This window comes from Quercus robur, chromosome 1 (genome assembly GCF_932294415.1).
Source record: "Quercus robur chromosome 1, dhQueRobu3.1, whole genome shotgun sequence".
Taxonomy (NCBI): Eukaryota; Viridiplantae; Streptophyta; class Magnoliopsida; order Fagales; family Fagaceae; genus Quercus; species Quercus robur.
The window spans coordinates 39,831,936-39,904,024 of record NC_065534.1 but is presented as its reverse complement, the minus strand read 5'-3'; the positions used below and the strand labels follow the sequence as shown (position 1 = coordinate 39,904,024).

Here is a 72,089-nt window from a genome sequence, read left to right as displayed (position 1 = left end):
TTATTCAATTTATAATATTTACAGCTTTACTACTTTGTTTTTTGTTTTTTTTTTCCTTAAAAAAAAATCAACTTTGCTACAGTAAATTATAACACAAAAAGATAGTAAATTTGCAGTGAAAAAAATATACTTGTGGCAGCTGAGTTCTTTCTCATCTCTTGAAACTTTTTGCGGATGAAGGGTTTGGTACAAGCATTCTGCGAGAGGAAGGTTTTTCACCACTTTCTTTTTCTGCTCTCTTCTTCTTCATTTTTTATTTATTTATTTATTATTATTATTATTTTTAATAATTTTGGACAGAAGATTTGAATCTTGAATATCTCTACTAAAAATATAACGAGATGCAATTTGAACTACAAATCTCTTTAAGGTTTTTCGCATTTTTATTCTTATTTATATCCAATTTCAGAATATTTTTCCCAAGTTCAAATTTCAAAACTCAAGAGGAACTAGTTGGGAGCCCACAGCCGACTTGGATTGCAACGGCTAGTTGCTTATTCCTTTATAATAAATCCAAAATGCACCGACCACAACCATCTTTTTTACAGCTTGGCTCCCCACCAGAAATCATTCAACTTTTTGTTACCTTAAAAAGCTTCTCTAACCATGACTCTAAATCTTGAGGCATTACCAAACCCATCCAACCTTTCTGCCACAATAAAAAAGAGTGTTATCACTGAACCCCATACCTTTCATACTTCACCTAGCTTCCACAAAAAATGCCCAGAAAAAGATTACCCATGCTCCAAAAGGTCTCAAACCTTCTCAAAATTTCCATTTTTATTGCCAAAATGAGAAAACCCATTATTCCAAAACTCATTTCTCTTAAGAAAGCAAGAAGGCTTAAGAGGTTCAAGCATTACAACTATGGGTTCCTTCAAGATTACCAGTTCTCTGCTTCAAGCACTCCCCTCATTCATTACCACCGCAGAAACCATTTCAAGAGCAGTAGGCTTCGAGATATCTATTCGATGTTCTTTCTGTGTAGATGTTTGGGTAGCTTCAGAGATGCAGATTGCACATTAGAAGCTCTGCCTGCTTTCCCTGCATTACAGGATACCATTGCAGCAAGGCAGTTTTTGGAGCCATCAGATCCGGGTGATGAAGAAGATTCAGTTGATCAGAGGGCTGAGAGGTTTATTCAGAGGTTCTATGAAGAGATCAGAATGCAAAGGCAGGAATCAATTTAGCAAGTCAATGAAGTGGATATGGATTTGCTCAAAAAAACAAAAACAAAAACAAAAACCAAAGAAAGGAAAAAGACAGTTTTGGACATGGAATGCTGTTCTAGCTAGAGTTTCTTGTTAATTCATTACTTTTGCCTTTAATTTTCTTTCCCTTTTTTGCTTGTTTGTCAATTCTCCACTGGATTTTTTGATTGTGGAGATGGGTTTTGATTTCACTATTTGTTTTGGGATTTAGCTACGTGGAGCTTGAACTTTTTGAATTTTTTATTCAATGGCAGTGCAATTGTTTTGGAAATTGGATGTAATTTCAGCACAAATAAAATAAAAAATCATTTTATAATGCTATTCTAAGGAGAAACATATTTCAGAGTCCGTTTACAATACAATTTTAGTGAAGTGTTAAATTATGATTGATGGCTGCATCGACCATCGTTATAATTTTTTGGATTGAAAATAGTGACAACTTGGTGAAGTAAATAAGTTGTACATAAATTACTAGGTTCAAGCTCCATATGTAGGTTCTAGTTAGCTTAACTGGTAAAGTCTTTGATATTTAAATAAGAAATCAAGGGTTCAATTTCTGCTTACATCAAAAAGTGAGTAGTGTCTTGATCTGTTAATAAAAACTATTATAAGGAGTAGACGACATAGGTTGAAACTCTCTCTTAATAAAAATAAAATAAAATAAAATTAAAAATAAAAAAATAAAAAAAAAAAAGAAAAAGAAGAAGAAAAAGAAGAAAGAAAGAAAGAAAGAAAAAGAGAGAGAGAAAGAAGCTAGCACCATATGGTACCACTACCAGATCAAGTTCTCAACTAAGGTATAAAATTATGAGTTTATTATAGGCCTTGCAACCGGTTGCATCTGCAAGTTTTTAAACCTCAATGAACTTTTTAAGGGACGGAGGATGCTAAGTAGGTATAGTTCGAGATCTAAGAGTCGAGGAAGTTGGTGAGTGTGATATAAAATCTTATTTTGTAATACTTAATATGATTGACTAGAAAGTAAGCACACAAAAACAATGGTTCAGAATTTATATGCCCTTTATTAATTGCATAAAAAAATATTGTTTGCTGGAAGGTTGGGATTGTGTACGTCTTGGTCTCCTCAGTCGTGAAGTGAACTTCTAGGAGGCAATATTGCTCTTGAAAACACACTTCATCTCAATGGAATACCGCAAATTCAGTACTTTCTATTGCTTTGATGTATAAATTGGTGTGAGTAAGGTGTACTTTGTTTGAACAGATGACAATTTGTTGTAGTCCTGAGTCATTATTTATATTTACCAATGCTTGTATGTGATTGGGGAGGTAAGATGGAGCCTTTGCCACTACTACTGCATGTTAACTCTGTTAAGTTCTCAAATTTCCTTTTTGCTATAGTATTAATACTTATACACCTGAGGCACGGACAGTGCTAGGATTTCATCTTTAGGAGGCTAAGGTATGAAATAAAAAAACAAAAAAATAAAAAATAAAAATCCATTTAAGAATAAGAATTATGCAATATGATGTTGCAAAAAAAATCATCAATGAGCCGATGGTCCAAATTAGGGGTGTTTACCAAACCGCAAAAATAGCACTAAAACCGCCCGCAAAATGACATAACCGCATCGCACCACAAGTAATAGTGCACCGCACCACACCAAACCGCATGGTGCAGTGCGGTTTGCGGTTATATAATAAGAAAACCACACAAACTGCACCACACCGCATCCTCTCTATATATTAATATATTTATTTATTTTTAATATTAAATATATTATTAATAGTTTAATAATCCTAGTTTTCAAAAAAAAAAAATTAATAACCCTAGTAAGTGTTGACTAGAAAAGTCAACCCAAAATAAAGAAAAACTAGCTCAATAATTTAAAACTTGGCCCAAAAAAAGGGAAAAATTAGTTTTGGGTTGAGTAGGAAAAACCCAATATTTGAAAAATATATCGATTTCAAACCGCATCTTATACATAGTATCGCACATATGACCGCAAAAATGAAGTGCGGTGCGATTATGATTTTGGTTAAACTCTAAACTGTACCGCACCGCACCGCACAGCACATGTGACCGCAAAAACAAGATGCGGTGCAGTTATGGTTTTAGCTAAACCGCACCGCAAAGTGTGGTGCTAAAAATGGCCAAAAACCGCACCACACCGCGAACACCCCTAATCCAAATAGAGATTTCAAGGAGATCTACAAGGATGAACACACTCTTGAAGAGCATCTATGTGGGGTTGGCCTATTAGCCAATGACCCTCCGATAATTAAGTCAATCTCTCACAATGATCCCATAACCCTAAAGGTATGAGTTAGGAAATTATGTGTGTGTATGGGCATACCTTTTAAAAGGAGGGGACATAGCCTTTTGTATAGTAGCCTGAAGCGTATCACTTTTCTGAGAATGTAGGCAATTTCATAGTAATAAGTATTATGGAGAGATTGGGGTTATCAGTTTCGAGATCTCTAGATCCAACTTAGTGTGGGAACGAATTTGTAGGAGAATTTGTTGTGCAAGTTATTACACGTAGAGATGATGGGACGAATGACCGGCGAGGGTTGGAGAGGATCGTTCATTAGGTATGACTCATCTATCAGACTGATTAATTATCCATCAAGCTAAGGACTTGTCAGTCAAGTTGAGGATTCGTCAGTCACCAGTGACAGATCCAGAAATTTTGAGTTTGGGGGGGGGGGGGGGGGAACTATTGTGTCAAGAAAAACTTAAATCACATATATACACTACTTAAAAAAAATCCACATAATATGTGCATGTATGAAATATAAATGTTAATCTTCTTATACTAAAGTAAAGTTTATATTTATATATAAGAGATTAAATTTTATAAGGATGGGGTGTAAAACCAATGCTTTACACCATCCAATAAGTGATTGTCATATTAGCATTTTACTTAAAATTCAATACATTCTACCATACCTAATAACATTTTGATAGATTCCCAATTTGGTTGGATTTATAAATGGGTATTAGAATTGATTGAGTATGATTGTGTTTATTCTTAAATATGTGATAAGATGATATGACATGTTGGGATTGGAGGGGTAAAATATGAGTTTTACACAACGTCCTTATAGAATTTAATCTCTATATAAAATTATCGACTTTAATATTTTTTTGTTTGAAACTAAAAACAAACTTTCATTAAATCAAAGATGCATCAATGTTTACATACTCAACAGCAACTGATGGAACCTCTTCCATCCAAAATAAGTCAACATTCACCTTTTGGGCATACCTAGCAAGCTCATGTGCTACCCGATTACCATTTCTTTTAGTGCAGCTCACAGACGTCCATTCCAAAGCTCCTGCCAGATGCCGGATGTCTCCAACAACATGGCCAATGGCTGACTGGTTCTCCGTACCTGAAGCAATCCACCTTGTAGCATTAACACTGTCCCCTTCCACGACAAGCATCGTGAAACCAGCATCAATAGCGAATTCTAGCGCCTTACGACATGCGAGTAGTTCAGCCATATCACTCCCCTGTACTGCCGGACCTTTAACTGTCATTGCCGCCATAACTTCTCCAGAATAATTTCTGATCACTGCACCGAAGCCAGAGCTAGCAGGGTCCTTAAACACTGCAACATCATAGTTAAGCTTGTACACATCTTGTGGAGGGGGTATCCAGCGCGTTCCATCATTCTGCACCGCCTGCCGAGTCGTTCCAACTTCCACAGCCGCCTGTAGACTCACCTGTGCTTGCTGAAACTCCTCAAGCAATTCAAATGCACGCCTATTCAAGCAGCCCGGTTCAATTAATTTGCCTCCATGCACTACTCTATTCCGCTGGTTCCAAATCAACCATGCCTGCACCAACCACAATTCCACCTCTGTTCTGTCCATCCGGTCTAGCAAATACTCCAATAAAGCAACAACATCAATCTGACCCGTACCACACTTCTGCAATGCCCTTACACTCCCATACCACACATCCTGCGCTACTGTAAATTCCCATAAAGCATGGATAGCTGATTCTTAAGATAAACTTATATTCTTTTTAAATTTCAATGAGTATACAAAAGTTGAATAATTGGCTATATAATATAAAAATATATAGAACCAAAAAATTCAAATATAGTATCTTCCATCAAAGTCATGCTCAACAATTATACTTCACATAATAAACTTCATCAATTATTATTTTTATAGCAAAATTATTTATAAATTCCTTTTTAATATATAAGCTGTTTGAAAAACTTCATCCACGTCTAACAAATCAAAATCATAATGTTCCAATTGAACTCTCATAAGAGCTTCTCTTTTTTTTTTTTTTTTTTTTTTTTTTTTTTGCTCGATAAAATCTTGAGAATAAAAAACTTCAACCAAATTGCATATATTATCAATGTTGAATGATTTGCAAAAGCATTAATAGGATTTGGAATTGAGCTAAAAATTAGGGGTCCCACTATTTACTTACAAAATTTACTACCTAATTATTTCCTTCTATTGCAATTTTATATCAACTCTAAACTCTCTTTTTCTTACCTTTTTATTTTGGAAAGGATTACTAGATTTTTTTTTTTTTTTGAGAAGAAGACTGTAATATTATTCAGGAATATCAGTTGTATCGGTTAAGATTATAGAAGTAAGATGTAAATGAACATCCTCCATCCACACCAAGAACTCGCTAACATATCTAGCATGTCTAGCAATGATATGAGCAGTAGAATTACCCTGTCTACTAAATTAATTGATCAATGCTTTCTTTTTGGGGCCTACTCCTTTATATATATATATATATATATATATATATATATATATATATATAACCATATAACCTTTAAATATTTATAAAATATAAATATATTTAAATAATTAACAATAAAAGGTTTGGAGGGGCCATGGCCCCCCAACCATACATGTTGCTCCACCACTATCAGTCACCATGCTAGATGGGAAAGCATTGAGCTATTTGAGTTGGTTCACCAAGTGGCACTTACGGGCGCCTGATTACTTTCTTATACATGATGAGTCTTGTGTGTTAGACTTTCATGTACACAAGCTTGGAGTGTCCGAAGTCATCCATCTACTTGGGTGTTGGACGACTAGGATGCCTATCAATTAGTCATTTGATTAACTCTGTCAATTGAGTTCTTGGCATCGAGCAACTAGATTGTGTCAGACGACTAGGGTTTAGTCGAACGACAAATCTTGAGTTTATCTCTTTTTGGCCTTGTAAAAATATTCTTTATCACAATAAATTAATACTTTAAAAATAAAACCAATGTATATTTATTGTTAACAATAAAATATAAATATAAATTGTTAAAACATAACTCAACGCCTTTAAATTATAAAAATCATCAATAACTGATTTTGTACTAAATTACGCTGCAATTAAAGTTAGAGACTATCTAGATTCTTTTAAATAAATAAAAAATAATGTTATGATATATCATCTAATTTCAAACTAAAAAAATATTTTTTTTGAAAGCAAACTCAATATCATTTAATTAGAAAGAGAAATAGATTCCAAATACAAGGCCTCTAAGGCCAAAGGTGGAAAATCTTCCAACCAAACAATATCCTCACCTAATTGCTTAGCATAACGAGCTAAAGAATAAGCTACACCATTGACACTACAACTGATACTATTAAATTCCACATGCCGCAAGCATCCAGCCAAACAACGAATGTCGTCATAGATATTGCCCAAGCGGGTCAAATCTGACCAGCCTGAAGTGATAGAGTTCATGACATTTGTATTGTCCCCTTCCACGATCAAGTCTGAAAAACTAGGATCTATTGCAAATTCCAGAGCTTTCCTACATGCAAAACTCTCTGCCTCTTCACTATCCAGTACAACACCACCCTTCGACAACAAAGCTACCATAACTTGTCCCCTATCATTCCGAATTATAACACCAACACCAGAAGTTGACAAATCCGCATAAAGCGCCGCGTCAAAATTGAGCTTGTACACTTGTCCTTCGTGTGGTTGCCATGTCTATGAGTGCCCAATTGAACCCGGTACCGTTAGTTGTGATTGTGCCTCTTTAAACTCCCTTAGAAGGCTGTTGGCTCTCGCATTAGGCCTACCAAGCTCCTGCAAAAGTCTTCCATGCAAAACTTGTTGGGCTTTGTGAAGTCTAGTTATGTTTGATCCAAATGATGACTCGACCCGAAATAATGTTGTGTGGTTTTTAATGAGAGATTTTCTGAGACTTAGTCCATAGAGCGGAGGCTTAGGCCGACAGGCCCAAGCCATAGCTTTGGTGATTAGGGTTTGTTGTTGTAGTTTTTGAGAGAGAAAAAAACTATATGGCTGCACTTTGTATTTTCCCTGATAATAATGAAATCCCTGTAACTCCGTGGACGTAGGCAAATTGCCCAACCACATAAATATTGTCTTGTGCGTGTGATTATTTTTCTTTGGCATATGTTTTATCTAATTTTTTGTTTCTCACAGGTTAGGAATTTCGTGTTAATCCCTACAACTGGTATCAGAGCCTAGGGTTAGGTTTGAGTGGAAGCAATGGCAGAGGAAGCAGGAAAGGCGTCTGGAATAGAAAAGTTTGATGACACAAACTTTGGATTTTTGGAGGATGCAAATTGAAGATTATCTTTATGGGAAGAAGTTGCATCTGCCGCTTCTAGGGGGAAAACCTGAGACTATGAAGGCTGAGGAATGGGCTCTTCTTGACAGACAAGTACTGGAAGTTATCAGGTTAACTCTGTCTAGGTTTGATGCACACAATGTTGTAAAGGAGAAGACCATAGCAGATCTGATGAAGGCTTAGTCTGGTATGTATGAAAAGCCGTCAACAAACAACAAAGTGCATTTAATGAAGAAGGCAGAGAACGCATCAGTAGCACAACATCTGAATGAATTTAACACTATCACAAATCAATTGTCATTTGTAGAAATTGATTTTGATGATAAGATTCATGCACTAATCGTCTTGGCTTCTTTACCTAACAGTTGGGAGGCAATAAGGATGGTAGTAAGCAATTCTATAGGAAAAGAAAACCTGAAGTACAATGATATACGCGATTTAATTCTGGCTGAGGAGATTCGCAGAAGAGATGCAGGCGAAACCTCAAGATTTAGTTCTACCCTAAACCTTGAGACAAGAGGCAAAGGTAATGACAGAAATTCAAATTGGGGCAAATCAAAATCTAGAAATTCTAATGGAAACAGAAGTAAATCTAAATTAGGCCAATAAGTACAATGTTGGAACTATGGGAAAACGGGTCACTTTAGGAGGCAATGCAAAAGTCCTAAGAAGAAGAATGAAGATGATTCTGCTAATGCTGTAACTAAAAAGGTACAGGATGCATTACTTTTTGCAGTTGATAGTCCACTTGATGATTGAGTTTTGGACTCAAAAACTTCGTTTTATACCACTCCACACTGAGAAATCATACAGAATTATGTTGCAGGTGATTTTGGTAAGGTGTATTTGGTTGATAGTGCAGCCTTGGATGTTGTAGGTATGGGAGACGTCCGGATATTGTTGCCCAATAAGTCTGTTTGGTTACTGGAGAAGGTTTGACATATTCCTGACCTGAGGAGGAATCTGATTTCTGTTAGACAATTTGATGATAAAGGGCATGCAATACTATTTGTTGGTGGTACTTGGAAGGTTACAAAGGGAGCCAGAGTATTGACTCGTGGAAAGAAGATTCGTACTCTATATATGATCTTAACTTCAAGAGACACAATTGCAGTTACTGAAGCAAGTACTGATACAAGCCTACGGCACCGCAAACTTGGTCACATGAGTAAGAAAGGGATAAAGATGCTGCTGTCAAAAGGGAAACTACCAGAATTGAAGTCCGTTGATTTTGACATGTGTGAAAGTTGCATCTTAGGAAAGCATAAAAGGGTGAGCTTCTTGAAAATTGGCAGGACACCGAGGACTAAAAAATTGGAGTTAATACACACTGATTTGTGGGGGCCTTCTCCGGTTGCATCCCTTGGTGGTTTAAGGTATTACACCACTTTCATTGATGACTCAAGCAGAAAGGTATGGGTTTATTTTCTGGAAAAAAAAAATCTGATGTATTTGAAACTTTTAAGAAGTGGAAGGCCATGGTTGAGACAAAAACAGGTTTGAAAGTAAAATGTTTAAGGTCAGATAATGGAGGAGAGTACATAGATGGAGGGTTTAGTGACTATTGTGCTACACAAGGAATTAGGATGGAGAAGACCATTCCTAGGACACCACAGTAGAATGGTGTGGCTCAACGCATGAACAGAACTCTCAATGAGCGTGCTAGGTGTATGAGGTTGCATGCTGAACTACCAAAAACTTTCTAGGCCGATGCTGTTAGCACTACAGCTTACTTGATAAATGAGGACCATCAGTTCCCATGGAGTTTAGACTTCCTGATGAGGTTTGGAGCGGTAAAGAAGTAAATTTTTCACATTTAAAAGTTTTTGGTTGTGTTTCTTATGTTCATATTGATTCTAATGCTCATAGTAAACTTGATGCAAAATCAAAAATATGTTTTTTCATTGGCTATGGTGATGAGAAATTTGGCTATAGGTTTTGGGATGAACAAAACAAGAAAATCATTGAAGTAGAAATGTGATATTTAATGAACAGGTTATGTGCAAGGGCAGGTTAACTGTAGTGTCAGATGTTACAGAGATAGATCAAAAGAAATTTGAGTTTGTCAACTTAGATGAATTGATTGAAAGTACTGTCCAGAAAATGTGTGAAGAAGATAAAGAGAATGTAGATTCACAGGTAGATCAGAGTACACCTGTAGTTGAAGTCTATTAGATCTTTTAGGACCATTAGAACTCCACAGCATTATTCACCCACTCTACATTATCTCTTGTTCACTGATGGTGGTGAGTCAGAGTGTTATGAAGAAGCCTTGTAGGATGAAAATTCAAGCAAGTGGGAGTTAGCTGAGATGGATTCCTTGTTAGGGAACCAAACATGGGAATTGACTGAATTACCAGTAGGAAAGAAGGCTTTGCACAACAAGTAGGTATACAAAATAAAGAATAAGCATGATGGCAGCAAGTGTTACAAAGCCAAATTAGTTGTCAAAGGATTCCAGCAGAAGAAGGGCATTGACTACTCAGAAATATTTTCTCCAGTTGTGAAGATGTCAACAATCAGACTGGTACTGGGAATGGTGGCTACAGAAAATTTACATCTTAAGCAGTTAGATGTGAAGACAACATTCCTTCGTGGTGACTTGGAGGAAGACATTTACATGATTTAGCCAGAAGGGTTCATTATTTAGGGACAAGAGAATCTAGTTTGCAAACTAAGAAAGAGCTTATATGGCCTAAACAATCTCCAAGATAGTGGTACAAGAAATTTGTCAGTTTTGTGCATAGAATTGGGTTCAAGAGATGTGAAGCTGATTATTGTTGCTATGTTAAGTTCTTTGACAATTCTTATATCATTTTACTATTGTATGTGGATGATATGTTCATTGCAGGGTCTAGCATTGAGGAGATTAATGATCTAAAGAAGCAATTGTCAAAATAGTTTGCAATGAAGGATTTGGGAGCTGCAAAGCAAATGCTTGTTATGAGAATCATTAGAGACAAGGCTAATGGTACATTGAAGCTTTCACAGTCAGAGTATGTGAAGAAAGTTCACAGTAGTTACTTGTTTTGAATTTTTATGAGTTTAGGAATGTCAAGGTTGACGTAGAGTTTTGTTGCAAAAGTTAATGATAGTTGATAGTCACCTACAAAAAATTGTAAAAAGTCTATTAGGATTTTTGATACTAAATGCTATATTCTTGCTAAATTTTTTAGTGGAATGTTACCTACAATCCATATTCCATCATAATTTAACTCTCCAAAATTCCATCAAGATTTTTCCAAAATGCATATTATTCACACATTGTAAGGACAAAAGCAAAACAAAAGAGAGACCACCACACATTGATGGGTTGCTGTTGGACTGATTTCCTAAAACAATCTTCAGTAACAGGCTGGCAATTAAGGATCGTTAGTCCATAGATCAAGGAAATCTTAATCCTGGCATAGAGGCAATAACGTACTTATTTTACTGTGTAGACTAGTAAAACTGACACCTCAACTTGCCAGAACTGATCTAATCTATCACATATGAGATCATGTTCTCTTCATAAAATAAGCTTATCTACACAAAATCCCAAAAGCTTATAGACACAATAAAATCAAAATGGCCTATTTACTATTAGAATGGTAAGAAAGAGTTAAGAGCTCTTGCACTTATATATAAAATATTCTCTAAACAACTTCCTTAATATGCTAATGGATGAAATCATGAAACCCTATTGACTCATTTTATAACCCACTGGTAGATACCTTTTAAGTAGAAAATCAATCAGACATATAGATCATGATAGCATATTTCAATATCATAGTTACAAAATCAAATGGTCCCAAAATATTTTCTCCAACCAACTTCTTTTAGGTTCAAACAGTAATTCACTAACATCTTACATAAAAGATGGTAGAAGACATCTTAATTGAATTCAATTGAGTTTACATAAGTGACAATCTAACTTATATTATCAATAGTTTCAAAATAATTTTAATGAACAGTATGTATTACGTCTAGGTAGACCATTCAATATTTCTTTATATACAATATTAACATAGCAGGTTTAACAATAAAAACAAATGAACAAAAAATATAAGCAAACCTAACAACAACAACATCAAAAAACCTTGCCAATAATCTGAATCTAATAGCCTGGGCAGTATAAAAATTAATAGAATCCAAGTCTAATAGAACAATTTGGAATTATATGAGAAATTATTCTTAACACAAAGGACCAAAATTAATTTTAATGACTTTTTTAACACAGCCACAATATATGTAACAGAATCATAAGATACCACATACGGTTTCTCCAATGGAACCATAAAGTAAACAAAGTTGAGCCAATCTCCAAGCATGTTTGATCATATTTAAAAGAAATTAATAAAGTACCAAAATATAATGTTATGCTGACCTTAGGTATATGCAGAGAAGAAACAGAACTATTTATGACTTGGATGATATTGTAAATTAATCTACTCATGCATACACATATCTTGAGCATCAATGTCTAAGTTCTACCAGCAAAGAATAAGCAACATTTTTGCTTTAATATTCACATAGCCAACAGTATATCCTGCATACATAATTAAAATTTTTGGAAAAAAAAAAAAAAAAAAGCATAAGACATCAGAAAGAAATATGGTCTAATTATAAATTACTTTTTTTTATTTTTTATAATGCTTATATAATGAAGAACTGAAAGTTCTAAATGAAATACTCAATGAGATTAAGTTGGTGTGCGTTCCAAGTCTAATAAGCCAACTCAATGGTAGAAAAATGTTCTTTATAAAATTAGATAGTAACATATTTTACAAATGGGGGCAATTTTTTGTAAGTCTCTCCTGTCTATTCTTAAGCACAATTCAATATAGACAAATGAGATAGAAAAGAAAAATAGTAACATAACAAATACAAAAAGTACCACCACTGTTCCAGCCCTCCAAAACTCCATAAACAAAGCCCATTCCTAGCCCAAAAATATAGAAAGTTCCCTCCTTTCCCACAAACCCGAGAGGGTTGAGACCACCAACAACTCCCCACAGCAGTCAGACCAACATCTTAAAGAAAGCATGACCAAAAATATATAAAGCTTTCTCCTTGTTCTTATTGAACCAAGAAACCCAACAAAGGCAGTTCATTTTCCCATTCACCCTCAACAACCAACAAAAAAGCCAAAAGCAAAAATATATACGGCAAAGCAAGCAACAAGGCATGGGAGCAAAAGTAAAAAAGGGGATATGAATAAAAAGCAGGGCAAAAAAAAGAGAAGAGCAAGAAGTAGAGATGACCCAATAACATTACCCCACTTCATTCTTACTTTCCTTTGTTTATTCTCTATATTCAACCATTGATGCTTATAATATTAAGTTTTAGCAGATATGAAAAATGTTTTTTAGATTTATGTCTCCATTTTTTTAATACTTTTTTTGTTTAAAAAAAAATTTAAACTTACCTCTTTGTCAACCAAAATCATAGCAATATTGATCAAATCATGGTTGTTTGCTACGTTAACTGCATCCCGCATTCACTAATATCTGCTTCAAAGTTTTGTACTCCATTGTGATTTGAATCTGTAATATTTGAACAATTTAAACATCAACAAATAGCAGAGTACTCGAGTTGTTCTTCCATGAAATCTAAAGACCAAAACCCACAAACACCAAAAAAAGAATAAATTCTATAGAGACCACAATCATAATGTATATGTGAGAAAAAACTCATAAAATCAAATTAAGTTCAAAACTTCAAATACACAGGGAAAAGAAAAAAAAAAAAAAGGAAAAAACCAATTTAATTAAGTATCCTAAAATCCAAAAAATCATATATAAGTATATAACCCATATAGGCTCTTATAGAATCAAAATCCCATAACCTTGCTAGCAAGAAGAGTATTAATATAATATATAAAAAATATATATAAGAACCGTATATAGATATAAAAAGAAACCAACTTGAACTAATTGATCCTAAAACCCAAAAATTCATAAATAACCCAATTGGAAAATTATGGTCTTTTAAGAGAAAAACCCAATAAATTTGCAGCAACCACTATTTCAATATGTCAGGACAGTTAACAAACATGAACAACGAAAATTATTTAATAATCCTAAACAAGTAAATATCATAAAATTAGTATTTTAAAAAATTATCTCATTGGACCCATTATAATAGCTTGACATATCAATGGCCAAAAATATCATTCATATGCAATTACTAACATATCAAACAAACATAAACACACCCAAAAACAAAATAAAAACAAAAACAAACAAAGAAACAAAAACAATTTTTTTTTTTTTCCAAATAGTTTTAGCCATAAAACTAAATCATGGTTTGAGCAACGTAGCAGATCCATATTAATGAGCTATTACAATATTAAAAAAATTTATTAAAAAAACTCTTAAAAACTGTCAATCTAAGAACCAAACGTAGAGGCAATAGTTTGACAGAGCCATCCGTAAATAGGTTAGGGGAAACGATGGGGAGACTAAGAAAATAAGGAGAAAGAACTGTGTGAAGAAGAATAAGAATAAGAAGGTCATGGGAGTGCATTATAAAGAGAAAGAGAGTTTGATTGGGTGGTTCTGTTATCCAAAAGAAAAACCAAATCTAACACAGATATCTGATATTAAAAACCATTCTATCCCAATTCCTTACTCAAAACTAAATCTAAGCCAAAAACTAAATGCAATCCAATACAATACAATACAATCCAATTAGAATACCTGGACCTAAATCATATTTAAACCCAAATTTAAAGAACAAAAAAAACAAAGACTAACCGGTGGAGGATACGAATCTAATGGTCTGTCTCGCTATTTCTCTATTTTTTCCCTTTCCAAACCTAAATCAAATATAACCCCAAATTTCAAAAAATCAAATCAAAACCTAATGTTACCCAAATACCTAAATAAAAATCAATCCAACCAAAATTTTCAAAACTAATTCATATTTCATACCCATACCCAGATTTAAGAAAGAATGAAAAAAAGAAAAACTTACCGATGGTAGTTCTCTCAATGTCTGTCTCCTTCTCATCTATGTATCACAAGGTTTATTTTTTCCTCCTTCTCTATCTCTAGATCGCAAGCATCAGTGTTAAGAAAATTTAAAAGGAAGCGAAAAGAAAGTATCCGAATAGGAGAAACAGAAGGCGCCCTTATGGTGATGGCAGAAGATCTAGGTGGGTGGCGCCCTCCTCTCTATCTCTACCTCTCTATTTTTTTTTTTTTGAAAAAATCCAAACAGTGTTTTAACATAGTGAAACATTATAATTTATCGCTTCTAAATGGTGTTGTAGTGTTATCAAATAATGTAATTTATCGCTTTTTAACTTAAATGTGGCTGAATTTTAGATAGCCACTTTTCCTACATGGCAGCATCTCCTTAATTGTAGGAATTAACTTTCTCTCAGCTTCTGCTATTATATATAATATATGATAACTCACTTGGAACCAAAAATTAAAAACTTTAGATGGACACATGGCATAAAAATTAGACTTCAATTATAGAATTTAATTGAATTTTCTCTTAACTTTGGCTTTAAATAAATTTTTCAATTTTATTTCTTATAAAAAATACATTTTAAAATTATAAAAACTCGATAAAAGAAAATAGAGCAATTGCTTTAGAAGAATGGCTATTTGTTTAGGCTAGGGCTTAACTTGGGAGATATTATTTAGTGCACTTGTAGGACCACATCACCAATGCCTAATGGTCCTCCCATCCAATTAAAAAACTCCATGTGTTTTAATTTAATGACTAAGATCCTAGTCACACACCTAGCATAAATGAAAAGGATGAAAATAACCATCACTGGCTTCCAATAACTCATTGCAACTACCTCTATCCCTGTCAATGGAATGATGACAACTTTCAATCTCTCATCGCAACAAACTCTGGTGTTGAGAGGTTATCAAAATATCTGCATAGATGAGATGAGGGGAGGCATAAAGTGAGACTAAGTGTTCGTTTGAGAACAACTTATCTAGCTATTTGGTAGAAACTTTTTTTTGAAAGTATGCTAAAGTATATTTATACCTTGAAAAAAGTAAGAAAAAAAAAGTGGGAAAAAGTGAGGTTTTAAAAAACTATACATAAAAGTTAAAAGTAAAAAAATTAATGCTAAAAACTGATACCAAACTCACCCTAAATGTAAAAAATCCAAAGCCAAACCTAAACAATATTGTTGCTTTTATTGGTTATTGCTTATTATCATTGGGAAAAAACAATGGATGAAGAGGTGGTGTGAAAATGTCCAAAACACCCCATAAAGCTTTACTGCAATTATAATTTCTTGATTTCCCTTTGCAACCACCTAGCCACCCTTTACCCTGATTGCACAAACGTGTGCCCTCACACTTGCAGTGCCCCAGACACAATAACTTTGTCTTTATCTTCCTTCTATCACAACTCACATGATACTGTTGAAGGAAATTTTCTAACCAAATTAGAATAAAAGCTTGAATTAAATAAATTTGTTCAAATATTTTGTGGTCACTTGTAGGATATCAAATTGATTTTGCACGGATTTGGAAGCAACATCATATTCTCTAATGGGCTGAGAGATCCTTACAAACATCATATTGTTTGTCCATCTATGATCACAGGGTTTTGGAGAACATATTAGAAAGCATCCTTGCTGTCTCTACAGTTAATGTTCATTCAACGAAAACATAGTAGAGAGGAGATGGAAATATATGAGGAAGAGGCAATGAGATTTTTGGCTCTGCTAGTAGAGTTTTTTGTTATGCTTGTAGGAATATGCTCTCATAGGAAGTACATTGTGAAAGAACCATTAAGGAAATGTTTGAGGAATATCAATCTCAGCATCATTGTGTCATTTGTCACAGTGGATAATCGCCATGTTTGGGATGCTGATGTTTAGATATGGCCCCAAGTTATGCCTTTTTTCTCTTAAATTATGATGGGGTTTTTGGGTTATGTTATACTTTCTCATTATGCTTTGTTGTTTATGTACTTGGTGAGCAATTTTACTACATGGGTTGGTTTAATTTTCCTTTTGTTATGCCACTGTTGTTAGGATTAGTGCCCTAAAATCCTATTGAATGCTATGTATGACATTATATTATATGTAATAAAGTTGTTTTATTATAATCTAAAATAATGGTAACATGAATATTTGGACATTATCATATAGTCCTTGAGATGCATAATATGTGATTTATGTGATTTAGTCACAAAATATATAAATCACAAGTTCTTTGTAAACTCAAAATCTTAGTTCATAGTCGATGATGAAATTAGGCATTTCATTTGTGAAGACTATAACATGAGATGATTTGTCTTAATCATGGAAGTGAAGACTTCTAGTTGATATGTTAATATGTTTTAAATGTATAAGACATATTGAACTCGACCGCTGTGAAATTTATTATTTTTTTAATAACTGTCAAATGAATAATAAATCTCATGACTTTCATTTACATAAAATCTAAATCCTGAGGGAATAGTGAGCCCGGTCATGAAATGTAGGTTACTTTAATATATCAGTAGTAAGATCTAAACAAACAGTCAAAATCTCAATATGTTAGGCAATCACATGTAGTGTGCATTTGGATTGGGATGGAAAATTAAAATTATTTTACTATTCAGCTTATTTTTGCTATTATTCATGGACCCCACTGCACTTTTTGGTACTATTCATGGGTCACACTATACTATTTCAACTAATTTTTACCTTTATCTACAGTACTTTCAGTAATAAGTTTTCAGTTTCAGTAAAATAAGCGATATCCAAACACACCCGTAATGTTGAAGGAACACATATTCTCAGGATGGAATTCATAGTCTCTTTATAGAGATATAAAATATTCCCTTGAAATAAGTTTAATGAGTTTAGTTATTCAGAGTGTTAGGCCTAACCACTTTAGTAAAGAGTTAATAAAGTTAATATTTTATGAAATTAGATTTCATAAAATATATATGAATAACTTAAATGATTAAACCGGGTATTCAAGGATCAAGATGTAGTAATCTTCAAAGTAACAATTATATATTATGATATTGTATTACTACGAATATTTTCATGAAGGAGTTAAATGTTTAATAAAGTCTTGGGATATAATTTATTAATAAGGCCTAGAGTGCAATTATATTCATATAGTGGTATTAAATATAATTAATGATAACTTTGGGCTTGTCAAGAGTTGACAGATAAATCCAAAGCCCATTGGAACTAGAGCTTTATTTGTCCCTTTTGGTCCCACTCCAAGCCACACACTTAAGCCCAGTTGGGCTGACCCAAAAGGCTAGCCCAATTAGATAATTAGTTATTTATTTAATAAGAGTTATTAAATAAAGTAATTGCCAAGTGCAGAAAAATACATATGATTAAAAAGAGAAAGAATCGGTCTTTTCTTAAGAGACACTTGGTTATTCTCTTGAAAAAATACGTATAGAACTGATTGAGAGACCACACATCTTGGGCACATTGTGGAATTTAAGTGAAGATTGAAAGTCTTCCCAAGTTCGATCTTCATTTGTTTTAAATTTTGCTGCACTAAGGTACGCCTTCTTATTCTTTGTTTTTAAATTTAGATGTTGCATGTTATCTCTCATGAATGAAGTAAATCCATTTATATTCCGCTGCATGTTTTTGTATGAGATACAAAACTGTATTTTTTCCATATGTTTTCCTAACAACTGTCTACCTTACTATATTCTTGTGGTTGTTGCTATTGGGTTGAGAGTGTATATTTTGGGATACCTTCTACTTCCTAGATGGATACCTCACATATGCAGTTTTTATTATATGATGGTGATTGGCTGCATTTTATATGTGGATCTGACCCTAGGAAGCATGTTTACTCACACAGTGTCTTAGTAAATCTCTGAATCGTCTATCCTGCTTTCACTTAGAATTGCACTTCTAAAAGGAAGCTCATCTCTCTGTTATGATATGCTTTTTGTTCCTCTTCATTTGAAAATTTTTCATTATATAAAGCTTATAAACTTGCACTCATTGTGAGCACTGTTTGTTGTACATATAGGGTAGACAATGGGTTATCTTAGTTATCAAGTGACTAAGATCAAGTAATCAACTAGTTTTTTTTTTTTTTTTAATCTTTATGTAAATTGTACTAATTAAGTTAGTGAACACTGAGAAATAATGGTACATATGGTTTATTAGATTAACTTGCAATGCTAGTGATGCCAGCAATAAATGTGTATTCATGCCAAGTTGCAAAAATAAGCTATTGTTGAAGATATGCTTGATTGGCTCAATTTCTAAAATGCTATAATGTGCTTATCTTATTTTGGTAATTAGCTAGTTAGTATTGTTGTACTACATAAGCTTCTTTAAGACAACATCAGGAAATGTTGGTGAAAGATACTGACTAAATAGGACAAAGAGAAACTACAGCTTTAACTGTCTTTCAAATTTTTACAACTTACAATACAAGAAGCTATTGCTGAAAATATGCTTGATTGGCTTAATTTCTAACTGGAGTATGGAATAATTGATTATGTGATTTCCTTGCAGGATGTGGCAGGAATTCCTCTGCTCCACTCTCTCCTTGGCAGACCTTGCATTGTTTGCCTTCTATATGTTTGTTATAGCACCAAGTGATTTAGAGAATGTCCCTAATCAGACATCTTCTTTCTGGTCCCATTGAAGCAACCATGATAAGAACCTATCTTACAATATAGTTTGTGTCCTTTGTTTTTTCTTTCCCCACTTGTTAGGTCTGTTGAAGAAGACAATTTAAACAACATTAGGAGCACACCCACTTTTTGATAATTACTAGGTATTTTTTATTGAGGTAAATTCTAGTTATTGACAATTAGGAAGACATTGAGAAAATGAGGTGAATTCTCTCAATGCACAACAACCATGTCAACATTCGTTATCAACAAATTCTGCAGCTGAGCCTCACCAAAGAAAAATGAGTAGGAAAGATCCACTAGTTGAAGTTGTCGTAGATATTGGTTCCTCTCTTAAAGAGTATTGTTCTTCATTTTTAATTGTTAAGAACTTTGGAATAATTTTTTAGTTTGAGATTTTGAATGTTGTAAAAAAAAAAAACCCATGTGTTTGGGTTCTCTCTATGTTGATATAGAGCATTTTAGTTGTCAATAGCTGGCAATGCATTTTTTTTTGTTGGTTATGATGAAAGATAATTAGTCATTATCTTGTCAATTGGATTATCAATGGCTTTTTTATTACCTCATGTATTTATTAAAATTGTTACTAAAATTAAAATGTAGAAGGATTAAGAAAAAATAATAATTAAAAACATATTTTATTGATCTTAAATCCAAATCCAAATCCAAATCCAAATCCAAATCCAAATCCAAATTTAGGTATCCAAAAAATGGAATTTCAAATCCTCCATTATTTAAAAAGACCCAAACAAGAAATTTTAAAATCAATAGATTTTAAATCAAGACATTTTAAATCAATGAATTTCAAATCCAAATCCAAATCCAAATATTGCCATCCAAACACAATCTTGGTAGATTCAATTGAACAAAAGTAAAGTTAGAAAACTGAAATAAATTCCCGCCAAACCCAAAATGTGCTATTTAATATGATTATGGAAGTTCAGGATTCTTCAATTAGATGCATTTACTCTTAAAAGAGAATAAAATAATTTGTTGTCCATTTACAAATGGCTTTCATATTTTAAAGTAACTTTTATAAAACAATCAGGAATAACTTTTTTTTTACTTGTTTACTACGTTTGCATATTTTAAAGTAACTTTTATAAAATAACTGAGAATAACTTTTTTTTTTTTTTAAATCATACCGTAAGTGGGGAATAAAAGCTTTTCTAATGACTTCTTTTTTTCTTACTATAAGTGGGGAATAAAGATTAAAAAAAAAATAAAATAAAATAACTTTTTATCTTCTTGACAAGACTTTTGAATTGAAAAATAACTTTTTTTTTTTTTTTTTTTTAAGAAACAAACACATACACACAAAGAAAATGAAAATGAGTTCTAACACAAAGGTACACTATAACTCCACTTAAAAGTCAGAGTAACTTTTGAATATATGCATATATGAATCAACTTTTGAAATAATACTAATGAACGTTGGCCTTAAAAACACAAGATTTTGCTCATTAAACGATATCATCTTATTTTCTTTGATCGTCAATATGCCACTTATTACAAGAATTTAAAAAATAATTGTAAGGACATAATTCGGGTCCCAAGCCCAAAGGGTGGATGAACCTAGACCCAAATAGCCCAATACAATGAATTTGTAGAGAGTGTGTTGGAAAACTAGGCTTTAATGAGTCAAACAACAAGTAAAGTGGATCCAGATGACAAGAAAATGAAGATAGATTGTATTAATCTAAAGAAAATCGTCATCGGCACAATCCAAGGAGATCAATTTTTATATATTAATACTTAAGTTTGATTACAAGTTTCACTATTGATTGTTACAATATTTCTCCCTTAATTTCTCAATCGCCCCTCCTGAGAGGGTTTCTTCCATTATATAGCTCCCTTTAGGTGATCTTGGCCCTCCATTTGTTGATTATCCAAGCCACTACTTGAGTGCTTGTCCCATCGAACACCTTCTCTGGCTCTCTGTGAGTTGGTGTAGCCAAGACAGTACTGTTCAGGGGTCTTCTCCACATAAATGCAATCAGAAAGTTAGCTACAGAGTATTTAATGTGGTGGTAGCAGCTTTCTCTTAAATATTTCTCAGCCTCCTTCTATCATGTTCCTTCTTGATACTTATCCTCAACAGTGGAGTTGTTTGGAACGTTGCTCTTGATGTCAGGTCACACCTTCTGACCTCGGCTGAGGAAGCACTCCTCCTCAGATCACGTCGCTGGAACATCGTGCCTTGATCCCTTCCTTTATTTATTGGTGCTGACCTTTATAACACGTTTATCCGTCCTCGAACTACTTAATGTCCTCGAATTGGGCCCCCAACTCAATATATGAATAGATTTGTACTCCTAGGCCTATCACCCCTACAATAGCCCTTTGAGATTCTTTTTTCTGACTCCTCGGGAAGAAAGGAGGATTTCGAGGTCACTATAGCTACTCCGTGCTCATTATACATCACCTCTGACTGCGCAGATGCCTTTTTAACTGCCCAAGACACACTCCTGATGCTATACGAGACCCGCCTTCATTAAATTTTTACGGCTCTCTGTCCCCTACATTCTATGGCACGATGTGGATCCAATGGCTGAGGATTTTGCTAGAACCCGAGTGAGAGTTTTCCCGCTTGAACTATCTTTTTGATATAAATACTGCCCAAATCAATCATTCTTGTCACTTTAGCACTCATACACTGAACCTCCAAACTTATTCACTTTACTCGTGCCTCACAAACTTCAAGAGCTTGTCCGAGGAGACCTTTCCTCTCTACGTAAGTATTTACAAACCCTTCCATTTATTTTTCCATCTACTTTTCTTTTCTCCGTGTCTATTCCTCCTCAGCCTTCTTAGTTTCTCCCTTACAGTCTTAGCACCTCCAATCCTTCTCTAAATATGGGTAGATTCGCTTATCTGGTAGACTCTGGAGAGGGTATAGAGAACTTTAGAGTTCAGTATAGGATTCTGCCTGGAGTGTCAATTAGGTACTGTAAGGAAGGGGAATAGCACGAGAAAAGGCAAAAGGGAGAGGTGGTAATCTCGATGATTGCCTTCATAGAGGGAGGGATGAGAATCCCTATGGGCACCGTCACTAAGGATTACCTTAGGGCTCACAGGTTAGCTCCCACCCAATGTGCTCCAAACATGTTTAGGATTTTGGGAAGTATAGATGCCCTTAATGAGAAAATGGGTTTAGGGCTTACCCACCATGACGTTAACTGGGTTTACAACCACCACCACCTAAAGTGGCAGGGGTATTACCTAAAGTTTAGGTACCCTAAGGTTAGGCTCATCCAATGCCTCCTTAATTCCAACAAAGGTATAACAAGGACTTCTTGATCTTTTCAAGGGAGTGGCACGATGGCCTCCTTGGCCCGACAAGAGAGGGGACACCAGGTTGGGCTTTAGGTCTAGGTTGATTATTTCAAAGTCATCTCCCTCCCCTTTTCTTTTGTTTGTATTTGTATATGAGTTTTCCTGTGACTCGCTCTGTTTTTTGCTAACGATGTTTTTCTGTTTTTCCCAATGGTTTTGCAGATAAGAACGTTGCTGCACCTAACTTCAACCTTGTCAATCAACCAAATCTAAACAAAATCCTAAAGGCCGAGGTGTTTGTCCATAGTGACGGTCAGCTCAAAGCAGCACATTCAATCCACGGCTACACACCCATCTCCAAAAGCTACCAGGCACCGAAGTGCGCCATCAAAGCAAAGGACCTTCGCCTACATCAGATCAGTGTTGTTACTCCGAGCTTTCTCAACACCGGTCCTATCTTAGAAGGCACTCTCACCACCAATCCTATCCTCAAAGGCATACCAAAGGTAGCACTGCCGTTCCAACACGCTACCGAAGAGGAGGCAACCTCATCCCAACCTTCAACTAAGGGAGAGGAAAGGATTGTTGAAGTCTTTGACTCTAAAAATGACTTTGAAATCTTCTACCAGCCTTTACCCCCTGAAATCCATTTGGTGACCTCAGCCACCCCCTTCCCGTGCAACAAGCCAGGCCCAAGGAGACTCCCCCCTACCAGAAGACATAGGGATATAGCGTAAGCCAAGGTTGACCCTCCAAAAGCTGCTAGAGTCCCAACCAGGGGGAAAAGCGCCTGGGAAGGCTACCTAGACCAGGCTTCCTACCCCTCCACCCATGCAACCCCTCCAATTTGATCTCACAGACCACAAAAAGAAGGGGGACCAGAAGGGTAAGGAGGTGGTGAAAGGAGGGAAAACGCACCCCTCCAAGAGGTTGAGCCTCCATGAGAGGCCAAACAAACCAAAGTGGGGCAAACGGGAGATGACAAGACAAGTGATTCTTAAGTCAAACCTCCATCCTGGATCCCGACTCCAATGCTGGATGGAGCTCCTTTGCCAACCAATGCCTCTATTAGGGACTTCCAACAAGGGAAGGCTGGCTAAGTGGCTGACGCAGTGGAGCAGGCTCTGCTACTCCCTAAGGACATGGCTGATCTCCGGTCCATGAGGAGGCACGAGGTCTTCCTCAATTTGAAGAGGTACCTCGCTATGGTAAGCCCTTCACTTAGCCCCTTTCCCTTTTTTCTTTTTTAAATGCTGCAACTTTCCTCCCTTTTCTTCCCTTTACTGTTTCCCTCTCTTTCTTTTTTTCTTTTTTCTTTTTTCTTTCTTTGTTTTAATAATCAATGTTTCTTTCCTCGGTAGGCCATTCAAGCCTCATTCCAAGTAGAGGAGATAACAAATTTCTGCCACTGGTAGATGAAAGAAGAAGAAGGGCGCAACGGCACTGTGGAGTTCTTCAATGTGGCCGAAAAAAGAATAAATGAGATGAAGAATAAAATAGCCAAGGTAGAAAGGGACAAAAAGAGCGCTAAGGCCGCCTTGGACAGCGCTGAGAGGCAGGTTGAAGGCCAATGGGTGCTCCTTTGCCAAGTCGAGGATTAGCTAGCCGCCTTGAAAGGACAGATCATCACCCTTAAGAAGAAACTAGAGGAGGCCGAGAAGGCAAGGGACCAAGTAGAGAAGGCCAAGGATCAGGCCGAGCAAGAGGGGTATGATGTAGGAGTGACGAAGACCGAGGAAGCCCTCAGGGTTAAGGTCTCAGGGGTATATAAGAACCACTGCCTCCAAGTATGGAATAAGCCTCTCAACCAAGCTTGGGTTGAGGCTTCTTCAGTACTTAGGAAGGCAGAGAGTATATACTACCCTTTCGCCATCCAAGCACTTGGCTCGGCCAACTCTAGGACTGATGCCTCCCCCGAGGTGGCAAAAATGGGCAAGGCCAGTCTAGCCAAGGCCCTAACCTCCTCTGACAAGCCTTCTGAGGTGGCTCAACAGCAGGGGGTTGCTGAAAAATAAGATGATGCTAACAAGGGAGTGGCCCCTGATGCCACCAAGCCCCTTACTACTCCTCAAGATCCACCTAAAGAGAAAGAGGTGCCCTCTACGATGGAGATAGTTCTAGCAACTCTCCCATTGCCTGCCAAGGGTGATCTCAAGAGCAAAGATTCAGGATCTTCAAAGGTAGCACTCTCCCAATCTACCAAGGGTCCACCAAAAGAGAAAATTGTAATAAAAAGGAAGTAGTTTAGAGTAGCCCTTTTTTTTCTTTTTAACTGTTGTTTTTGTCTTTGAGGCTTGTAATTAAGTTACCCTTTTGTAACCAATCTGCCTTTTTCAAAAGCATTAATTAATGAAAGTTATGAACTTTTTCTTTCTTCTTGTGATTCCCATACAAGTGTTGATATAGTTTCTATCTTATTTAACATTTAGTGATAGTGACAATGAGATACAACCCCATTCATTTATTTGCCAAAGTGGTAGCATAGTTATCACACCTCATATGATCTCAACAATGAGCCAGGCATGACCAAAATTCTGTTTAATTCCTAGAAAAGTAACTTAATATATTAATTTACCTAAGGTATGTGGCCTGAGGAGCTAGGCATGACAAGATTTTGCTTGATACTTAAAAGAATGGTGTGAAGTATTAATTTACCCAAAGTATGTGGTCCGGGAAGCCAGGCATAACTAAGGTTTTGTTTAATACTTAGAAAAGTAACTCAATATATCAATTTACCTAAGGTATGTGGTCCGAAGAAACAAGCATGACCAAGGTTTCGTTTGATATTCACACAAATAGTAGAACGCATGACGCATAATGTAATAAACAAAAATAGGGTAAAGAAAACTTTCATCACTAATAATACCTTCTTAGGCTATTTAAATTCCAAGGGTGTGGTACAACATTTTAGTCTAGATCTTCAAGATAATATGCACCTATTCCAGCCACTAAGGTGATGCGATATGGCCCTTCCTAGTTACGCCCTAACTTTCCCCAAGCTGGATTCTTGGTAGTACCCAAAACCTTTCTTAAAACCAGGCCTCCAGGCACTAATGACCTTAGCTTTACGTTGGCATCATACCCTTACTTGAGCTTATGCTGATAATACGCCAGTTAGACCATGGCATTTTCTCTTCGCTCTTCAATTAAATCTAAGCTATTTCCTAACAGCTCATCATTGTTGCTTGGAGTGAAAGAACTTGTTTTTAGTGTTGGGAATCCAGTCTCTAGAGGAATAATAGCCTTAGCTCCATAAGTCATTGAAAAAGGTGTCTCTCTAGTGGACCTTCGAGGTGTAGTACGATACGTCTAAAGAATGTGTGGCAACTCTTCCACCCATTTTCCCTTCACATCATCAAGTCTCTTTTTGAGCCTACTTACTATGACCATATTGACAGCTTCCGCCTGTCCATTGCCCTATGGATATGCTAGGGTGGAATATCTATTTGTTATGCCTAGGTCACAGCAATACCTCCTAAAGGCCTTGCTATCAAACTAAAGACCATTGTCCGAGATGAGTGTACGAGGGATTTCAAATCGAGTGACAATGTTTTTCCAAATAAATCTCTTGGCAACCATATCCTTGATGTTTGCTAGTGGTTCAACTTTAACCCATTTTGTGAAGTAATCTGTGCCGACCAGCAACCATCTCCTATTCCCTACTACCTTAGGGAAGGGCCTTACAATATCCAAGCCCCATTAAGCAAAAGGCCATGGGCTGGACAAAGAATTAAGGACACCTCCTGGTTGGTGAATGTTTGGGACAAATCTTTGGCATTGGTCACATTTCTTCACATACTTTTGTGCCTCCCTCTGCATATTTGGCTACCAATACCCCTGAGTGAGGGCCCTGTGAGATAAAGATCTAGCCTCTTGTGTGGCTTCCACAAATCTCTTCATGTAATTCTTTTAGGAGCAGTTTAACTGCTTCAGGGTGTATACACCGTAAATATGGTCCAGAAAATGAGCACTTGTATAACTTTTGGTCTTTAGACAGCCAAAACCGAGGAGCCTTTCTCCACATTTTGACAACCTCTGATTTCTCCTTGGGTAAGATATCCTCCTTGAGGAACGATACTATAGGGTCCATCCAGTTAGATTCCATCCTAATTTGATGGATATGGACCACCTTACTCTCCATCTCAACAGGCTTACACAAGTCTTCAATGAGGATAACCCAAGGCAAGCTCTGCGCCAAGGAGGTTGCAAGAGTGTCAAGAGAATCAGCATGGGTGTTTCCACTTCTAGGGATGTGCTACAAGTCGAAAGATTCAAACCTCGACTGTAAATGCTTAACCTAACTTAAATAATCTTGCATTCTCGCATCCCTGGCCTCTAACTCTCCTATTACGTGACCCACCACTAACCTTGAATCCGAGAAAATCTCCACTGCTTTTCCTCCCAATTTTTGAAGCATAGTCATTCCTACCAATAAAGCCTCATACTCGGCCTCATTATTGGTGGCCGAGAAGCCCAACCTTAAGGATTTTTCAATAATAATCTTCTTAGGAGAAATTATAACTAGCCCCACTCCAAATCCTTTTTGATTCGCTGCACCATCAACATGTACTATCCAGTGTAAAGGCTCTTGCAGGGAGACCATGCCAACTGATTTTCCATCCATATTCTGCTTCTCAATTTTTTCTTCAAATGGGGTTTTAGCAAATTCGGCCACCAAATCAATGAGGACCTGACCCTTGACAGAGATGCAAGACATGTATTTGATATCAAAAGCCCTTAGGATCGTATTCCACTTTGTAGTCCTTCCTGTGTAATCAACACTCCGAAGTAGAGATCTAAGCGATAGCTGGGTTAGGACAACAACTGTGTGTGACTGGAAGTAGTGAAGAAGCTTACGCATAGCATGCACCACTACCAAAATAGCATTCTCCAATGGTAAGTAACGGACCTCGGCCTCATGTAGTGATTCGCTCACATAATAAACTGGCCTCTGTACACCACTATCAACTCGTACAAGCACCAAGCTCACCGTGTGGGAAGCCATAGCAATGTAAGCAAACAAAACCTCATCCACCCTAGGCTTGGACATAATGGGTGGCTGAGATAGGTATTCCTTCAGCTGCTGGAAGGTCAAGACACACTCCTAGGTCCACTCAAACCCTTTCCACTTGTTCAACAATTGGAAGAAAGGCCTACAGCTATCTGCTGACTGAGAAATAAACCGGTTCAGGGTAGTAGTCATCCCTGTCAACTTCTAGACCTCTTTGGGATTCCAAGGTGGATGCAAATTGTTAATCGCTTTAATTTGGTCAAGGTTGACTTCAATTTTGTGGTGAGTGACCATGTACCCCAAGAACTTTCTTGAACCAACACCAAAAGAACACTTAGAAGCATTAAGGCGCAGCTTGTACTTTCTTAATATCTCAAAGATATTGCCGAGGTCATTAACATGCTCAAACTCTAACTTACTCTTTACCACCATATCATCTATATAAACCTCAATGTTTTTTCTTAGCTGTGGCTCAAACATCCTAGTCATCATCCTTTGATAGGTAAATCCTGCATTTTTTTAAATCAAAGGGCATCAACTTGTAGTGGTAATTCCCAATAGAAGTAACAAAAACTATCTTTTTTTTTTTATTGTCCAAGGCTAAAGGTATCTGATGGTACCTTTGAAAGGCATCTAGGAAACTCATCTGAGGATGACCTACAGTGGCATCTACCAATTGGTCTATTTGAGGCATAGGGAAAGGATCCTTGAGGCAAGCTTTGTTTAGATTTATGAAGTCTACACATACCCGCCACTTCCCATTCTTCTTTTTCACTACTATTGTATTAGCCAACCATTTAAGGTAGAACACTTCCTTAATAGCCCCAGCCTGCTTAAACTTGTTTACTTCCTCCTTGACAATGTCAGGATGCTCTTTAGATGAGCATTGAGGTGGTTGCTTCTTAGGAAGGACAGGCGGGTTGAAATTTAGATGATGGAAAATGAGGACCGAGGCCACCCCGGGAGCTTCATAAGCAGTCCATGCAATCACATCAATATTCCTCTTTAGAAACATGATCAGCTCCTCCTTCTCTTGAGGAGGCAGCTAAGCTTCGACCTAAAAATACTTCTCTGGATTACCATCTACTGCAATCTTCTCTAAATTCTCACACTTTGCCCCCTCGGCTGTCTCTTCCATGGGTAACATCGGAGTCTTTGATTACTATAAGCTCCTCTCAGTAGAGGTTGATGACTCCACTCCTAGCTGATGCGTTATTGCAGCGATCAAGCACTGCCTTGCCATAGATTGGGTCCTAACCAGCTTCTTAATCTGGTCCCCAAACAAATATTTTACCTTCAAATGCAGAGTGGAGGAAACGGCTCCCAGGGTATGAAACCAAGGTTTTGCCACAATGACCGTGTAGGGAGAATAGGCATCCACTATAATGAAATTCACCTCTATCACCTCTAATCTTGCTTGTACGAGCAGTCGAATTTGGCCCTTAGGAATAACAATTTTCTTGTCAAAGCTTACCAGAGGCGAATCATAAGCTATCTCAAGTTTCAAGCCCAGCTCGTTGTATAAATTGGGATACATAATCTCTACTCCACTGTCTTGATCCATCATCACCCTCTTAACATCAAACCCCCATATCTTAAGGGTGACCACCAAGGCATTATCATGTAGTTGTATGGTTCCCACCTTGTCCTCCTTAGAGAAACTCATCGCTGGCTGGTTTTCCACTCTAGCCCTTTTCAGCACAGGTCTTGAGTCCTCAGAAGGTAGCTGGGCTACAAACATCACCCTAGAGGGGTGAGAGCCGATTTTCCTCGGGGCCGCGAAGATGACATTGATAGTGCTCAAAGGGGGCCTTGAAGCCCCTGACCCAGCTTGGTTTCCTTGCCCATTGGGCCAATACAAAAACTATTTTAACTTTCCATCTCTAACCAGTTGCTTTAGGTGATTCCATAAAGTTCTATAGTCTTCGGTGGTATGTCCTCGTTCCTGGTGGTACTGGCAATGAAAACTTTGGTTGCACCTCATGGGGTCTCCTCCTATCTTGTTTGGTCATTTAAAGTATGGCTCATTCTTGATCTTCTCCAAGACTTAATGTACTGGTTCTCGGAACACTATGTTAATCATCTAAGGAGTTGTAGGCCCAGATTGCCCAGCAAAATCCCTTCGGGGTCTATTATTGTTGTATCAGTCCAACTTGAAGTCCCTCATCTCTTGAAGGACAACCTTAGCCTTTCCCTTCCCTTGTTGTTGGTCTTCCTCAACCCTTTTGTATTTATCAATTTAGTCCATGAGCTAGTGTACATTGGTGGCAGGTTTTCCAGTCAAAGACTTCCTCAAACCATGCTCGACAGGTAAGCCGACCTTGAAAGTCATGATGGCCACATTGTCAAAGTCACCATCTATCTCGTTGAACATCTCCTAGTATCTGTCTGAGTACATTTTCAGGGTCTTCCCTTCTTGCATGGCCATAGACAGTAGGGATAGGAAATCTAAGGGTTGAGAAACCCTGTTGCATGTAATAAAGTGAGATCCAAATGCCTAAGTGAGTTCCTTAAAGGAATCAATGGAGCTTGCTCCCAAGCTATCAAACCACCTCATAGCCACGGGCCTTAAACTGGAGGGAAACACCTTGCACATCAAGGTTTCGTTCTTGGAGTGCACAACCATCTTCTAATTGAAGTGGCTCACATGCTTCACAGGATCTGTTCGACCATTGTACATGATGAACGTTGGCTGAGTGAACCACCGAGGAAGTCTTCCTTCCTCAATTCTATGCGTAAAAGGTGACCTAGAAATTTGGTTAGGCGCTCTACTCATCGCATCATTTCCCAAGCCTTTGGAAGACGAGTTTCTGCTTCTTCGCTCATGGTGGTAGTCCTTATCATACGAGAAAGACTTACTAGGAAAAGTCCTTGATCTAGGTCTATAACTACCATCCTCCTCATCGTCAAAAGATAAGTTAGAAATGGAGGGAGTTCGCCTTCGCTGTTCGTGGTGCAACTTCCTTTTAAGATGATCAATCTCCAGTTGCATGGCTCTGGTATTCTCCTCATGAGAAAGGTGGCTCCCACCTTGAGATTGGCTCCTACTAGTATGTGTGGTATACACATTGACTTTCCGATCCCTTCTCCGCTCAAGATTAACAAAATGATTTTGACATTGGGATCCCATAGATTCCTCCTGATTCGGACCTGAGCCTACCATACTTAAACGTTGAATTCACTAGAACGCCAAAATTTCCCACAGACGATGCCAATTGTAAGGACACAATTCGAGTCCCAAGCCCAAAGGGTGGATGAACCTAGGCCTAAACAGCCCAATACAATAAATTTGTAGAGAGTGGGTTGGAAAACTGAGTTTTAATGAGTCAGACAACAAATAAAGTGGATCCAAATGACAAGAAAATGAAGATAGACTGTGTTAATTTAAAAAAAATCGTCATCGGCACAATTCGAGGAGATCAATTCTTATATATTGATACTCAAGTGTGATTACAAGTTTCACTATTGATTGTTACAGTATTCCTCCCTTAATTTCTCGATCCTCTTCTCTTGAGAGGGTCTCTTCCATTATATAGCTCCCTTTAGATGATCTTGGTCCTCCATTTGTTAATCTTCCAAGCCACTACTTAAGTGTTTGTCCCATTAGACACTTTCTCTAGCTCTCTGTAAGTTGGTGTAGGCAAGACAGTAGTGTTCAGGGGTCTTCTCTACATAAATGTAGCCATAAAGTTAGCTGCAAAGCATTTAATGCGGTGGTAGCAGTTTTCTCTTAAATATTTCTCAGCCTCCTTCTATCCTATTCCTTCCTAATACTTACCCTTAATAGTGGAGTTGTCTGGAACGTTTCTCTTGATGTTAGGTCGCACCTTTTGACCTTGGCTTTGCTCAACTAAGGAAGCACTCCTCCTCGGATCACCTCACTGGAACATTGTGCCTTGATCCCTTCCTTTATTTATTGGTGCTAACCTTTATAACACGTTTATCTGTCCTCGGATTACTTAATGTCCTCGGATTGAGCCTCTGGCCCAATATATGCATAGATTTGTATTCCTGGGCCTATCACACCTACAATAATAATAATAATAATAATAATAATAATAATAACTAGTTGCTAACCTTTGCGATGCACAGGAAAGCTTATTATGTTGTATTCGTCTTTGTCATCATCTCTTTCAATTCTCTGTTCATCTGAATCTACATGCTTCTTAACATGGCTTCAATTTGCAGTGTGTTTTCTTTTTGTGAAAAATATTTGTTGAAATTTTTGTTATAGAATTTTAGTTGAAGTAGAATTTTCAAGTTCTTGAAACATATATCTAATAGAGTTTTACTTAAACTAAATTATTGTAACACTTGATAAGATAATCACACGTTGAAGAGAAATAATAAATATAAAAGATATAAAACTTAAAATAAAAAGAATCTAAAATAAAAAGAAAAAAAAATAGTGATGATGTGAAAAATTGTAGGAGTTTTAAAGATTTCGGTTTTATATTGATATATATATTATAATAATAATAATAATAAAAGACTTTTAGGAGCCATAATAACTTTTTTACTAGATAGGTATCATAAGATGCTCATTCGAAAGCTATTCACTAATTTCACTGTTTAGTGTTTACCACCAAATTCTTTGTTTATCTTTCTTCTAAAAAAAAAAAAAAACCACATCTTTTGGTTTATTTTATCTATATGCATTTTAATTTTTTTTTTTAAGTATAAGCACAATTTATTTCACTTTTTTATATATAGAATTTTAGCACAATTTTAACCAAAAAAAAAAAAAAAAGTAATCGACAAAAAACCAAATAAACTAACTAAACTAAGTTAATATAGTTTATTTAACTAACTTAAGGGCTATTTGGTAGAATTGTTTAAACACATGTTTTCAATTTTTAAACAATATTACTAGTATTTTCACACATTTTTTCACCCATACGTATTTCCACACATATTTTCAAACATATGTATCAAACACCTTCTTAAATTTTTAAAAAGAATTTATTTAGCTAACTTAACTTGTAAAAAAATTAATTAATTTATTTTTATTATTTTGATAATTAATTCGTAAAAATATTTAATAGTAATGTGAGGTCCACACTTTTTTACAATAAATTTATAAATTGTAACTACTACTAGCATTTCCTTTTAACTAATTCCTTTAAGTTTTTTTGTAAAGAGCTTTCTCAAAAAAAAAAAAAAAAATAGTTTTGTTGTAAAGAGATTGTAAAAGTAATATTTATAAAATAAAATTTTCATAACTAGAAGAAAAAAGAGAAAATTGGGAATAGTTACGAAGTCATTCAATTCAAGCGCTGTTGACACCTCAGCACGCAATCTATCCCCGCACTCGTTACGGTACATTGAAGAAAAGAAAGAAGAATCTTCTCCAATTGTATATTAGGGTAAGGGTTTGATTGAATTACGCTGCAGACACACACAGAGACCAAGAGAGAAAGAGAGATAGAGCTATGGCGGAGAAAGAGGGTTTTAGGGTTTACAACTCGATGGCACAGCAGAAGGAGATCTTCAATACGCTCGTGCCGGGGCGCGTGGGCATGTACGTGTGCGGCGTCACTGCCTACGATCTCAGCCACATTGGCCACGCACGCGCCGCCGTCACTTTCGACGTCCTCTACAGGTTTTATTTCTCTCACTTTTGATTTCATCTAATATTTTTTCTGTACAATTTGCTAATTAGGATAATGATTAAAAGTTAATTGCCTACAAATATAAGTTTCGTTTATAATCTTAGTTACTGATCCAACAAATTTTTGCTATTTTAGTGTGTAACGGTGACAAATTTTGAAGCACATTGTGTATGGAGCTTATTTTGTTAGTGAAAATTTGTAATTTTTGGGGTTAGATATTGCATGGAAGATTGTGAATATGGTAAAGACTCAAATTTGGATTGGATTGGTTTGGTTTGAAGGGAAATGAGAAGTGAGTTTTACGGTATTGGAAGAAGGTTTCGGTTAAGTGGTGCCTTTAGGACATTTGCTAATGGACCATTTTAGAAATGTTTTGATACAACTTTTATGGGAAATATAAAAAAGCTATAAAAAAATTAGTCACTCTTTTTCTTTTCATAAAAAATTAAAAAAAAAAAAAATTCTTAAACCAATGTCCTTAAGGCATCTGTTAACTTTTCCCTTAGATGAATTGGTTGCTAGTTGCTGCTTTACAATCTGGCAAAGCTTTGTGTGTTTGGTTTTAGCTGGAAGGCTTTAAAACATGAATTCTTTGGCCTAAAAGATCTTATTTTTATTTATTTTTATTTTTTATATATATATATATATATATATATATATATATATGACATGGAACCCCACCAAGGCAAGGCCCTTTGGACCCACCATTTGGGAGTAAACCACAGATACATGACCCCACGGTTCAGCCCCCTGCTTGAACCCTTGACCTGGGGCTGTTTTTACCCCTTAACCACAGGGTTTCTGTATATACAACACTTTTTGACCCTTTTTTTTGGTTACTTATTTATGGGAAAAGCTAATGAATGCCCTAAGGGCATTAGCTTATGAAATATTTTTAGAAATTTTTTATGGGAAAAGAAAAAAACAATTAATTTTTTTGATGAATTTTTTTATTTCCCATAAAAGTGGTGTCAAAACTTTTTTAAAATAGTTTATTAACAATTTCCCTAAGGGCACCTGTCGACATGATTCTTTATTTATTTATTAACCTTTATCATACTTGGTAAACCCAATTTGTGAGTATTGCTCGGCTGGGACTAGTGGAACTTAAAATCATCATTGATTTAGGATGAATGATCTGACCACAATGAGCTCATTTTAAGCTGAAACTGAGTTTAACCTTAATGCTTTCACATTGTACTGCTTGTCCCCCTTTTTTAGCTGTTGCCTTTTCTGTATACTGATACAATTATCATTTAGAAGGTTCAGTTAATTAGATATGCAAAGAAGCTAGTGTGTTGACAATGTTGTGTTTTCTCTACTGGAATTAGGCATATAGGCTTGAGAATTAATATGAATCTGAACTCTACAGATACCTACAATACTTGGGATATGAAGTTACTTATGTGCGGAATTTCACTGATGTTGATGACAAGGTGAGAATCATAAGTATTGGGATCTCTGGATTTACCACTTTATCTGTGATATCTTATTGTAGTGGAGTACTACCATGAATGCATTCTTATACATTTGCATTCATACATGTGTTTGTGCTTGTGTCTCTTTTCCTCATAGTATATAGCTTTTGTTATAGATTTGTGGAATTTCTTTTATTTAGATTGTTGTATTAAGTTGTTTGAAGCAATAGAAAATGTGAAGCTGATTTCTTTTTTTTTTACTCCAATCCATCAATTATAATGGAAATTCAATCTTGTAAAGAACAGCCACTTTTACTCGATAACATGTGGGAACTTAACCGGGATGCATTCATTTATTATGCTTCCTGTGATTTCTAGAGATCTAGTTCAAAAACCTTTAAATACTTTTATTTAAGAGAAATATAACAAAGGACAGGATATTTTATTCCTTGCATCTGTAGGATCTAGGTGCCATGGCAGGACCAGTTTAAAGAAACTGTCTCAGCCAGTATATGGTCAAAAACAATCATTAAGAAGAAGAGTTAAAATTTATAGAGGACAGTCAAATCTCTTGCTTTCCTAGTTGATTTCCTAGAATTGGAGACTGCTTCCTTCTTTGAGTGATCCTTGTGAAAGTATTATTCTTATAAAAGATGGCTGGTTGAGCAGAATATTTAGCTGTTTTATAGCACATCTAAATCTTTTTTTTTAAAGGATTCATTTTTTGTACTGAAAACCAAATGAATTCAAGAAACCTTAAAAAGCATCAAAAGTAAACACAGGATAAAAGTTTTTTTTTAAAAAAAAAAAAAAAAAAAAAATTCCAATGAGCTATAGCTCAATTGGTACTTTCTCTGCAAATAGTAATGGATCAAGTGTGAGGTCATGGGTTTTAGACTCTCTGGGTGTGTGTAACTTACCAGTAAAAAAGCTATTTTCTTTTTATTTGAAAAAATAAACTACATTTAAGAAAAACTGAAAGCACTTGTAATAAATTTAGAAATTGAAACTTCCTGCAAAATGAGTGGGAAGAAATGCTAATGAGCTATAGCTCAAATGGCACCTTGCATTGTAAAAGCAAGGTGGATGGTGAGATCATGGGTTCTATAAGAAGCCTACTCCTCACTTTAACGATTCTTCTACATTGAAAATTTTGGTTAAGCTACTGACATGGTAAGTGCAAAATTCAACTGAACCCTCATCGAGTAAAGTTATTGACATAATATTGAGGCCTTCTATTGATTCTTTGCTTCAAATTGGTTAAAAACTTGCTGTTGGAGACTTATGTTAGAATGAAACTTGTGATCTAATCAATTTATCTTCATTGTGACTTACTGAAATTTTACCAAAAATATTTTCACAAATGGTTGGGAGTACTTGGACACGAAAAATTTTATCCTGAGCATCTATAAAGGAGTTTCCCCATTGTCTATAATTCCTTTTTAACTGTTGTTAAAACAAATATTGATGATACCTTGGTTACTTGTTTATTCTTGGGTTGCTTAATGCTTGGATAGATACGACTAATATCTGGATTTTTGCAGATAATTCGCAGGGCAAATGAGCTTGGGGAGGAACCATTAAATTTAAGTAACCGTTTTTGCCAAGAATATCTTGTAGACATGGCTGATCTTCAGTGCCTCACTCCTACCCATCAGCCGCGTGTTTCTGAGCATATGGAGCAGATAAAGGATATGATAACTCAGGTTCATTACTTGCTATGGTTCTTATATTATCTGAAAAAATGTTGGGAAATTCTGATCTCTCTCTCTCTCTCTCTCACAGACACACACACACACAAAGATTTGGACATTTCTGGAAATTGTAGCGGTTATTGTGAAAATATATTGGATATTGGCTTTTTAGGGGAGCATAATACAATAGGAATTCCTTCTTAATGGTCTGCCCTTTTTTTTATTATTCATTTTGGGCACCCAACGCACCCAATGTTTGTCAAACTTTGAATTCTATGCCCATGGTTAGGTGTAGTGCTGTATATCTATATGATAATATCAGGGACATGCCTTATTCAGATGTACTTTGATATCAAATGCCTGACACTGATTTCAAAATAAAATTTTGCCACTTATTCTCCTTCATTATTCCAATAAAACTGGCTACACTCTTCCCCTTTTTTCTGGATTAATGAGGTCATTTATGTTAAACTACATTGGATAGACGGTACATAAATTGAGGTGAGGATCTGGTGCAGTGTGTCACCTATAGCCCTTACTGAATATCAACATTACAATTTCATATCTTTTTCAAATAAAAACAACAAAGAAACAGAAAAACAATTTAAAATTTTGTGATATTTTCAGGTGATATTGAGCTGGACTTATTTTGTTGAGAGGTGTTGAGATAGTGAAAAATGGTTGTACTTGGCTTGCATAAAACGTTGTCAAAATATTTTTCTAAGGACTAAATATGAGACATTGAAATTTTGTCTGTATGAGCTGTGAAATATACATTTTAGTTTATTTCTGATGCATTCTTTCCCCCTTCCCCTCCTGGTCCCAACTATCTGGTCCTGACCCAGATATCTAGTTGCATCTGGCTTTTTCACACAGAGTTATGCCTTCCTGTAATTGAATTAATTTATTTTTGTTGGAATATTATGGAAAGAAACAAGCATGACCATGATAGAAAATGGAAATTCCCTTTTGCTCCTGCACAATGAGGAGTTTTTTTAATTCTGTTTTTGTTAACCAATGGTTTTCATATTATGTAGATCATCAACAATGACTCTGCATACGCCGTTGATGGGGATGTGTACTTTTCTGTTGATAAATCCCCAAATTATGGCCAGTTATCAGGGCAAAAACTGGAAAACAACAGGGCTGGTGAACGTGTTGCTGTTGACACAAGAAAGCGTAATCCTGCTGACTTTGCATTGTGGAAGGTGTGAAATCCCTTGCAAGTGACCTTATAGTCTTTTTCTATATCATTTGATATCTGACATTTTCTAATAATTATAGACTGCAAAGCCTGATGAGCCAAGTTGGGACAGCCCATGGGGTCCTGGAAGACCAGGGTGGCACATAGAGTGCAGTGCAATGAGTGCTCATTACCTATCCTACAGTTTTGATATTCATGGTGGTGGAATTGATTTGATCTTTCCACATCATGAAAATGAGATTGCCCAGAGCTGTGCTGCTTGCCAAGAGAGCCGTGTTAGTTACTGGATGCATAATGGGCATGTCACTAATAACAATGAGAAAATGTCCAAGTCCTTGGGTAATTTTTTTACAATTCGTCAGGTAAAGCAAGGCTTAACATTTGGTTAATACTTCTAACAACCTTTTGATGTTTTCAGTCTTGTTAGTATTTGTGTTTAAAATACTCTTATTATATTCTTGTAGATTACTGAACGGTACCATCCACTGGCTTTGAGACTTTTCTTGTTAAGTGCACACTATAGATCTCCTCTCAATTACACAGTATTGCAGCTGGAAAGTGCATCAGATGCTGTTTATTACATATATCAGGTTTAATGCTATTTTAAATTCCAATTAATTTCATCGGGAAGTCTGCCACCATTGTCCTCATGCACCTACCAGCATTGGATTGTTTTCTATTAATTTCTTTATCCATTTAGGGTTGTTCATGTGCGCATACATGTGAATGCGCACGTGTTTCTGTAGCTTGGATTGTTAACTGGAGTGGATTTGAGCCAATATATTCTCCCTTGTACCATTGATAGATCAGTAATAGTTTTCCCAACTGCTTGATGAACTGCTACAACCATTCTGGCCAGATGGTTTAATTAATAATTTTGTCCTTTTTTTTTTTCTTCTCTCTCTCTCTCTCTGTTTGTGGAAAACTTCTGTTTGGTACTATTTCACAGGAAACGATGACTTAAGCTGTCAAATATGGATTTTTTGCCAATATAGTTTGGTTCATTGAGTGAAAATTATAAGATTACTATTTAAAAGACTAATGAAAAGAGTGTAGGACTACTTACAGGAAAAAGAAAAGAACATAGAATTAATAGTTTCTGGTTAATGACAAGAATAGAACTAAATACTAATCTGTTTGGAATGTTTTGTATTGGTTAGAATTTTGTGGCAGTTTATGTTAACTAAGCCTGATGCTATGTTTTTCTAAGTTGATATTCTGCAAGAATATCTAATCTGCTTTAATACATTGACTACACAGTAAGATGCACACAGGCATGTACACACACATGAATGGGTTTGTGTTTTAATCTTCAGAAAAATCATGACCAACTATCTTGTGATTGTTAGACATTGCAAGACTGTGAAGATGCTTTATCCCCATTTCAACAAGAAAGTCTCAAGGAGGGGCCAGAACGGAAAAGCAAAACAGCTCGGGTTACTCCTGCTGCCCAAGAGTGCATAAGTAAGCTACATAGTGAGTTCCAGAGTAAAATGTCAGATGACTTGAACACTGCACAGATATTGACTTGTGCTTTTCAAGAAGCCTTGAAGTTCATAAACAGTTCTTTGAACATACTCAAGGTACATATTTGGAACCCATTCCAAGAGGTCTATGATGTGCTCTCTCCCTCTGCTGTCTCTCCTTCTGTGTATATTGTGCGTCTGTGTGAAATGACTGGTTATCTTTTTGATATTTTTTAGAAGAAACAACAGAAACAACAATTATCAGTGGTTCAGTCTCTTATTGAATTAGAGAAAGAAGTTAAAGCAGTTCTAAATATTCTGGGATTGCTTTCCTCTTCCACTTACTTGGAGGTGATTTGGTTTCTAGCCTATGTTAAAATAATTTAATGATGAATATTCTGTTGTATGAAATGTATCATTAAGAAGTTACTTTCCATTGGGCAGGTTTTGCTGCAATTAAAAGACAAGGCTTTGAAAAGAGCAGGGTTGGAGGAAAGTTATGTGTTGAATCAGATTGAAGAAAGAAAACTAGCAAGGGAAAATAAGGATTTCTTAAAGAGTGATCAGATCAGGGCTGCTTTAACTTTGAAGGGCATTGCACTCATGGATGTGGGCAAGGAAACTATTTGGAGACCATGCATACCAGTTGAACCTGTGCAGCCTGCACAGCCAGTTGAACAGGAACATAAGACCCTGCCAGTTGAACAGAAAACAGGCACCACTGGTTGAACAAGAAAAAAACACATCCCTTTAAACAACAATACAGTTACCGCTAATTGAACAGGAACGATGGGGACAACATTGTGGACTTGATGGTGGAAAGCCTTGTTCCTGCCCCAACCAGTGGTTGACAGATGATTGGTACAGTTATTATTTAATTATATGGGGATTTTTGTAATTTTTGATTCTATTTTGTTATTAATGTTGTAACATTTGGGACCATCACATGTTAGAAGCCCAAGTCCATGACCAAGTGTTATTTGGTCTTAAATATGCAGCAATGTGGGCATAATATGGCTCAATTCCTGCATAAACAGCTACTGCAGGTCGCAGCAATACTATACAAGAACACGGGTTGTGGTGACCCTTTTGTTGTTTGACTACTACTACAGGAGTTTAAAGTTGATCAATTTTCCTTGTTCAGTTTATTACTTTGGTTTTGTTATTGGGATGAAATTGCATCTTAGTTAGATTCTTGTCTCAATAGCAGAATCTTGTGGCGGGTTGTTAATAAAACCTAGTTGCTTCCTGATTGTCAAAAGTTGTTGATTTAGCGGTTTGCTACCTTAGCATGTTCCTTATGGATAGAGGTGGTAATTTTTATCTATATCCATGAATCCACCTATTACCCACCTTATTTGGATAAGTCTTAACTCAACCCATTTGAATATTTGAGTTAAATGGGTAAAGACCTATTTGGTTATTTAATTAGATGGGTCTAAATGGATAATCCCACTAATACCCACTAAATCCATCTAAAATTTAAATAAACAACATAAAATCTAAATTTCTAGAAAATGACTAAAATACTTCTGAAACTTAAAAAAATGACCAAAATACTACCAAAACCCAAAAAATGATCAAAATACCCCCAAAACTCAAAAAATGACCAAAGTACCCCTGAAACCTAAAAAATGACCAAAATACCCCCCAAAACCTAAAAATTACCAAAATACCCCCAAAATTAAGAAAACGACCAAAATATCCCTGAAACAAAAAAAATGACCAAAATACCCCTAAAACCTAGCAAATGACCAAAATACCCCCAAAATCCAAAAAATAACCAAAATACCTTTGAAACCCAAAAAATGACCAAAATACCCCTAAAACCTAAAAATTACTAAAATACCACAAAAACCCAAAAAATGACCAAAATACCCCCAAAACCTAAAAATGACCAAAATACCTCAAAAACTCAAAAAATAACCGAAATACCCCTAAAACCCACAAAATGACCAAAATACTCCCAAAACCCAAAAAATGACCAAAATACCTCTGAAACCCAAAAAATGACCAAAATACCCCTAAAACCTAAAAATGACCAAAATACTTACAAAACCCAAAAAATGACAAAAATACCCTCGAAACCCAAAAGAGACCAAAATTCCCCCAAAACCCAAAAAATGACCAAAATACCTCCAAAATCTTTAAAATGAGCAAAATACCCCCCAAAACCTCTCAAATGTTCAAAATATCCCAAAAACCCAAAAACTTACCAAAATACCCTCAAAACCCAAAAAATGACCAAAATACCCCCAAAACCTACAAAATGAGAAAAATACCTCCAAAACCTCTAAAATGAGCAAAATACCCCCCCCCCCCCCAAACCTCTAAAATGTCCAAAATATCCCCAAAACCCAAAAAATGACCAAAATACCTCTGAAACCTGTAAAATGATTAAAATACCCCAAGACCTAAAAAATGACTAAAATAACCCCAAAACCTAAAACAATGACCAAAATACCCAAAAAACCTAAAAAAATGACCAAAATACCCCCAAAACCTAACAATTACCAAAATATACCCTAAACCTAAAAAATTACCAAAATACTCCCTAAACCTAAAAAATTACCAAAATACTTCATGAACCTAAGAAATGACCGAAATATCTCTAAAACCTAAAAAATAATTGAAATACCCCAGAAACCTAAAAAAATTACCAAAATACCCCAAAACCTAAAAAATGATCGAAATACCCCCCAAAAACCTAAAAAAATGACCAAAATAACCCAAAAACCCAAAAAAATGATCAATAAAAACCCCTGAAACCCAAATTATGACCAAAATGCCCCTAAACATGTAAGATGACCAAAATACACCTGAAACATCTAAAATTACCGAAATAGAGGTTTCAGAGTATTTTGGATGTTTCAAGGATATTTTTGACAAATTAAAGGTTCTAAGAGTCTTTCATTCATTTTATAGGTTTCGAAGGAATTTTGGTAATTTTTTAGGTTTCGGGGTTATTTTGATCATCTTTTAGATTCTAAGGGTATTTTAGCCATTTTTTAGGTTACGGGGGCATTTCTGTCATCTTTTAGTTTTAGGGTTATTTCGGTAAATTTCTAGGGTTCAGAAGTATTTTGGTAATTTTTAGGTTTTGGGGTATTTCGTTCATTTTTTGGGATTCAAGGGTATTTGGTATTTTTTGAGTTTCAGGGGTATTTTGGTATTTTTTGAGGTTTTGGGGTATTTTGGTAATTTTTTGGGTTTCGACGGTATTTTGGTAATTTTTAGGTTTTTGGGGTATTTTGGTCAGTTTTTGGGTTTCGGGGGTATTTTGGTAATTTTTTAGGTTTTAGGTTTCAGGGTATTTTGGTTATTTTTTGGGTTTCGGGGATATTTTGGCCATTTTTTGGGTTTCAGAGGTATTTTGGTCATTTTTAGGTTTTGATGGTATTTTGGTCATTTTTTTGGGTTTTGAGGGTATTTTGGTCATTTTTTGGGTTTTGGAAGTATTTTGGTCATTTTTTAGATTTTGGGGGTATTTTGGTCACTTTTTGAGTTTTGGGAGTATTTTGGTAATTTTTTGGGTTTTAGGGGGTATTTTGGTCATTTTAGTGGTTTTTAAGCATATTTGGTGATTTTAGACATATCAGGGGTATTTTGGTCATTTTAGAGGTTTCATGGATATTTTGCTAATTTTAGAGATTTTGGGGATAATTTTGGATGTCCAAGGGTATATTGGTAATTTTGGAAGATTAGGGGTATTTGCATCATTTTAGGTATTTATGGGTATTTTGGAAGTCAAGAGGGTATTCAAGTAGTTTTAGAGGTATTTGGGTCATATTGGGTTAAATGGGTGGGTTACTAATTAAATGGGTTGGGTTGGTAATGGATAATTAATTTATATATAAACGGGTCATAAATGGATAAATGGGTAATTATACACCCAACCCATCTATGACCCAACCCATTTATGACCCAATCCGCCCATTTGCCACCCCTACTTATGGACTTGATGACTTACACCAGAGGTAGTAGTATCTTCTAGAAAATTCATCCATCATAGGTTGGGGTATAATCTGTAGACAATTTTTTTTTGATGACGAGTTTCGAGACAAGGCCACTTCGTGTGCGCACCCTGTTGAGTAAATCTTGGATACACAACCCCTGCCTGCAAGAACTGTGTCCGCTAAAGTAATCTGGTTGGTCCTTCACTCTCTCTCTCTGAGGCTGGCTACCTTGAATTAGCCAAAAATAGAGGCAGGCTACCTTGAATTAACCTGAATTATTTATTTATTTATTGAATCTATAAGTTGTTCCAACTTGTGGTTAAGGAAGGGGGGGATTTTTATTATTTATTTTACGTATGCAGTTAGTGGTTATGGGCAAGAAAGCGTCACAGTGGTTGATGAGGAATCTTGAGCAAATGGTAGTTGAGGTCAAACCAAAACAGTTTTTCACATCTGAGGGGATACGACTAGGGGTGTTCACCAAACCGCACAAACCACAAAAATCGCACCAATACTATCTACAAAATGACATAATTGCACTGCACTGCAAGTAACAATGCATCGCATAGTACAGTACGGTTTGCTGTTTTATAATAAGAAAACCGCACAAACTGCACCCTCTCTATATCTTAATATATTTATGTATTTTTAAAATTAAATATATTATTAATAGTTTTTTTTATAAAAAAATAAATAAACATAAAATAGGGAATGGGGATGGAGGGAGTGGGAAGACAAGACTTACATCACTAACACTTACAAAAGGGCCTTATATTATTAAAAGCTTAATAACCCTAGTTTTCCAAAAAAAAAAAAGTTTGATAATCATAGGAAAGCCAATCCAAAATAAAGAAAAACTAGCTCAACAGTGTAAAACATCGCATAAAACATAGGGAAAAAAATTAGTTTTAGGCTGGGTAGGACAAACTCAAGATTTGAAAAATGTACCGGATTCAAACCATTTAAACCACATCTTATACATCACACCACACATGTGATCGTAAAAATGAGGTGCGGTGCAATGTGGTTATGGTTTTAGCTAAGCTCTAAACCACACCACACCGCACATGTGACCGCAAAAATAAGGTGAGGTGCATTGCATTTATGGTTTTAGATAAACCGCACCGCAAAGTGCGATGCCAAAAATAGCCTAAAACCACACCGCACTGCACCGCGAACACCCCTAGATATGCATATACGTTTCAAAAATGTTCCAATACCTTTGGACAATATTTGGTATTGGTTGTGACTGAACTTAAAGTTGATGGACGAAGGAGGTCTGTGATTATTCTAGAAGTAAAAGAGAAACGTGGTTGGAGCCTGGAGGTGTGTTTGAGGAAAATGTTGGATTCCAATCAATATGTTTCTAGGATTGTTGATAAAACTCTCTTGTTCAGAAGCATTAGTAATTTTTAGAGGTGCAACCTGTTGAAAAAACTAGTTTTGCATCTCATACAAAACATGCAGTGGAAGCAATATAAGGATCTACTTCATTCATGAGAGATAATATATAACCTTGAATTCTAGAACAAAGAAGAGAAAGCGTACCTTGATGGAGTGAAATTCAAAAACAAGACTTGAGAATACCTTCAATCTTCATCCCAATTTCACATGGTGCCCAAGACGAGTGGTCTCTCAATCAATTCTTATTTACGTTAGTTTTTCCTTTGGAAAAGTGTATTCCAAATATTCTACAAAGAAAAACTATTTTCTCTTCTTTTTAATCATGTGTTTGTTTTAATTGCCTTGGTAATTACTTTATTTAATAATTCTTATTAAATAAAAACTAATTATCTAATTGAGTTAGCCTTTTAGGCTAGCCCAATTGGGCTTAAGTGTGTAGCTTGGGATGGGACCAAAGGGATAAATAAGGCTCTAGCTCCAATGGGTTTCAAACTTATCTGTCAACTCTTGACAAGCCTAAAGTTATCATTAATTATATAACAAGTACCACTATAGAAATATAATTGCATTCTAGGCCTTATTAATAAATTATATCTTAAGACTCCAATATAATATCATTTGACCTCTCCATGAAATATCCATAGTGAACAAAGTTATAATTAAACTGTCACTTTGTAAACAACTATTTTATTCCTTGAGTCCCTAGTTTAATATTTTAGTTATTCATATTTATGAAATCTAATTTCATTAAATATAAACTTTAGTAACTCTTTACTAAAGTGGCCGGCCCTAAATAACCAGTTCCCATAAACTTATTTCAAGGGGATATTTCGTGTCTCTATAGAAAGAGATTATGGATTCCATCTTAAGAATATGTGTTTCCTCAACACTACGTGTAGTTACCCAACATACTGAGGTTTGACCGTTAAATTAGATCTCACTTCTGATATATCAAAGTAACCTACATTTCATAATCGGATTCACTATTCTCTCAAGATTGAGAGTTTATGAAATTAGAAGTCATGAGATTTATTATTCAGGTGACAGTTGTTAATTAAATAATTAATCTCATAGCAGTCCAGTTCAATGTGTCTTACACACTTAAGATACATCAACACATCAACTAGAAGTCCCCACTTTCATGATTAAGATAAACCATCTTAGTTGATATGTTATAGTCTTCCCAAATGAGATGCCCAATTTCATCACCGATTACGAACTATATTTTGAGTTTACAAGGAACTTGTGATTTATATCTTCTGTAACTGAATCACATACAATGCATCTCAAGGACTATGATAATGTCCAGTTAGTTCATTTACAAATAGGCTCATATAATCAAACAATTTAATTATTTATAACATGCCAATAAATTGGATTTTAGGGCACAAACCCTAACCATCTCCCACTTGCCCTCAAAGTCAATTTTGCATATATCTGACACTTATTTCCCTTTAGAGTAAATCATATTCACTCTAAGGCAAGGTCTAGAAAGAAGTTTCAGCCAGATTTATTACATAAATTATCTTTTCTACTACTACATCCCACACTCTAGTATCTTTCTAATGAGATGATACTTACGCTTAATGTGTATCTTCACCACATAGAGTGAACACATATCCTGAAGTCAAACTTCATGAATAACAATCAAACTAAAAGTTAGTGCTTGTGCAACCAGTAACTATCAAATCCTAACTTTGGTGGACAAGCATATAATCTCCCATTCTCCTAAGATATTTAAGTATATGCTTTACTCCTACTAAGTTAAATAATCCTAAATTTTAATTGATATTTTCTTACCATGTCCACTGCGAAATAGATACTTGGCCTAGTATATAGCATAGCATAATTGAGACTTTCTATTAACATGGTATAAGGAACCGTCTTCATATGCTTTTCCTTTTATATGTCTTAGGACTATAGTCTTATACAAAGGAACTTCAAACTTACAAGGAAGCAATCCTTTCTTGAAGTATCAAATGCTATACTTGGCTAGAATCTAATCTATTTAAGCAGTTTGAGATAGACCCAACATCCTAATTTCTGAATCTTACCAAAGTTTAACTCTTAGGATGTAATCAGTCTCACCCAAGTACTTCATATCAAACTGGTCTAGACAACAAAAAATCTATTGATGCCTATATCTATACATCATTCTAAATAATTAGAATGTCATCAACATACATTAAGAGATTTGATGATGTACAAAAATCGTCAGTGAGCTGATAGTCCACGAACGCTCCAATGGGTACCTAAAGAGCAAAAAACCAATAATCTAATAGAGAGTACCGGAGTGGTACCGGCCAAGGATTCTCCAAAGATCAAGTTAGTGAATGAGAAATCTTTGAGAACTCTGTAGTGAGAGAACTAGGGAATTTCTGCGTACTTGGGAGAGGAGAAAATTCGATGCTTATATAGTGGGGAGTAGTATATCAAGATCCCTTGGCCATAGGAACCTTTCCATGTAGAGGAGATTCGTGGCTAGGGTTTTTGAGATTTTAGGGTGTCTTTTTCATATGGGGAAGATATGAACGTGTTTCAGGGTCTTAGGACGTGATACGCAAGATATTCCCTTTTTGGGTATTTATGCATGTAGATCACATAAAGGATTATGGGACCCACCACTTTTGTCCGTCAGCTTGGCCAATTGCCCGTCGGTATGTCGAACAGAAAATGGGGACCTATTTGGCCGTTGGCTTCGAATTGTCATTCATGTCCTTTTGCAGCTACAACGGGTTTGAGGGACCGCAATGACGGAGGGAGGACAATCTAGATGGAGAGAGGACAATCTAGGATGGATGAACAACTATTTCTTACTTAGAAGAAAATGCCCTCATCAGTTGCCCCCTACTCCATGACCCGTGGTAGCTGAAGGGTCACGGAGTAGAAAGAATATTCTTTTCATTCAATGCTCCTCATCCCGATGTCCGATGTCATAAATGAGGGTCAATAAGATCTTCGTAGTCTTATTAAGGGACACGTGGTGCCCTAAGATTGGTGGAAATAAAACGTCATGTTGCTACGCTTCCCGTGTCCTTTCATCCTATAAATATGTTTGTTCCCTTCATTTCAGTTTCTTTATTTTTCTAGAGTATTCTACTCAGAGCTCCTACATCAACACTAATTGTCCGTCGTCTATTATCCGTCTGTTACTTCGGTCATTCTGTTCGTGTATAGCCTTTCAACCGTCGTCTTTCTCCAGGTAGGTTTTTGTTCATTTTTTTATTCATCCTTTGTATCTATCTTCTCTTGGCCCTTGGTCTAGTTTCTAGTTTAAGTGACCACCTAGTTTTTTGTTGGTCACTTGTAGGTGAGAGAATGTTAGGAGGTAGTAAAGAGACAAGCGGTCACATCTCATCCTTCCATCCAAATGACGTGACGTTCATCCATCGAGAAGTGTTCGTTTGATGGAGGAGCAGATGAGTTCCTTGGAAAGGGAGTCATCTGCTTATCTTTTAGAAGATGAGATGGAGGGAGAGTTGGATGAAAAGATTGAAGGGGAAGGAGAGTATGAGTGTGACGAGGAGGATGGAGAAGAGGGGGAGAATGAAGAGGAGGAGGAGGATGAAGAGGAAGAGGAAGAGGAAGAGGACGGAGAGGAAGTAGATGGAGAGGAGACTGTAGCTCCTTATTCGTCGGGTGATGACTATAGGCTGTTCATCCTTCCTGAGATTTGGTTTGTGAATGACTTTCTCTCAAAGATGATGACTAGGATTTTCAATAATCTGCGACCCCGTTACCAAATACTAGATGATGTCCCCATTAGGATGGTGGGCAAGAAAGAGAAGTGCTACTCTGGCCGAACCATAGACGTCGGTTTTTATGAGGCAATTTTCATGGCTAGTTTGAGGTTACCCCTTACAGAATTACACCGACAGTTGGCTAACCATCTAGGAATGTCCATCTGCTAGATTTATCCCAATGCTTGGAGGATCTTCTTGGGGGCAGAGGTATTATGGGGTCAAATGAGTGCAGGTCTTCGTTATCTTACTCTGGACGAATTCTTTTTTTGCTGTAAACCTCAGCAAATCACTGGCTCCAAGTTTTTTTTTTAATATTTTCGTCATTTGTAAGGCAGTGTTGAAGTTAGTGATGAACGTCCATGACTCCAATCGTGATTGGAAGAGCCGTTACTTTTTTGTTCAATGCTCGAATTGGGTGTGTAGACCTGACGAATATGATAGCATAGGGGATGAGTACGACAATACCTGGGGTATTTTGAACAAGTCATGTGAGTCATCGGACTGTCCTTGATCCGTCTATTTTTTACATATTTTACTAATCATTCATTTTTTCTTTTTCTTTTAGCTCAGGTTTGTCCATCAATTACTGAGGAAGAAGTAGATTTTCTTCAATGCATCCTTGCTATTCCTCTTGTGTGTAGGAGTTGGAAGGGGCTAGGTACTCTAGATAGCTTGCACGCTTTCTGTGGCAGTCCTTGTGAGAGACTGGGAAAATTGCCTCTAAAAAAAAAAGAGATTTTTGGAGTGCTTTTTAGGGCACCTCTCTTTTTGTGTAAGTGGTGTGGAGTCGCCACTTATTTTTTTATAAAAAAAATAAGAAAAAATAAATACATGATTGAATTGTTCTCTTCATTGATTGAATAAAAAAAATTACATAATTGAAAAATTGAAAAATTACATGGCTTTTGGTCCTAATTACAAACTACGAAATAATTACATGGCTTTTTGTCCTAGTTATATTCTACCCAAAATAAAATAAAGACAAGGCTAGATCTACTTATCCAAAGACCTAAATCTAGAGGCTAGGTTATAGAATGGGATGGTGTTAGGCACCCAACCCGCCCAGTCAAAGTCTGGTCTTTTAGACTCTTGTGACCTATGTACCTTCTTTATGCATGCTATGAATGATATGTTGAACATGTGAGACAAAATCTAAATCACATAAGTTTATCTATGAATGAAGTCTCTTCTTTTGAAAAAGAATCAGATTTGTTTTGGTGGGTAAAAAAATTTTATTTGTCAAAAGACTAGATTGGTTTTGTTGTATGTAGGAAAAAATGGTTTTTCGGAGATAAAGAATTCAGATCTATGTTTATTACATAAAATAAAGTCTTTTGATTTGAAAAATATCATATCTAAAAAAAAAAAGTTTTTGGGTTTGTAAAAGATCAAATATGTTTTGTGGTAATAAAAAAACTGGTTTTTTGATGACAGAAAAATCAAATCCGTTTTTTATATATTTTAAAATAATATGGAAAAGATTGTTTAAGAAGAGAGTTTCACTCATAACATAAATTTATGCAACATGAATTAACTAAAACAAACACAAACACAAACACAATCATGTTTAATCTTTTTCTTTATTTCAAAATCTGCATATGTTAAAATTTTAGATCTACATCTAAGAAAGATGCAGATCCATTTTTATTTTAAGAAAAATTCAGATCTACATCTAAGAAAGATGCAGATCTGATTTTGATTGAGAAAAATTCAGATCTACATCTAAGAAAGATGTAGATCTATTTTTATTTTAAGAAAAATTCAAATCTACATCTAAGAAAGATGCAGATCTGATTTTGATTGAGAAAAATTCAAATTTACATCTAAGAAAGATGTAGATCTGTTTTTATTTTCAAGAAATAGCATTGATCATATGAAAATTATTGGAATTAAGAAAGAGATCATGAAATTACATAAACAAAATCCAGATCATGCTTTAACCAGAACATGATTAACAATTCATGTTATGGATAAAGGAAAACATTCATCATCATAAACAAGAATCATAAAAAGAATAGGGAGATTGAAAAAAACCTCTTGCATGAGCATTCCTTGTCCTTTTGAGGATGTTTTAGGGTTCAAAGAAATTTATTTAATTATCTTTGAAACCTAAAAACCCAAATTTAAGTAGCAAATCTTAGAAAGGATTAGCAAATATTAGCAATTTGAGAGCCTTAAAACGTATGTCTCTCAGAGCGTAAAAAAAAGGTGCTAAATTATGAGACCTAGTCTCTATTTATAGAGGCCAGAAAACTCTAAAAAATAGCCCCAAAGTGTAGAATGCGAATCGGGACTCATCCTTCTGCGAAAAGATCGAAAATGGTGTGCCTTATCGTCACCCAAATGGCATTGGGCCAAAGCCCAAAAGGAGAAAATTCGGCCCTTCTAAAGTGCCGTTCGGCACTCCAAAAGTGCCAAATGGTGCTCTTGGATGGCGAACACACTTTCGTGTTCGTGTGCGTTTTGGACTCTCCTTCTGAGGTTTTTTGATCCGGTCCTCGTACCTATACGTGTTTTCATCCTTAGTCTATGATTTTTATCTCTTTTCTGGATAATTTGGGCCATTTCAGGAATAATTATCTTGTAGATAAATATCCTAAAATAAATCTTGATAAAGTTCAAATTATCCACAATTTTATTGTTATCTAATGATCCCTTTTATTCCTATGCATGCAATCCTATTTTAAAAAATAGTTATCAACCAATCATGGAATTATTTAATTAATTTTAATTGTTTAACTAATTAGAATTAATTTAAATTAATCATGTGTGGTCGACCCTACCTAGACATAACACATGCTGACCATGCCAACTTGATTATGCGATATCTTTCGATCTGATGGTCTGATTTGGAAACTAAACATACTATCGTGACCGTTAGAATCTCAAGATCATTTTTATGATATGCAATGAATGAGTTAATGCTTGTAATGTAGGAACAAATGGATGCATGTAATGCAAGAACAAATGGATGCATGTAATGCAATCATGATTTTTTGGGTACATTAGTGATCATTCAAGTCATTCCCCTTGATTAAATCATGGGTGCAAAATCAAGTTTCTACAGAATGCCCCTTATTGACAGAGCTTGGAAAGCAAATGTCCTTGTAAAACAAAGACATTGATTTTAGCGACCATGATTTAATTAAGGTTGAATTTTCAAAGATTACCTAGCCCTCGAACCTAAAACTTTAGAACATAGAGCTGGAGCCTTATCTTTTGACAAAAATTGAAAATACTTGACTTAGCTGGTAGTTGATGACTCTGGAAATGATTCTTGATAATTGATGTGACCAATAGGCTTTTCAATCCTGGTCTTGAATATGAAGTTGTTTGCGACCAAAAGGCTTCTCAACCTCGATCTTGATGAAAGGTAACTAAAGGGCTTCTCTACCTTGAAACTGAAGCTGTTTGTGACCTAAGAGATTCTCTACCTCGATCTCAATTTGGAGTTGTTGAAATTTCGATCAAAGGTCTTCTCTACCTCAATCTCAATCTGGAGTTGTTGAAATGTCAATTAAAGGTCTTCTCTACCTCAATCTGAAGTGGTTGAAATGTCGATTAAAGGTCTTCTCTACCCCAATCTGGAGTTGTTGAAATGTCTATCAAAGGTCTTCTCTACCTCAATATGGAGTTGTTGAAATTTTGATTAAAGGTCTTCTCTACTTTGATCTAAAATTACTGGAATATAGATCAAAGGTCTTCTGTACTTTGATCTGAAGTTGCTGGCATGTCGATCAAAGGTCTTTTCTACTTCAATATGAAATTATTGGAATGTCGATCAAAGGTCTTTTGTACCTTGATCTGAAGTTTTTGAAATGTAGATCAAAGATCTTCTCTACTCCAATTTGGAATTGTTGAAATGGTGATCAAAGGCCTTCTCTACTTCAATCTGGACTATTGAAATGTCGATCAAAGGTCTTCTCTACTTTAATCTGGAATTGTTGCCTATAAAAAGTCAAAATTTGGGATTAGTGTTAGGACATATGTGTTTCACATGTTTAAGAACATATGTCATGATTTTATGTAATTGGCTTATCCTTTGACAAAACGCACTTTACTTGTATTTAGGTAGATTTAGGATGTTTTAAATACTTCAAGAAACCTTGTTTCAAGATCAAGTATTGAAGCTTTCAAGTCTGTTCAAGAAAACAAGTTCAGAGTGCAAAATCATTAAAGCTCAACAGCTAGTCGACAGCTGTATCTATCGAGCTTAAGGAAGCTGTTCTTCATTCTGTGTGCTCGACACCTGCTATCTATCGAGATTTAAGATTTTCAGAATTTCAATATGATTTTCTTGGGATACGTGAATATGTCTTTGGGCCTTCTTTTCTTCTAAACCTAGACATATAGAAGGATCAGTTTAAGGGCCATCAAAGTGTTCACAAGTTGCACAAGCTTTGAGCAAACTCTGTTCAAGCAAATTGTGACCGGAGACGAAGTTCTTGCCCTAGTTCATCTCTTTCTCTTGAAGAAGTTGCTGTGTATGTGCACCGTAGGGTTTTGTGACCAAGCATCTTCGTGATCTTCATCGTGTGGATGAACTGAAGAACTTTGCAACCAACAACCTTCTTAGTTGGTGATTGAAGTCGCGTATTGGGATCCGCACAATTGGTTAGTCACGTACTGGGAGTCATGCATCTGAAAGGGGAACTGTCATTACAGAACAAGTCCAATTGGGTATTGGGGTAAGGGTTCAACTGTAGGTTGGTAAGGTACTTAGATTCCTTTACTTGTAATCGCTTGTTGTGATAATAGTGGAGTTTCGAGAGTGGTGACTTGAAAATCACCCGGTGGGATTTTTGCCGTTAGGTTTTCTCCATTCGTAAACAAATCACTGTGTCTTTTATTTTCCACTGCGTATTTAGTTTATTGGTGATTTTTTTGTGCTACCACGCGTTTGCATGTTAAATTAATTAATTAATAACTTGACTAATTAATTAATTACTTTCTATCACAAGGGGTCATTCAGTTTGTGGCCTATCAATTAGAATTTAAATGTGGAGTGCATTGTTGTTCCATTGCTTTTGGGATGGGTGATTTTTATTTGTTCCTTCTTGATTTTGAACTTTATCAAGAAAAGTTTAATTAACAAAAGATTCTTTTTTTGAGAAACATTTGATTTTTGAAACTTGGAAGTTTCGAAATTGACATTTAATATTTTGGAACTTTGAAACTTTGAGATTTTGAATTGAAATTTAGAACTTGAAATCTGAAATTTTGAGATTTAGGATTTTGAAAATTAAGACTTGAGATTTTGATCATGAAATCTAAGGTTTGAATTTCTTTCTTGAAATTTTGAAAACTGAAGGTTTTGAAATTGAATTCTGAATTTTTGAAACTTGAGATCTTGAAAGATTTGAAACTTAAAATTTTGAAAAATTGAAACTTGGGATTTTGAAAATTTATGACTTAAAATTTTAAGCCTGAAATTTGAGGTTTTAATTTTTCTGAAATCTTGAAAATTGAAGGTTTGGATTTAAAAATTGGGCATTGAGAATGTGGAATTGAAAATTTGGGAATGAAAATTTAGGTTTGAAAAAAAACTTGAAAACTTGAAAACTTTGAATTTGAATTTTTATCTTTAATCCATTCCAAAAAAAAAATTCATCATTTTCATTTTTTTTTGGATTGACCGAGTCAACTTAGTTTGACTGAGTTGACTCAACTCTTGGTTGAGTTTAAGTATGGGGGCCAAAATTCCCCCCCCCCCCCCCCCCTCCACTTCTTTGTTTCTCCCTTTTTTCCTTTTTTGCTTCATCCTCACCAACTTCTCTCCCTCCATTAACACTATTCATCTTCTTCTTCCTCTTGATTTATCTTCTTCATTTCACCATTTCTTCTCACAAAAAATACTGTTCTAAACTTCTTAACTTCCCCTCATCCATCTCCATCAATATTTCTTTAGATCCTTGTGTTTTTGAGCATTTTCACCACACACCTATTTTTGGTGAAACCCAGTTTTCTTTTGCATCAAGATGACTTCATCCTCCAAGGGATCCTCTTTTCTTACTTTTCATGGTAAGAAATATGATCCCACATTTGATTGGCATGATGAGGATGGGCTTCGTCAAGACCCTAGGACCCATGCCCCATATTGTCATGTTGACAGCAAGGTGAGTTTTTCTTTGGTTTCTTTGTTTGGAAAAATATTGTTTCATGTTCCATTGAAAATTTCATGGTGAGATATTTTCATTTGGTTGTTACAATTTGGGGGCATTGTTTGATTAGTTGGTTTTGGAGCATTCTTGGAGTGTTGTTGTTGGTTTTTTTTTTTTTTTTTTTTTTTTTTTTTTTTTTTTTTTTTTTTTTTTTATCATCATGGTGCAATTTGGACAATGTTGGTAGCTCATGGAATTTTTACAATATGGGTAAATTTTGATGTTGTTGGATGAACTTTGGTTTAGATTTTGGGAGTATTGGCATTGTAAAAAATTTGGGGTAGGCTTAGATGAATATGTTCATGATGCATGTGGGAAAAGTTTGTTGGCATGTGTAAACTTTGTTTTATGGACATGGCAAAATCTTGTGGGTATATTTGTAGGTTTGAGAAATTTTTGCTCATGGGAAAAATTTTATGGGCATGAAATTTTGATTTATGGAAAAATTTTGTTGGGTATATGATGTTGGTTTATGGAAAATTTGTGGTTATGATTTTGGATATGTAGGAATTTTTGCGGTTCTACATGGACCTAGTCATGTGGGAATTTTTTCCAATGGCATGGTTATGGGAAAAATTTGGTAGTTGTGTATGGACATGTCAAAATTTTTGGTTGTGGTAAAATTTGGTGGGGCATTGATTTTTTGTTGTGGGACTGACTTTTTTGGGCACGTGGGAATTTTTTGGATTTGTGATTTTGGTCATGGGAATTTTTTGGACATTTGATTTTGGTCATGGGAATTTTTTTGGACATGTGATTTTTTTGTTGGCATGGGAAATGATGAGCTAAACTTTGGTGTTGTAGAGCCTCAAGAGTCGAAGCTGTCTCCAAATGTTGAAAAATGCATGGGCAACATTGTCTCCTAGCATTAAAAACATCATCAATGAAGTAGGCTTTGGCACTTTCTTCGAAGCCCTGTTAAATTAGGAGATACATGAATACAAAGATCTTCAGTTACTTCTTGCCTTGGCAAAGCGCTTTTGGGACACTACATGTACCTTCCATTTTCCAGGCATTGGGGAGGTAATGTTGACACTTTATGACTTCTCTGTTATCACCGGTCTGAGGATGGGTGGTGAAAGAATTCTTGTCAATGATTCTCTTACTTCAGCTAAACTCAAGAAACTTCTAGGCGTAGTGCCTTCTAGAATGAGGAGTAATAACATCCCTTTGTCTTGGCTATGTGAAAATATTCCCCTTTGTGAGAATGTGGCAAATTGTGCTTGTATGTTCATGCTTCTTTTTGTTGGGACTTTTTTGTGTTTGGATTTAGGCAGTACTGTGAATCTAGGCTACTTGGGGAGCTTGAGAAAAATTGAACAAATCTGGAATTATGACTAGGGCGGCATGGCCTATGCTACTCTGATGCATTTTATGACCTAACTATCTAGGTAGACCCTTTCAAGCTTGGGTGGGGCTCCATTTGTATGGCAAGTGAGGTTTGGGATTTATTTTGGCTATGTGTAGGTTTTGGAAAATTATTCGAGCTATGTATGGGTTTTGGAAAGTTATTTTGGCTATATAATAATGGTGTTGTGAATTTTTCAAGTTTAGATGTACTAGTACTTTGGAGTTGGTTTTGAAATCTGGGAAGAAGTTGCTGGCATTTTTCCTAGATTTCTCCATTGGTTGCCCAAACATCATTTGTCTACACCTTCCAGGTGTTCTTTGGAAATTTGGCGCTTGGTGATTGATAATTTGACTGCTGATGATGTGAGTTCTTCCTCCTCTTTCTTTTGGAATCTTTGGCACTTAGCTATGGTTTAGTCTCTTCTCATTCTGAGTTCCTTTGTGACTTTTCAGATGGATTTAGACCCTTGAGCTGGATGTGAAGGGTATACAGAGTATGAGCGGGCTTTAGAACTGAATGGCCGCCAAGTGTTGTTTAAGTGTGGCATGGAAGGTATTGGTCTCTTGGTGATCGGGTGTTTTCCTAAATTTAACATGAGTATCCTCTTGCCAAAATTCCAATTCCTCATCATACTGCTCGGTTGGCCGACTTTTTGGCTGATGAAGAGATTGCTCGAGCTCGTGGCTATATTGTTGCAGGAGTAGAAGGGAATTATTCTAAATTCATTCAACTTCATCTGCAAGGTTGCTTGGTTGGCAGAACGATATTTTTCTTCCTTCTAAAGTCAAATTTTTGATCTTGCAAATTCCTTTTCATATTTCTGCTTAGTAACAATACTTGCATGTTGTATTTTCAGCCTCCATCTTTTGAAGGAGAGGAAGAGGGAGAGGGAGAGGAGGAGATTCCCTCCCCTCACCATGCTAGTGGCTCTTCTAGTTCCTTTACGGTGACTTATCCCCAATTTCCGGCATGGCAGTATGATGTGATGAATCTTGATGGAACGTATAGTTCCATGCCTTTGACTAGGCTAGAGCATGTACCAAATATTCCTTAGCCCAATCTGGTATGTTCTTGAATTTTCAATTCTTTGTCCTTATTTTTTCTTAACTTGATGAACGGCTCTTAACCTAGTAGAGTTGTGCTTCAGGTTGATGTGGATCTAGTGGAAGAAAGTGTGCAAATGATTGAAGGCTTACAGTCACTGGCTCGCACTCAATCCTCCCAATACATGCTCAATGATTCGAATTGGGTATGCCATCTTTCTTTCTAAGCATCTCTTGCTTGAACTGTGCTTGATGTCAGAATTAAAACTTAATTTTGCTAACTTTTTAGGCACACATAATGGAAACTGCTGATGCTGGCAGAAGAACTTTAGAGGAAAGGATCAGGAGCCTCAAACTTGAAAACCGTCAGTACGATCCTCTCTTTTTTGCAAGTCAAGAAGGAAATACTAAAGGTGGCTCCTCTAGAGGTAGATCAAGGAGATCCTCATGCAGGCAGACTCGGAGTCCTGATGATGTATGACTTGTATATTTCATTTTTCTTACAAAATAAAAGGAAGTGTTTCTTAGACAATCTTTTATTACTTTCCATGTTCAACTCTTTGTCCTTGGGGTCACCTTGGATCATGTAGAAACTTTGACTAAGACAAGTTTAAAATTCACCTGATGAGATCTTGTAATGTTAATTTAGACTTTTCTGGCTTGGCTCCATGGAATCTGCTCTTACTTGAATGAGGCAGAGCCAAATGCCCCTAGTTTAAAATGAATTCATGTTTTTTTGGAAATCTTGGTTATGATGATTTTTTTTTTTTTGGAAAAAGAATGAGCCATGGGAAAATGCCCCTTGTTTGGAACATGAATTCATGAGTCTTGAAAAAAACTTGATTTGATCAATTTTTGAAAACAATGGTGCAAGTGATGATTTTTGAAAACAAGTGAGGTAGTCAAGCCAAAGTGCCCCAGTTTGACCAAAAAAAACTTTTTGAGTGTCAACTGATCTAACAAAAAATGTCCGAGAATGCAAAATTGCATGAGTGTTCGATGAAGGGGCTGCGTGCCACTTGGCACATGAAGAGTGCCATTTAGCACTTTTGGAGTGCCGTTTGGCACTTTTAAAGTGCCGATTGCCACTTTTAGAGTGCTGAATGGCATTGGGCCACGTCACAACGCTCACGCCATGGTGGGCTGACTCCTTATGATTTTCCAGTGCATGTTTCGCGTTTTCATGTTTTTTGAAAAACATTTACTTCGTTTGTGATCATGAAACACTCTCCTAGTTAGCTACAAACTCTCTGAAACCTAGTTCAAAGCTAATTAGGAATTGATGCAGCTTATATAAATGAATTCTCCTGTAACAAATCTCTGCATCAAGGTTAGCAAAACACAATAATCACAAGCAAAATTCATCCATGTCTAGCAATCATAATTTTTCTCATTCAACAATTCATGATATCAACAAATGGGTTCGTAGCTTTGATTTCAGCACCAAGACCAATTTTATAGCCTACAAACTAGAGGGAATCAAGGCTTTGAGGAATGTTAAAATAAAGTGGGACTTCCTTCGTGCTGCTGTGAAATTCTGGGATCCCGGAGATTATGTGTTTTGGTTTAACACCGTTGAACTCTGTCTGTCAATTGAAGAATTTTCTCCTATCCTGGGCTATGATCCAAGCAAAAAATCTATAGCCGTTTCTTGTGATCCTAGGCATAAGGAATCTTTATCTGATGCTCTCGGTCTTCCTACTTCCATTACTAATAGTATGATTGAAGGTCATATGGTGAATCTTCGCGCAATTATCTCTCAGCTGATTGACAAATGCACCTATGGAGTGACTGATAATATGCAGAAAAACTTCGGTTTGGCTTTATGCATGGTGGGAAATTTTTTGCTTTGCTCTAGAAGATACGGCTTTGTGGATGCTCGAGCCATAAGTGTTGTGAATCAAAATAAGGATGGTGATAATCCTGTTTCTTTTATCTTAGCAGAAACTCTTCTAGGACTTGACGCTAAGGTAGCATCTTCTTGCTAATGTAGCATATTGCATTCTCCTTTCTAGTCTCCTCTAGGTATTGAGCAAGTAGAGCCCTCATTGCTGCATCTGTAGTGGTGAGATACAACGACAATGGCTTTTCAGGAACTGGTGGGACAAGTATTGGTGGCTTTTTCAAATAGTTTTTGATCATTTCAAAGGCTTCTTGGCACTATTCATTCCCCACTGTTCGGACCTCCTCCTTGAGTAATCAAAAGATTGGTTCACACACTATAGTGAGTTGGGCTATGAACTTGCTGATGTACTATATCCTCCCTAGAAATCCTTGGATCTCCTTTTTAGTTCTCGGATGCTTCATCTCTATAATTGCCTTGATTTTCTCAAGATCAACTTTTATTCCTTTCTGGCTTATCATAAACCCTAGCAATTTTTCGGATGTGACTCCGAAAGTACACTTCTTTGGATTTAACTGCAGCTTGTAGAACCAGATTCTTTCAAAGAACTTCCTTAAAGCTGGTATGTTCCCTTTATTGTCTTTGGACTTCACTATCATATCATCAACATAAACCTTTACTTCTTTGTGGATCAAATCATGCAATAAAGTAGTGGCTGCACATTGGTAAGTTGCACCAGCATTTTTAAGGCCAAATGGCATGACCTTGTAGCAGTATGTCCCCCATGGAGTGATAAAGGAACTTTTCTCCATATCTTCTGGAGCCATCTTAGTCTGATTATATCCTAAAAATCCATCCATAAACGATAACAAAGCATGAACTGCTGTGTTGTCGACCAGGACATCAATGTGAGGAAATGGAAAGTCATCTTTCAGGCTGCCCTTATTCAGATCTCAAAAATCTACACACATTCTAACCTTCCCATCCTTCTTCGGTACCAGAACCACATTAGCTAACCACTCTGGATAGTTGACCACTCTTAGGAATCCTGCATTGTATTGTTTCTCTACTTCTTCCTTGATCTTGAGTCCACTCTGGCTTCATTTCTCTCAATTTCTACTTGACTGGCTTCATGGTTGGATCTTTTGGAATGCAGTGCTGTACTATATCTGTATCAATCCCAAGCATGTCTTCATATGACCAAGCAATGACCTCCTTGAACCCTGTTAGTAGTGCCACTAATGCATCCTTCTTTAAAGTGGTTAGGGTATTGCCCACTTAGATCATTTTAGGCTCATCATCAGTTCCCAGGTTAATGGGTTGGATTTCTTCTTTTATAGGTTCTAGGTATCAATGTTTTAATTCCTTATTATTAAGAGTTTCTTTACCAATTTCAGAAATAAAAACATTCAAAGCCAGCAAATAAGTAGAATAAAAATCATATTAAAAGGGAAAAAGTTTTTAACAAACTCTACAGACTCAACAGAATTTACTAGAAAACTATCACAAATAGACTTAACAGGAATAGAAACACTAGCAAAAATAAACTTAATAGGAACAGAAACAATGTTCTTGGCAAGAGTGACTGGCTCACCGATTTCGATCTTCTTGGCAAAAGTGACTGACTTGACGGTCTTGATCTTCCTCACAGAGTCCTCCATGGGTTGGGCGGCACCATTCCATGCCCAGTTCCTTAACTCGGTTGTGGCTTCTACAATGGTAGATGATTCCCAGTAAGTTCCTTTTTCCCTCAGCATCAGTACTGTACGATCTTCATCCATATAGTCCATGCCTTCATCATCAATCTCCAAATCTGTGGGCTTTTCAGACTCTAAATGTGGGGGTTTGAAGTGTCTCCCCCCATTGTGACATGGGAATTTTTGTTGGCTCATTAGGATTGGCATCTTGGGGTTTGAAGTGTCTCCCCCCATTTGTGGATGTTGGATCACTTGATTGGGGTTCAAAGTGTCTCCCCCCATTTGTAGGTATTGGGTTGTTTAATTGGGGTACAATGTGTCTCCCCCATTTATAGGTATTGGGTTATTTCATTGGGGTTCGAAGTGTCTCTCCCCGTTTGTAGGTATTAGGTTGTTTGATTGGAGTTTGAAGTTCCTCCGCCCATTTATAGGTATTGGGTTATTTGATTGGGTTTGAAATGTCTCCCCCCATTTGTAGGTATTGGGTTGTTTGATTGGGGTTTGAAGTGTCTCCCCTCACTTATGGATGTTAGGTGATTTGGCTGTGGTTTGAAGTGTCTTGTAGGTCGAATATGGGATTGTGATGTTGCAGCAGTGGAGTGTCTTCTATACTCACGGGCATCAATATCATGATGGGAATGAAGGGCTTGGAATTGGAGCTACTGGCTTGAGTGTCGGGTTTAGGTTCTCTTTGCAGCCTTCCTTCAGATCTTGACCAGACTCTCCTCTAATGACGGTCATCCCCGACTCCAATCGTGATTGGAAGAGCCGTTAATTTTTTGTTCAATGCTCGAATAGGGTGTGTACACCTGACGAATGGGATAGCATAGGGGATGAGTACGACAATACCTAGGGTATTTTGAACAAGTCATGTGAGTTGTTGATCTGTCCTTAATCCAACTGTTTTTTACATATTTTACTAATCAGTCTTTTTATTCTTTTTCTTTCAGCTCAGGTTCATCCATCCATTACTGAAGAAGAAGTAGATTTTCTTAAACGCATCCTTGCTATTCCTCTTACACGTAGGAGTTGGAAGGGGCTAGGTACTTTAGACAGCTTGCATGCTTTCTGTGTCGGTCCTTGTGAGAGACCAAAAAAATTGCCTCTCAAAAAAGAGAGTTTTTTGGAGTACTTATCCAAAGACCTAAATCTGGTGGCTAGGTTACGGAATGGGAAGGTGTTAGGCACCCATTCTGCCTAGACAAAGTCTGGTCTTCTAGACTCTTGTGACCTATGTACCCTCTTTATGCATGCTATAAATGATATGTTGAACATGTGAGACAAAAACTAAATCACATAAGTTTATCTATGAATGAAGTCTCTTCTTTTGAAAAAGAATCAAATTTGTTTTGGTTGGTAAAAAAATTTGATTTGCCAAAATACTAGATCGGTTTTGTAGTATGTAGAAAAAATATGGTTTTTTGGGGATAAAAAATTCAGTTCTATGTTTATTACATAAAATAAAGTCTTTTGATTTGAAAAGTATCAGATCTAAAAAAAAAAGATTTTTTTGGTTTGTAAAAGATCAGATCTATTTTGTGATTAAAAAAAATGGTTTTTGGATGACAGAAAAATTAGATCTCTTTTTTATATATTTTAAAAAAATATGGGAAAGATTGTTTAAGAAGAGAGATTCACTCATAACATAAATTTATGCAACATGAATTAACTAAAACATACACAAACACAAACACAATCATGTTTAATCTTTTTCTTTATTTTAAAATCTACATATGTAAAAAATTTAGATCTACATCTAAGAAAGATGCAGATCCATTTTTATTTTAAGAAAAATTTAGATCTACATCTAAGAAAGATGTAGATCCATTTTTATTTTAAGAAAAATTCAAATCTACATCTAAGAAAGATGTAGATCCGATTTTTATTGAGAAAAATTCAAATCTACATCTAAGAAAGATGTAGATTTGTTTTTATTTTCAAGAAACAGCGCTGATCATATGCAAATTCTTGGAGTTATGAAAGAGATCATGATGCTTACATAAACAAAATCTAGATCATGCTATAACCAAACAATGATTAACAATTCTTGTTATGGATAAAGGAAAACATTCATCATCATAAACAAGAATCATAAAAAGAATAGGGTGATTGAAAACAACCTCTTGTATGAGCACTCCTTATTCTTGAAAGGATGTTTTAGGGTTCAAAGAAATTTATTCAATTATCTTTGAAACCTAAAACCCTAATTTAAGTAGCAAATATCATAGAGGGAGGATCAACAAAATTCAGCAATTTGAGAGCCTCAAAATGTGTGCCTCTTAGAGCATTAAAAAAAGGTGTTGAATTATGAGACCCAGTCTCTATTTATAGAGGCCAGAAAACTCTAAAAAAATAACCCCGAAGTGTAGAAAGTGAATTGGGACTCATCCTTTTGCGAAAAGATCAAAAAAGGTGTGCCTTATCGTCACCTAAAGGGCGTTAAGCCAAAGCCCAAAAGGAGAAAATTCGGCCCTTCTAAAGTGCCGTTCGGCACTCCAAAAGTGCCGGATGGTGCTCTTTGATGCCGAGCAAAGTTTCGTGTTCAAGTGCTCTTTGGACTCTCCTTCTAGGGTTTTTTGATCCAGTTCTCGCACCTAGACGTGTTTTCATCCTTAGTCTATGATTTTTATCTCTTTTCTGGATAATTCGGGCTTTTTTAGGAAAAATTATCTTATAGATAAATACCCTAAACTAAATCTTGATAAAGTTCAGATTATCCACAATTTTATTGTTATCTAATCATCCCTTTTATTCCTATGCATGCAATCCTATTTTAAACAATAATTATCAACCAATCACAAAATTATTTAATTAATTTTAATTGTTTAACCAATCAAAATTAATTTAAATTAATCGTGTGTGGTTGACCCTACCTAGACACAATGCATGCTGACTGTGCAAACTTGATTATGCGATATCTTTCGATCCGATGGTCCGATTTGGAAACCAAACATACTATCACGACTGATAGAATCTCAAGATCATTTTTATGATATGCAATGAATGAGTTAATGCATGTAATGCAAAAAAAATTGATGCATGTAATGCAAGAACAAATGGATGCATGTAATGCAATCATGATTTTTCAAGTACGTGAATGATCATTCAAGGCAATCCCCTTGATTAAATCATGGGTGCAAAATTGAGTGTTTACAATCTTGTGCTGACGGATGAATCAAGAAGACTAGATGCTTAATCCAAACAGTGTAAGTGTCCTTTTTATATTTGCCTGTCACTTTTTCAGTAGATTCTTCTATCTTAACCCTTTGTCTTTTAGAGATGTATCTAGGGACTAAGAGAGCTCTGGAGGTGAAGAAGGTTGAAGCCCTTCAGATCAAGGCTGGTGGCTCATCAGCCTCTATTGCCAAGATGAGCCAGAAATGGAAGAATCAAAGCAACAGTGACTGTCCGCTGAAAAAGGGAGTTAATTAGCCCGTCAACTTGTGCCCGTCGGGGTCTCAAGGTATGCATAATCCCCCTCGACACTGAGTGGGTAAGGGCTTAATGACGACTCACAGTCCCGTCATCAATGAGTCTGTTCCCTCCCCTGCTCTGCTAGTGAAAGATAAGCAGAATGCCATCCAAATGGCGTACTCCATCGTTAAGGATCCTGATCTTGACGAGTGCTTGGAGCATGAGACAAACGTTCTAGGGGATTTTGGCCTTTTTGATTTGATGAGGATAAGTAGCTTAGTCTTACTTTTGGTTCTGTCGTGTGTTGTTTTGGTACTAACCGTCTGCCTTCTACCAAGCTTCTATATGGATGCGTGCACTTCAAATTCAGTGCACCGCTCAAAAAGCCGTCGTCAAGCACTTGAAGACCCATCTGGAGGAAGAATATGACTAGCTGATGAAGTATAAGGAGGGTGTGAAGACTCTTAGCCAAGAAGTCAAGGCCTTGATAGAGTAGGTGAAGAAGCTCGAAGGTGCCACCTATCGGGCTGAGGAGCTGACAGAGGCTAACGCCATCCTAACGACGAAAGTGACCTTTTTTCCGTGAATCCGTGAATAGAGCTAAGGCTAACGCTGTCGAGGAGTATAAGGACTTGCAACCATTCTTCAACTTGTTGGGGTCTCAATATGGTGAGGGCTTCGAGGATTTCAGGAAGCAAGCCATCGTCCTCTTCCCCAACATGGATCTTTCTACCGTATAGATTAAGCTTACTATTCCTCCAGCCCTAAACCGGACGATGAGGTTGTTGAAGTTGAAGATGTGAAGGGGGACACTCCCGAGAATAGCGTTACTCCTCAAGTGGTGGAAGGTGATGGTCAGCCTTAAGTTGAAGAGATGACGGTCAATGTGGAGAATGCTAACCCTATCGCTTAGAAAAATTTTTATGTATCTTTTTTTTTTTTTTTTTTGAAATTATAAGCTTAATTTAAGAACAATATGGGTGTCTTGTTCTGGCACATGTGATATTTAACTCTTTTTTTTTTTTTTTTGAATCATTGTCACCTTTACTTGTGCAAAGAAATTTTAAAGTTTAGTTACCAATCTGCTATGCTTACGAGTAGTCGTCGGTGCCTTTAATTATTCATCATGTGCTGTGACCTAGCGGATTTTAGGTACCTAACGGTGTCCCTGATGGTCCGTCCACTTCTTTTGGGTAGGACTCAATGTATTGACTTAGGCTTGTCGGGGTCATGGTTAATTCGTTCACCCTGTGGGTAGGGTTTGATAATTTTTAAGACAAAGGCACCCATCTGTGTCCTCAATGATTCGTCCACCCTGTGGATAGGAGTTGATAAATTTTTAGGACCAAGGCACCCGTCGGTGTCCCTAGAGATCCGTCTGCCATGTGGGTAGGTTTTGACAAATTCAAGGCACCCATCGGTGTCCTTAGTGATCTGTACGCCCTGTGGCTAGGATAGTAAATTTAGGACCATGGCACCCATGGGAGGACTTAGTGAATTTTAGGACTATGGCACTCGTCGGTGTCCTTGGTGATCCGTCCGCCCTATGGGTTAGACAGTAAATTTAGGACCATGGCACTCGTTGGTGTCCTTGGTGATTGGCACACGTCGGTGCCCTTGGTAATTCATCCACCCTGTGGGAGGACTTTGTAAATTTTAGGACCATGGCACCTATCGGTGTCCTTAGGGATTCATCCACCCTGTGGGAAGACTTATTAAATTTTATGACCATGGCACCCGTCGATGTCCTTGGTGATTCATCCACCCTATGGAAGTACTTAGTAAATTTTATAGACAAGAGGTAGATTTAGAAGTATACGAATAGTACAGAAGGATGTAGATACTATGTTTGATAATTCTTAAGATTTTTATTCCCATAATTGAAAAATTAGAATCCTACTTTAAGAATGAAAAAAGAAAAAGAAAAAAGGAGAAAGCGGTAACATAGTTTATGGTTCCCTCAACAAAAAAGAAAAGAAAGCGATAACATAGTTTGTAGTCATCCACTATTGGTAGTATCTCCATAGGTGCTCAGTGTTCCACGGGTGGTGGAGCCTCAGCCCATCAAGGGTCTCTAGGTGGTAGGTTCCCTTCCTATGGTAGTCAAAGATCCTACAGGGTCCTTCCCAATTAAGGCCTATTTTGTCCTGAGCGGGGTCCTTGGTAGCTGCCATTACCTTCCTTAGGACTAGGTCTCTAATTTGGAAATGTCGGGGCTTGACTATGGTGTTGTAATGCTTTGCCATCAGATCCTGATATCATGCGATCCATTGTTCAGCTGTCACCCTAACTTCATCCAGAAGGTCTAGCTGTAGGCACATTTCTTCATCATTCCTCCTTTCTTCGTGGTGGGATACCCTGTAGTTGGTTAGCCCAATTTCAGCCAGGATAACGGCTTCACTTCCGAACATGAGGTGAAAAGGTATCTCCTTTGTAGGCGTGCGAGCTGTCATTTGGTATGCCCATAGTACACTTGGTTGTTTGTCCATCCATATGCCCTTTGCCCCCTCAAGCCAAGTCTTGATCATTTTGAGCAAGGATCGGTTTGTAACCTCAACTTGCCCATTGGCCTGAGGGTAGGCGGGAGAGGAATAGTGATTCTTGATCCCCAACTAAGAAATTTCTGAACCTGTCATTTTCAAACTACTTTCCATTATCAGAGATGAAGACCCTAGGGATGCCGAAACGGAAAACGATACTTTTCCAAAAAAAATCGCTAATGTTCTTCTTTGTGATGGTAGCCAAGGGTTCGGCCTCAACCCACATGGTGAAATAATCAATTCCTACGACAAGGAATTTGAGCTGTCGCATTATATTGAGGCCCCATTGAGTGAATGGCCAAGAGCGTTCACTGGGGTAAGCTACTCCGATGGCTACCAAATGATGTTACTGAACCTTTGGCATTTGTCGCATGCCTTTACATAGGACTAGGTGTCTTTTTGCATGGTGGGCCAATAGTACCCAACTCATATTAGTTTGTAAACTAGTGAGCGCGACCCAAAATGGTTTCTGCATACTCCTTCATGGATTTCCCTCATGACATAGTCTACTTCACTAGGGACTAGGCATCTCAGATATGGTCAGCTAAAGCCCCTGTTGTAAAGGACCTCCACTATTAGCATGAATCGAGATAAATATACTTTTAGTTTCCAACCGGCATCGTGATCTTGCAAAAAGGTCCCATCCCTAAGATAGGAGATGATAGGTGTCATCCAGTCAGCCTCCGTAGGGATCACCTATATATCTACCTTGGAAATAGCTAGTGAATTTTGGACAAAGGATAGTACCTGGCTAGTGACAACCATGTGTTTTGTAGATGCTGCTTTGGCTAGACGATCAGCTTGCTCATTTTCTCCCCTCGGGATCTGCACAAACCTAGTCGAGAACTTCTGGCTTATCCTTTCCCTAACCATGGTCAAGTACTCCTTCATTCATTCCCCTTTGGCCTCATAATCTCCGTGGATGTGTCCAACAATGACTTCTGAGTCACTATGTATGACTACTAACGAAGCCCCTACTACTTTAGTCAGGTTGAGGCCTATGAGGACTGCCTCATATTCAGCTTCATTGTTGGTTGTTAGGAATTGAAGGTGGACTGCGCATTCTATCGAGTCTCCTTTGGGGGACTGAAAGACGACCCTAATTCCCCCAACATGTTGGTTGGACGAGCCATCCGTCTGCACCATCCTTGTTGCTAGTTCTTCATCCTCATCCTCTTTTGATGTGAACTCGACAACAAAGTTGGCCAAGGCCTGGGCCATGACCGCAGTCCTTGGCTGGTGTAGGATGTCGAATTCACATAGCTCTATTGCCCATAAAACCAATCGTCCAGCTGTGTCAGGATTGTTCATCACCCTCCATAATGGTTTGTTCGTCTGTACCACTACGATGTGTGCCTGGAAGTATGGCCTGAGCTTCCAGGTTGTCGTGACTAGAGCAAAGGCTAATTTTTCCATTGAGGGGGTATCTTCCTTCCGCTGCCCAAAGTTCTCAGCTGGTGTAATACACCAGTAGCTCTATGCGGTTTTCTTCCTAGATAAGGGCCGAGCTAACAGCCGTTAGTGACACGACTAAGTAGAGGGAGAGCTCCTCCCTAGTTTTAGATGGACTTAACAAGGGAGGGGAGGTGAGGTATGTCTTTAGCTCTTCGAAGTCTTCCTAGCAATTGTCCGTCCATTCGAAGGCTTTCTTCGGTATCTTGAAAAATGGCAAGCATTTGTCTGTTGCCCTAGAGACGAATTAGTCCTTTCTGTTAGCCAACTAGCAGAAAAGGCTGACGTGGCTGACAGAGCAAATAAAAAAATAATATAAAATACACTGTTGTCCACTGTGGCCATACCTGCTTAGCCACGTGTCTTTCCCACCCTAATAAGTGAACACGTGATTGTCACGTGACAACATTAGCAACTGATTTGGTGCGTGAATGTTGTGAACCACTCATCTCTTTCCCCAGATCAATCTTACACCATAGCCAAGCTCAATGAATCCCTTTCTTACACCTACGACCTGAAATCACCATATCCAAGCTCAGCGAAACTCTACAGCCATCATCAGCCCACAAGGAGACTTTCCAGATGAAGATATCATGAGGATTGAGGTAGAATCTAGGAAGATGTATTTTGATGGAGCAACTAACCAAAATGGAAGTGGCATTGGAGTTCTCTAAATTTCTCCAAAAGGGCACACATCCCATTTTCTAGTAGGCTCAACTTTGCTGCCACATAATAATGCCATTGAATATGAAGCTTGCATTATGGGGTTACGAGCAGCCTTGGGTCTTAGAGTAAAAGAGTTGGAAGTATATGGTGACTCAGCCTTGATAATCTCTCAGATTCAGAATAAATAAAAGATTAAGGAAGAAAGGCTAATGCCTTATCATGAATGTCTACAAAAGTGGGCCTCGAAATTCAGCAAGATTCAGTACCAATATGTGCCAAGGATGCAAAATCAGATTGCAGATGTTTTAACAATAATGGCATCCATGATGAATGGGCCTAAAGAAGATGAAGCTAGACCAATAGTGGTGGAACAGAAAGAAGAGCTAGCTTATTGCATGTCAATAGAAGAGGATGAGGAAAAGAATGGAGTATGGTATTCTGACATCCTACAGTACGTCAAGGATGGAACATACCCAATGTCTGCAGATAAGAATGACCAATTGACCATCAAAAGGCTATCTACTAACTATATTATCTGTGGGGAAAGGCTTTACAGAAGATCATATGATGGAATTCATCTCCTTTATGTGACTGCTAAGGAAGCAAAATAGATAATTGAAGAGGTTCATGAGTCAAGCTATAGGCCACATATGAATGCACACATGTTATCTTGAAAGATAATGAGACAAGGTTATTACTGGACTACTATGGAAGCCGATTGTGCAGCTCATGTTCGGTGGTGCCATCAATGCCAAGTCCACGAAGATGTAAAACACATGCCACCCATGTCATTACATACTATGACATCACCCTGGCCATTTTCTACATAGGGGATAGATATTATTGGGAAGATTCACCCGACTGCATCCAATGGCCATGAATTTGTACTTGTTGCTATAGACTATTTCACTAAATGGGTAAAAGCTACCTCATACAAGGTTGTGAACTCAAAGAAAGTTGCTCAATTCATTCAAACAAATATCATGTAGATATAGGGTACCACATGAAATTATCTCTGATAATGGGTTGCATTTCAAGGGAGAAACAGAGAAGCTACTATGACAGTTCAACGTTTAGCACCACAAATCCTCACCTTTCTGTCCTCAGACTAATGGAGTAGTTGAGGTTGCAAACATGAATATATGGTGGATCTTGAAGAAGAGCACAAAGAACTACAAAAACTGGCACTTGCAATTACCCTACGCACTCTGGGGGTATAGGACATCAATTTGATCTTCCACAGGAGCCACTCCTTATTCATTGGTGTATGGGATGGAAGTAGTCCTTCCCATTGAAATGGGTGTCCGTTCACTGAGGACAGTACTGGAAAGTGAAATCCTTGAAGTAGATTGGTTGCAAAGCAGATATGACCGGTTATGCATGTTGGATGAGAAAAAACTCAAGGCCTTGTATCACATTCAGGGATATCAAAGGAGGCTCAGGAAAGCTTTTGACAAGAAAGTAAGAACTAGAGATTTGAAGTTGGGAGATTTGGTACTGAAAGAGATCTAAGCACAAATTCAAGATGCAAATGGGAAATTCAAGAAAAATTAGGCAGGCCTATATATTATCAAGCAGATATACTCCAAGGGAGCAATAAGGCTGATGGACTTAGATGCAAATCCTTTTACCGAACTAGCCAACATGGATCAATTAAAGAAATACCATGTCTGAGGTGGTAGTCTGAAAACGCCACGTCTGGAGTGGTTGTAAATTATGTTATTTCCCTTCCTAGGCTAAAAAAAAATAAATAAATAGAAAAGGGGGTAGGTTGAAAATCCAAAAAGGTGATCTACGCAAAAAGAAGAGTGTAAGGTTGAATTTTATCAACTATCTTGTTAGCTTTATTCCGTGCCAAATTTGCTTGTATTTTAGCAATTAGTAACCCTGTATTTAGGTGGGAATCATGTAAGGGTAGTGTGTGAGAGAGTGTGAAGAAATCCCCAAGATTGTGCAAAGAAGCAGGGACTCGCGACTGGATCTCGCGGGTGGCTCGCGGCTTGCAAGCCTCCAGATAGTTGCACATGTGCCAAGCATGCCAGAAGCTAAAGAGTCGCGCCAGCTGTTGCACTACAGGACAAAAGTCCCAAGCTAGCCAGGACGTTAGCTCGTGGCTCGAACTCGCGACTCAACCCAGTCGCGAGGTCAAGTCACCAGAACACCCTGTTTAGGAAAAACTGACTTTTCACATTCCTTCTCACCCTACTATATATATACCCTTATACCCATGATTTTGAGAGAGCTTCTAGAGAGAATTTTGAGAGAGAAACCCTAAAGAAAAACAAGATTGATTCATCCACAATCTTCACATAGAGACTCTTCAAATTCCTCTACTCTCTTCCTCTCCATTGTCAAATCCTTGAGAGGTACATTACCAAAACCTTTTCTCACCATACCCATATCTGTGAGGAGGCCATTTGGTGTTTGGGAAGCAGTTAAGAAGGGACCAATTTCATATTGGTAGATGCTATGGTCAAGTAGCGAAATCCAGCAAGCTAAAGAAGAAATAGGTTCGGCGTAACCTCGTTGGAGTAGGAGCTTGGAGGGCTTAGGTACATTGGGTAGATTAGGCTTGGAGGGTCTCCTGTTGTTCATGTATCCCAACTACATTCTTTAGTGGATTGTTTACCGCTTGAAGGGCGGCGGAGAGGTTTTACACCAAGGGCTTCGGTTTTCGCTTCGATAACACATCGAGTGTTGTCCTTGTGTTTGCATCTATCTTCCTTTAATCCTTTCCATTTAATTTCTGCTGTGGATGTGAATTTATTTGGTTTAGATTTTTAATCAATTCTGTATTAAGCTTACATTCATTTTCTGCACATTTATTGTTTGATATTAAGCTTGAATTGGTAATTCGTAAATTGGGGGTCTAAACGTTCAAGGTGTTTTATACACTTATTGAACTTTCAAAGAGTAAAAAAAAAAGAAAAAAAGGAGAGTGAGAGAGCCTACTAGGTTGAAAACTAGAAAGGGCGATCTAGGCAAAAATTAAGGCAAATAAAAAATGAACTACATGGTGACCTGATCCTTCTGTAAAGGGGGTACGTAGGCAACCATGCATTGGTCCGGTCACAATTTTCCCAAGCCCAACATTTGCCCACTAAGTAATTTATTTTTTTTCCAAAATTCAACAAGTCCATTAAACCATGTCATCACACAAAATCCAAAACCCAAACCCTAAATCAAACCATTAAAAAAAAAAAAAACTAAACCCTTTAAACCCAAACTCTAAACCAAGCCATAAAAAACCAAACCTTAAAAACCTGAACCTTAGATAGAACTTGCAAGTCCTAAATAATTCATAAACATAAGAGTTTCACATAAACTTTTAAAATAAACATGTTCAAAGCCAAAAATAAGAAGGTTATTTTGTCTTCAGTCTTTTCCCTTTTGGTTGATCATTTATTTCTTATGTGCTAGGTACCTTGTCATCTTTGTCCCTTCTTTTAAAATCATAGTTGCCATCATCGTGTTTTTCCCAATTGTCTCTAAGAAACTGTTTTCTCATAGTAACCATGTTAGCCTCCTTGTCAGCAATCTTGCCCACCAACCAGTTAGAGTATTTTGCAGTTATCTTATGAAAGTGAACCTTGACAAAAGACTGATCCACTCGGTCAGCCATCTCCAAGCCCAACAACATGTTCCTTATAGAAGTAAGATTTTTGTCCACAGGAGTGAAAGGTTTTCTTCCTTTTCCACCAGGCATTCCTTACTCATATTGGAACTGCCTTAAGAGTCTATCCGCCTTTTAGAACGTGGCCCTCCTTAATCTAACTATGAAGATGTGAT

The 72,089-nt window shown here is 36.7% G+C and overlaps 3 protein-coding genes across 3 annotated transcripts; 2 read left to right on the top strand and 1 right to left on the bottom strand.

Moving 5' to 3' along the window:
• The first annotated feature begins 548 nt into the window (after positions 1–548).
• LOC126689762 (uncharacterized) lies at positions 549–1,482 on the top strand. Its single transcript, XM_050384945.1, has one exon. The coding sequence runs from the start codon at positions 720–722 to the stop codon at positions 1,188–1,190; it is 471 nt and encodes a 156-aa protein (XP_050240902.1). The 5' UTR covers positions 549–719; the 3' UTR covers positions 1,191–1,482.
• A 27,316-nt stretch (positions 1,483–28,798) lies between these two features.
• LOC126709532 (uncharacterized) lies at positions 28,799–29,377 on the bottom strand. Its single transcript, XM_050409854.1, has one exon. It carries the CDS (start codon positions 29,375–29,377, stop codon positions 28,799–28,801), a length of 579 nt encoding a protein of 192 aa, XP_050265811.1.
• A 3,512-nt stretch (positions 29,378–32,889) lies between these two features.
• LOC126689752 (cysteine--tRNA ligase 2, cytoplasmic) lies at positions 32,890–40,173 on the top strand. The gene is made up of 9 exons (XM_050384941.1): positions 32,890–33,238; positions 34,621–34,684; positions 36,211–36,372; positions 37,398–37,568; positions 37,645–37,926; positions 38,029–38,154; positions 38,914–39,147; positions 39,268–39,381; positions 39,475–40,173. Exons 1-9 carry the CDS (start codon positions 33,069–33,071, stop codon positions 39,757–39,759), a joined length of 1,608 nt encoding a protein of 535 aa, XP_050240898.1. The 5' UTR covers positions 32,890–33,068; the 3' UTR covers positions 39,760–40,173.
• The last annotated feature ends 31,916 nt before the right edge of the window (positions 40,174–72,089 follow it).

Bases quoted from the DNA above. Each gene is read 5' to 3' on its own strand.
- LOC126689762 (XM_050384945.1), top strand. From the start codon at position 720: ATGCCCAGAAAAAGATTACCCATGCTCCAAAAGGTCTCAAACCTTCTC.
- LOC126709532 (XM_050409854.1), bottom strand. From the start codon at position 29,377: ATGTTTGTAGCCCAGCTACCTTCTGAGGACTCAAGACCTGTGCTGAAA.
- LOC126689752 (XM_050384941.1), top strand. From the start codon at position 33,069: ATGGCGGAGAAAGAGGGTTTTAGGGTTTACAACTCGATGGCACAGCAG. The intron at 37,927-38,028 runs GTAAAGCAAGGC...ATATTCTTGTAG, and splicing joins ATTTTTTTACAATTCGTCAG to ATTACTGAACGGTACCATCC. The intron at 39,148-39,267 runs GTACATATTTGG...GATATTTTTTAG, and splicing joins GTTCTTTGAACATACTCAAG to AAGAAACAACAGAAACAACA.